Source organism: Euphorbia lathyris, chromosome 2, assembly GCF_963576675.1.
Source record: "Euphorbia lathyris chromosome 2, ddEupLath1.1, whole genome shotgun sequence".
Taxonomy (NCBI): domain Eukaryota; kingdom Viridiplantae; phylum Streptophyta; class Magnoliopsida; order Malpighiales; family Euphorbiaceae; genus Euphorbia; species Euphorbia lathyris.
In genome coordinates this window covers 133,985,100-134,057,188 of record NC_088911.1, presented here as the reverse complement: position 1 = coordinate 134,057,188, position 72,089 = coordinate 133,985,100, and the positions used below count along the sequence as shown (strand labels likewise).

Sequence of the window (72,089 nt, the reverse complement as noted above, 5' to 3'; positions counted from 1 at the left end):
TTTCGTACATGAAATTTTCAGAAACTCAAACACGCGAGGCGCCCTGTTCCTACGCCCCGCGTATTTGAGTCTCTGACTCCATAAGGGATAAAAACGCCGCCCTACGCGAGGTGCCCCCCTGGGCACGCCTCGCGTAGGGCCCCTGACCACTAAGGGTCTTCTTTTCCTTCATTACCTCTATTTTTGTTTTTGTTTTAACTTCTTTTTACGACGCCCTTGGAACATGCGCCATTTTAAATAACGCGGAGGGCCGTGCAACCCCACACTTTCAGTTTGTTTTGCACTAACAAAAACAAAAATACACAAAAAAATTATAATAATAAATAACCAACAAAATAATTAAACTACTTTATTGACTCTTTTAAATTCTTCCCGACACGCTATCCCTCCTTCGGAAATTAATTAAAGTTCCGGTATTTGTCATCAAAAATAAAAGACGTCGACACAAGGGGATGATCTAATTAAGGAATTTTAGTCTTGGTTTTGAAATTAGGGAATTTGTGCAAAGCTTAAGTTAGTACTAAACTAAGGCATTGAGTCTTAACCCTAATGTTATCTCCATAATGAATTTTGAAAAGGCAATAAAAACGGGATAGTTGAGAATTTAGCGAAGACTTGATAGTACACAATTTAAACCCGAATCTTTGTGAGGTATTTTTGAGCCTAAAGGAGTTCATACGAGAACTCTAATTCCTTCACAATTTTTTGAGAGCTTTGACTTCACTCGACTCATAGAATTTGCATCCAATACCGGGTTAAGTACACTTATTTTTGGTAAAAATGCAATAGATGATAAACCGAACCCACTTAGGCTAATTTTTCTTAATTTATTTTTCTTGTTTTCATCAAACATTAGGAAACCCCTTCGAGCCTATTAACCAACTTTTTTTATTAATACCCTTTTAACATTTAACCCTTTTTCCTCTTGTTCAAATACCGACAAAACCAATTTGCACCCAAATCACTCGGAAAAAGTCACGACCTTAACAAACGAGCACCATAAGCCTTCAAAATTTTGTTTTTGTGCCTCTATCAAAACAAAGGATACAATAAAAATAAAAAGGCATTCTCAAGCTCCACCCGAGCAATTTTGAAGTATATTTTGTAAAAATCGCCAAGGCCGAAATAAACAAAAACACGGTGCAAACACAAAACGGTATTTTTGAACTCGAGTTTCTTTAAACTAACCACTAAAGAAGCCACCCACATTACAACCCCCTTCCGGGTTCATTTTTAATATTGCCTAACCATATTTTAGGAGAAAATACCCGGATGAAAATGCAAATTCAACATGATCTCGAGTAAGTGCAAAGAAGAGTGCTAAAACACCGACCCACCTAAAATTGAGCGTAAGAGCGAAATCCCTTGGTGAGGTACTATCGGGTTCTCAAAAGATAATCAACCCCTGTTAATATTGCCTATTAATCTTGATCATGGAGGTTTCAAACAAAGTTTTGTACTCAATTGTTTGCGTAGGTACTTACCGAAACCTTTGCATAAAACCATAACTTTGAAATCACGCACTTGGCAAAACCAACCTTTGGTTTGTTTCTTAATTTTCTCAATCCCTTGTCTTTCGATTTCTTTTACTTGAGGATAAGTAAAGCTTTAAAGTCCGAGGAGGTTTGATAGGGGTATTTTACCCCTATCTTTTAGCGTGATTTACGGGTTGATTTTGGATAAAATAGATAAGTTTAATTACAAAAATAAAGCGTTTTGATAAAATAAAGAAATAAAAATACATTTCGTACTTTCAGTTAATATTCCGTGTTTTTTTAGTAGTTTAGGAAATAAAAACGTCAAGCTAACTCGGCTCGCAAGATTTGTATTTCAGGTACGTACAAGGAGCGAAAATCTACTCAAATACGCGGGGCGTGAAACATGGTGTCAGCAATAATTGCCTTATCCGCAGACGCCATGTGGAATTGACTCAGCATATGCGGGGCATATGCCACCCTACGTGGGGCGTATGACACATGTCGGAAATAATTGGCCTAATCCTGAAAGTCAGACTGCAATGTCTCCTTGAGTCAACTCTTGGTACGCGGGGCGTATTATCCTACACGCGAAGCGTACCAGGCAAATTCTTCAATGATAAAAGCCCAGAGAATCTTTTACGCGGGGCGTACTTCAGCTACGCACGACGTAAAAGCTCCAATTCAAGCAATAAAACTTCAGAGACTCAAACACGCGGGGCGTACTTTAGCTACGCAGGGCGTGCTTGAGACAATAAGACATGGAATTGGTCCACATGCAGGAGATTTCTGACGGAATGGGCACTTACGCGGGGCATAGACCACCTCACGCGGGGCGTATCATGGGATTTCTGCACCAAATAATGTTGCCCCATACTTGTGCTTTGTGAAGTTACAACATTGCCCTAGCTTAATGTTTATAAATAGGAAGCTCTTGGACTTCATTTGGGACACACCAATTTACACACTAGAGAGCAAACTATACTTGTTTTGATTATTGTTGTAGTATAGATTCAGTTTTTGTAGCTAAACTCTCCACCTCGAGAGCTTGTTCGGTTCCTCTGGCATTCCATCGAAGTTCCGCTCCACCATTCGTCACCAAGCTCGAGAGTTCCACCTCCACGACCTAGGAGACGGCTTTGAGTCCGGTTAGCTAGTTTCAAGGGCGGATTCTCCCCTTTTTACGTGCTAATTAGCTTGTACTCTTCCTATGTACTAGGCTTGGTTGTATTCCGTTTATATACATTCCATATTTATAATTTCATGATTTATAATCTCTATTTCCCTTTATGTGTTAGTGTTTGCTACTTGTTTTGATATTGATAATTGATTATTGTGTAGGAGAACGCGATTTCCGATGCCATTCGGGCTATCCTTAGGGAGTTATATAGGTGTTGCCTTACCGGAAGTGACAAACCGGAAACCGTAGGAATTGACAAGCCACGGAACTTACGGGCCCTAGTTTCTAATTCCCCCGCATTAGACACGCCTTGACTAGGAATCACGTAGTCTAAGTGCTTCACGGGTCGATCTTACTACACTTAGTCGTCTTTACAAGAGTAAATTATTATCCGTATACATTTGGAGTCGTTATTTATCGTGGTTATAACTTATCGTTATTCATCCTACTTCATCTGGTTTTAGCTACATAAATCTGTGTCGCCAATAGTTAGGGATAGTGTGTAGTTGCGTCTTACTTTACCCCAAAGTAATCACCGCTTAAATAACATACGAAACAGAGTCGTCTAATACTTGTAATTATAAATCTCGTGGATTCGATACCCGGTCTTAACCGGATTATTACTTGATACGACGGGGTACACTTGCCCCTAAGTAGTCGTAGTGTCTAGTGGAGTTAGAACATTTAAAAGATCACATCCATATTCATAGCACATTCACCGCAATACACATTTAGTCGTCCTTAGAAAACCACTACAATAGACGGTACGCTATCAGGTTGCACATACCAGGCCTAAGATCTCTTACATTGTTAACAAACTTTCTCAACACCTTAGCAATCCAACTATAGAATACTCAGATACTTTAAAGGACCATCTGGACTTGGGTTTTTTTTTCCACATACAACAAAAACTCTTATTCAAGCATTCTTAGATTCAAGTCGGACATTATGCATAGAATCAAGAAGATCAATAACTGGTTATGCATATTTTCTTGGAAAGGCCCTCATCTCTTGGAAATCAAATAAGCAAAGTATAGTTTCCAAATCTTCCTCTGAAGCAAAATACAAAGTCATGGCCTCAACATCATGTGAGCTCCTATGGATAATCAACCTTGTAAAAGATATTGGCATTACTTATTCACCCCTAGCTCTTATATTCTGCGATAACACTTCAATTTTATGTATAACACAAAACCATATGTTTCATGAAAGGGATAAATATATTGAAATTGACTTCCATGTTATAAGAGAAACAACTCTTTCAGGTTTAATTCGACTTATGCTTATTCTAGTAGCACTATAACTTGCAGACCTTTTCACCAAAGCTCATCTTTCTCCATCATTCACCTATCTACTTCGAAACATGGCCTCTTTTACAATTCCTGCCAAGTTTAGAGGAGGGATAATAACACATACAGAATCCACACGATAGATTTACCTCTTACCCTTTACCATTAACTACTAATTACTTTTACTCACTTTCATGTTACCTGAAAACGTCTGAAACGGGAATACGAGTCACTTTATAAAATGAGTTACTAGCTTGTTCAAAGAGATGACAAGTCACCAATCCTAAAACATTCATCTCTCACCAATCACAATCAAAGAAATATATTTTGTATCGTAATCATTGCATCATCGACAAATGATTTGGTGATCATATATATTTTGTGCTCAACTTTTAGAAGTTGGTTCTGTTTTTTCTTTCCTAATTGTAAGGTAGGTAGGCATTAGTTTTCTATTTTGTATAAATAAACATTTTCGTCCTTATGTAATGAGTAAGAGAATACTTCCTCATTCAAATCTATATCTTATGGATTTATGTTAAAAAAACTCTACCTTCTCGATTTCCATACATGTTTTACTTCGATTTTAATTTTTCTAAAAACCAAAATCGTTTGAAATGATTACGTGCGCATTTGACATTGCTTTTTCAAACCTTAAAAGTAGCTTTCTCAATAAATATTTATCGACTTTTCTCCCAACACTTTCTTCCATAACATTTACTGTTGGTCACAACCAAGGTTGTAAAAAAGCTAGGCGCTAGTCGGACGGACATGCCCTTCAGGGATTAATCGGAGATTAATCTGATTTGTATTTTTTTATTTTCTATTTATTAATCAATAAATTATTATATAAATTCAATTAATATATGTATTATACTTTTTAAAAATAATAATATAAAATTATCTAATATAGAAAAACACGTATATTTATAACATATATCTTTAAAATTGTGCAAACATCAACATTTCGACAATAATATCATTGAAACAACTTAAAAGTGAATTATAATACAACAAAAAAAATAAATTCACAATTAAAAATGTTTTTGTTCATTGTCACTTAGGTGGTACCTAGACGGTCTAGGTGGTGTCAATGCGGCCTAGGCGGAGCCCAAGCGGTTGAAAATCGTCTAGGTGGTATCCTTGCTTCCTTACACATTCCTTCCATTCGTCACGATCCCGTCCTATTAACTGAAGACCAACCACGGCAGGAACTCTTTTTCCATTCCATAGCAAATTATTCCTTTGATACCATACTGTTACCAGGACTCGAATTACCTTCAATAAAAGTTCAGTATCCGCATTCTGACAAAATTGCAAAAACCAGCCAACGAAATCATCAACATCCGCCGATGGTGGTCGTGTTCTCGCACAGCGCCATCATTCTTCCATAAACTCGCATCGAGCGAACAGGTGTCCGTATTCTTCCGCCTGAAGACCGCAAAATACACATTCCTGTGGGACCTGAACTCTTCGTGAAGCAAGACAGGTCCGGGTCGGGAAACATCCAGAGCATATTTTCCATAGGAAAGTCTTAAGTTTTGGAGGTACCGACAATTCCCAAATCCTTTCCCAGCCTGTTGTTCAGTCCCGCCTTGCTCCTCCTACGATAGGGCCCTGTAACCCGATTTTGAGTTGTACAATCTATTTACCGTGGAGAGAGCTAAAGCCCGAATCATCGAGCTCAATGAATAAACCTAATTTACTATGTAGCTTTTGGTTTATATATGAGCTGAAATATTAGTCAAACGTTTGAGCGCCTTAATTTTGAGATACATTTTTGTTGGCCGCGTAACTTAATTCATTTGTCGTTTTTTTATTTTCATGCAAACATGACAGTCATATATAACAAGTGTCATATGATGATTAAGTACCTTTTCAATTAAAATCGTGTTTTTTAGGGATGACATACATGTGTCATCGTAACACCATATGTGATTTGAGGTTGTTTGCACTTAAGCTTTCAGATGACATAAATTTATTATAGTGTCACGAAAAACATCCAGACGACACGAAAAACAAATATTTGCCAAATATCTTGTGTCTTGCGAAAGGAAAAACAACGTAGTGTTAGAAGCAAACTTGATTCCACACCAACAATTCCTCATTACATTCCTTCACCTTCATCGATAACCTTACCTCATATTTCCTCTTATAGAAAGCTCATTGGGTAAGTCATTTAGGTTGCACACACCAGGCCTAAGATGTTAACAAACTTTCTCAACACCTTAGCAATCCAACTATAGAATACTCAGATACTTTAAGGGACCACCTGGACTTGGTTGTTTTTTTTTTCCACATACAACAAAAAATCTTATTCAAGCATTCTTAGATTCAAGTTGGACATTGTGCATAGAATCAAGAAGATCAATAACTGGTTATGCATATTTTATTGGCAAGGCCCTCATCTCTTGGAAATCAAATAAGCAAAGTATAGTCTCCAAATCTTCCTCTGAAGCAAAATACAAAGTCATCGCCTCAACATCATGTGAGCTCCTATAGGATAATCAACCTTGTAAAAGATATTGGCATTACTTATTCACCCCCAGCTCTTATATTCTGCGATAACACTTCAACTTTACATATAACACAAAACCATATGTTTCATGAAAGGGCTAAATATATTGAATTGACTTCCATGTTATAAGAGAAATATCTCTTTCCGGTTTAATTCGACTTATGCTTATTCCAATAGCACTATAATTTGCGGACCTTTTCACCAAAGCTCATCTTTCTCCATAATTCACCTATCTACTTCCAAAAATGGCCTCTTTTACAATTCCTGTCAAGTTTAGAGGAGGGATAATAACACATAAAGATTCCACACGATAGATTTACCTTTTATCCTTTACCATTACCTACTAATTACTTTTACTCACTTTCATGTTACCTGAAAACTTCTGAAACGGGAATACGAGTCACTTTATAAAATGAGTTACTAGCTTGTTCGAAGAGATGACAAGTCACCAATCCTAAAACTTTCATCTCTCACTAATCACAATCAAAGAAATATATTTTGTATCGTAATCATTCCATCATCGACAAATGATTTGGTGATCATATATATTTTGTGCTCAACTTTTAGAAGTCGGTTCTGTTTTTTCTTTCCTAATCGTAAGGTAGGTAGGCATTAGTTTTCTATTTTGTATAAATAAACATTTTCTTCCTTATGTAATGAGTAAGAGAGTACTTCAAATCACTGAAAACCAAAATCGTTTGAAATGATTATGTGCGTGTTTGACATTGCTGTTTTAAATCCTAAAAGTAGCTTTCTCAATAAATATTTATCGACTTTCTCCCAACACTTTCTTCCATAACATATGTTGTTGGTCACAGCCAAGGTTGTAAAAAAGCTAGGCACTAGTCGGGCGGACAGGACCTTCGAGGATTAATCGGATTTGTATTTTTATTTATTTTTTATTTATTAATCAATAAATTATTATATAAATTCAATTAATATATGTATTATACTTTTTAAAAATAATAATATAAAATTATCTAATATAGAAAAACATGTATATTTGTAACATATATCTTTAAAATTGTGCAAACATCAACATTTCGACAACAATATCATTGAAACAACTTAAAAGTGAATTATAATACAACAAAAAAAATAAATTCACAATTAAAAATGTTTTTATTCATTGTCACTTAGGCGGTACCTAGATGGTCTAGGTGGTGTCGATGCGGCCTAGGCGGAGCCCAAGCGGTTGAAAATCGTCTAGGTGGTATCCTTGCTTCCTTACACGTTCCTTCCATTCATCACGATCCCGTCGTGTTAACCGAAGACCAACCACGACAGGAACTCTTTTTCCATTCCATAGCAAATTATTCCTTTGATACCATACTGTTACCAGGACGCGAATTACCTTCAATAAAAGTTCAGTATCCGCATTTTGACAAAATTACAAAAACCAGCCAACGAGATCATCAACAGCCGCCGATGTCTCCAGGGCGAAGGAAAAATTCTGGTAATTTGCGCGGCCTCCATCTCACTAAAAATTTGGATTTTGAATTTTGAATTTTGAATACCTATTAGGTACACTTTTGAATTAAAAATTAAGAGAGTACCTAATAGGTCCAAAATATTGAAATTCTGAATTTTGTACAAGCCTAACACGAAATATGATTTATTTAATTTTTTTTATTAGTTCAATACTAGTTTCTAAAAAAATTATAACATTTTTACATTTTTTTATTTTTAGTTTTAAAATTTTAAATTTTAATTTAGAAATTAAGTTGTTTGGGTCTCAAAAAATAAGAAATTAATTGTTTTAATGGAAAAGACATAATAAAAATGAGTTCAAAAGTGTTATAAAAATAAATTAATTAATTAATAATGGTAACATAGTTTTATAATTATTGAAAAATAAAATTTAAATAAATAAACACCTTGCTTAAAAAAAATAAAAATAAATAAACACCTTCTAAAATAAATTAAGGTTGGATGGAATTAAACCTAGGACCTTTTAAAAAGAAGCAAATGTTTTAATCATCTCATCTACGTTTAAACAATGAAATATTACTATATAGAGTCTATATAAACTAATATTAGAGGAGCAAAACTACTCGTAACCATGGTAATTCCGGCGGCCGGAGGGACCTGAACCCCCCTGTATCCGCCCCTGCGTGTAACCTATATATATATATATATATATATATATATATATATATATATATATATATATATATAATGAACAGAAATCTTTGAGTCAGTTTCTGCCTCCCATTTCCCAACTTCTTAGATAGTTTTTTGTCATATAATGGGGGCCTTGGTCTTCCATTATAATCAGTCCTTTTTATTTAGTTTGTTATTTTCTAATACACTTTTGTAGTTAAAAATAATATTTTTGAAAAATAAACATCTTGGCCCTGTTTCATAAAGATATTTTTGGATAAAATTAGAGGTCGGAGTTTTTTAGAATCAAATTTTTAGTAGTAATATTCGATAAAAAGAGGTTTGAAACATCTTATTAGGTCAAAAAAGCTAATTTTGAAAAGCTGGCAATTAGCTTATTATTCTTTTTTGAATGACATTTTTTTTATCTATAATTACTATCCTTTAACTCCAAATAAAAGCTTTAACATGTCGTTATTTGTCATTGTACAGCTATTAGTATCAATTAAATTTTACTAAAAAAGTTTACAAAATCAGTTAACTGAAAAAGTAATCAGCTAACAGCTAACAACTAATAGTTATTTGAGAAATAGTATGCTTAATTTTTTTTATGCATCACAACCATCTCTTGTACTTTATATTTTTCCTTTTCAAACCATAAAAAGCTAGCTTAAGTTGATACATCTCTTCTTCTAGTCTAATTATTAAGGTTTAATACATCATTTACCCCTTCAATTTGTTCAAAAAGTTTGATTGACCCTTAAACTTTCAAAGTATCTTTATAGCCCCTTGAACTTGCATAAAATATTCAATTACCCTCCTGAATTTGCGTAAAATATAATCAATCAATCATTTAGTTGCAAAAAAAAAAAGTTAAATGCGGAAAAAATGTAGCACGCATCTTGTAATATTATTACATAATTCACATAATAGATTTTTTTTTTTAATCTATTATGTGAATTATGTAAGGAAGTTCTTACTTGTCCAACTGTAAAACTTATATTCTTTAATATTTTAACGGTATACCACGACCTTGGTTGTTTTACTTTTTTTAAAACGCATGCAATACATCTTCCATATTTAACTTTTTTTTACAACCGAGTGATAAATTGATTATATTTTACGTAAGTTCAGAGACTAACTGAATATTTTATTCAAATTCAAGAAGTTACTTTGAAAGTTCAATGGCCAATCAACTTTTTTGAACAAATTCATGGACTAAATTATGTATTAAGCCAATTATTAATGTTGGAGGAATTTTCCTTTATATTTTGATTTCATCCTAATTTTATGAACAATTTTATTTTTATAAAAATTAATTAATTGTTTCTTCGTATGATTACATTAGAAATAATAATAATAAAATTATTTTTAACAATTATTTATCAGCTCAATTTATTTCTTATCATGCTATTTTAGACTAAGGACCCGTTTGCCTAGTTGCTGTTTGATGTTCTTGTTTGCTTTTTACTGTTTTTGTTTACTGTTTGTCTTTCGAAAAGACTATTTTTACAAAAAGCAGATATTTTCTGTTTTTGTAAAAAACTAATTTTCAGCTCTAAAATGTAAACAGAAAGTGGCTAACCAAACACTTAAAACTCTGCCTTTTAAAGTGAAAAGGCAAACAGGAGGTGAAAAGTAGATAATCAAACACCCTCTAAGTGTACCAGGCTCAAATCTGTAAACTTCATTATTCCAACGCATGCTAAGTTGAGTCTATGTAACATTGTGGTCGAAGACTATGTAGATATTATCATTTCGATTAAAATTTAACAGCTTAAGTCAGTTTGAGTCACACGACTTTAAAACGTATCTGTATATGTATTGAGTACGCACCTTATTAATAAGCTACACTCACTTCCTCTCTCCATTTCCAATGTGAGATTCAGTTCATTTCTACTTATTGCCATATCTTATGGATACTTCTTGCTCAAGCCTTCTATCCTAGCGTCACTCCACTAGATTTTGTCTGGTTCTTCTCCAAACCACACATCGTATATGGAGAGTCGGTCCTGATACCAATTGTAACCGTCTTTCCCAATATCATGTGGATATTGTCCGCTTTAGTCCAAATTCAATACTTTGGACCTTACAGTTTTAAAACACGTCTACATGTATTGAGTACACACCTTACTAATAAGATCTGGTCACTCTCTCTCTCTCTCTCCATTTTTGTTGTGGGATTCACTTTATTCCTACCCCCATCATTATACCTTAGGACCGCTCCTTGCTCAAGCCTTCTACCTTGGTGCCACCCACTCCGGACCGAGTCGTTACATGCCCACCAGCTTCCGTCTGGTTCTTTCTCGAACCACACATCGCATATGGAGAGTTGGTTTTGATATCAATTGTAACATTCTTGCCCAATACCATATAGATATTATCCGCTTTGGTCCAAATCCAACATATTTGTCTTCACGGCTTTAAAATGCATCCACATGTATTGAATACATACCTTATTTTTTTTGGTAGAAAAGGAAAGAAAAACAAGCAAACAAGACAGCTCAACCTGGGATCAGTCTAGGAAAACTGACCCCCACTGCATCCTCCAAGATCAAGGAAGAAATGAAGACCGGTGGAGAAGAAAAGGTAGAAAGGCCCAACAAACCAGAGTGCCCTTCCAAAGCAAGACGGTCTGCGACGCGGTTCTGCTCCCTATAAATATGAGCGAACTTAATAGACTCAAAGGAGGACCCAATCCTTTTAATTCCTCTAATAATGTTTAAGCTATTCCGGCCAACAGACTTGCCCTCAGAAATCATCTTAGCCGCTTCTTGGTTATCTGACTCAACCAGAAGCTTCTTCACCCCAAGATCCTTAGTCAGCTTCAGGCCAGAGAAAATCCCCCAAAGCTCAGCAGAAAAGGAAGAACCAATACCCAAATTCTGATAGAAGCCAGAAACCCACCTGCCTCCATCGTCTCTAAGGACCCCTCCTGCGGCGATTCTCCCGTCTCTCAGACAAGAACCATCAGTGTTGAGCTTAACCACACCTTCGCTTGGCCTTCACCAGCCTAAAAGATTGACTTCCTTCATCTGAACCATCCTAGCTTAGGGATCTTCACCAAAACTCTCAACCAAGGTACTAATCTTTTTAGAAAAGAAATCAAGGACATTTGGCATAGAAACAATTTTTCCTCCAAAGATCTCCTCATTCTGCCACCTCCAAATCTGATGGAACAACACCACAAAAAGAAGAACACCTTGATTCCCAGGCAAAAGAATCCCGTTAATACCATCAACAAACCAATCATTTTCAGAATGGGATAAAAAGAAATGGAGCACATCCCTATGGATAATTCTTCTCCAAACCTCTAAACTTTTCTCACAATCCCTGAGAGCATGGCACAACGTCTCCTCAAACCCTTTGCATCTGCCACAAGCTTCGGAGTCCACCAGGTGCCTCCTTTTCCTATCCGAGTTGGTAAGCAACCTATTTCTAGCCCCAAGCCACAGGAAGCTCCTAATGCAGTATGGCACTTTTAAGCCCCAAATCGTCTTCCACACACCTGGGGAAAAAGAATCCAAGCCCTGATAGAACGCCTGATAAGCTGATTTACACGAATAGGCCTCATTGTTTGTCAGCGCCCAACAGTAACTATCCTTATCCTCACTATGATTACTAATGTGAACACCTCTAATAGACAGGAGCGATTCCAGACTGAGATAAGATTCAAACTTATCCCAAATCCACTCACCCTCAGAATCCACTACATCAGCAATCCTCTAGTCCTGAACGTCCACCGGAGGCAAGGAAGTACAAACTTCCAATAAAGGCTTCTCACCAACCCAAATATCCTTCCAGAACCTGATGGACCTGCCATTACCCACATTCCACCCAATCCCAGAACAAAATTCTGCAAACACTGCACTAATGCCTTTCCAAAGAAAGGAACAATTAACCACTCTTTCCTTAGGCCCCCCAAACACCTTATCCTTCCGGTACTTCCCGCAAAGGAGCTGGACCCACAGAGCTGAAGGACACTGCCACATTCGCCACATGAGTTTCATCAATAAGACTTTATTATTGTCTTTAGCTTTCCTAATACCCAGACCTCCTAAATCTTTAGGCTGACAAACCTCACTCCAGGACATAAGATGGATCTTTCTCCCCTCCTCAACTTCCCCCCACAGGAACCTACGGTTAATTTTATCAAGATCTTTAAGCACAGGATCCGGAAGATGACAAGCCTGCATAATGTGATTGGGAGTCGCACAATTAACCGATTGAATTAACGTAAGGCGGCCAGCGAGAGAGAGAGTCTTGGCTTTCCACGTGGCACACTTCATATTAACTTTATCCAAAGTATCTTTAAAAGACACTTTAGACACTCTCTCACTGTGGAGGGGAATACCTAGATACTTCCCGAGAGAGCCAGTCAGAGGAATACCCGACAGTTCACTTAACCTTTTACAGACTCTCTGATTCATATTTTTAGAGCACATCATCCTAGACTTCTGGACATTAAGTTTCTGTCCAGAGGCCGAACAGAAACAGTCAAGAATATCCATAATAATACTCAACTGCTCCTCATTACCTTCCAAAAAGATTAGGACATCATCTGCAAAGAATAAGTGAGTCACCTGGGGACAGAAACTATTGATAGCCACAGGGTGGAAACTCCCATTATCAATAGCATCTTGAATCAGATGAGACAACCTCTCCATAGCAATAACGAAAAGGAAAGGGCTCATAGGGTCACCCTGACGGATACCCCGGCCTGGAGAAAATTCCTCCGACATATCCCCATTAATCAAAACCTGAAAGACAAGAGAAGAGATACAAACCTTAATTAACCTTCTCCAACTGTCAGGGATCCTAGCTCTTTCCAAACTCTCCATCAGGAAACTCCAGTTGATGCGATCATAGGCCTTCTCCAAATCCAACTTAAGAGCAACAATGCCTTTCTTCCCCTTCTTGATCTTCATAGTGTGGACCATCTCTTGGGCAATCACCACATTATCCATCATTTGTCTACCAGGCACAAAACTTCCCTGATTCTGACAAATGATCTCAAGAAGAATGCAACGGATTCTATTGGCCACAATCTTTGTAACAGTTTTATAAAGAACATTACAAAGACTGATAGGTCTCATATGCAAAAATGAAGTAGGCTTTTCAATTTTAGGAATCAGAACCAGAAGGGTTCTATTCACCAGCTCTATATCCCGAGAACCATTAAAAACACCTATGATAAAATTATAGATACCTTCCTTTACGACCTCCCAGTACTTATGGTAAAAACCAGCAGGCAGACCATCAATCCCATGAGCTTTAGTAGCCCCAATACTAAAAATGGCTTGGTCAATTTCCTTCAGGGAGATAGGGTGAAAGGCATCCTGAATGATATCCTCCACAATCATAGGAAAGGTAGCAATAGAGTGAGCCTTCTCTAGATGAACAGGCTCCTCTTTAAACAGATCTTTATAGAACTCCAGGGCCAATTTCTGAATCTCCTCATCTTCATACACCCAATCACCATTAGAGTCTTTGATGGCATCTATTCTGTTCCTCTGCCTTCTAATGATGGTATACCTTATTAATATGCCACATTCACTCTCTCTCAATTTTCAATATGAGATTTAGTTCATTCATATCTCATCGTCATCCCTTAAAGCCGTTTCTTGCTCAAACTATTTACTCCGACGCAATCCACTCTGTACCATGGTCGTTACAGTATTATTATAGAAGATTTAAGCAAAAGCATTCACATGTGAATAGTATTAAAGATAATAATAACAATAATAAATAGAAACAATTTTTAGACCTTAACTTTTAGATTAATTCATTTCTTGACACGTTAATACTATTAACATAGAAGTTAGTAAAACAAATCATATTACAGTAAAAAAAATTATATGTATGGGATCAGACTATTTATATAAATAAATAAAAATTGGTACAGAAAAAAAAATCTCAACATCTAAAAAATTAAATTTTAATAATATGAAACTATAAACGAATTCATTTCAGTTTGTTAGTTAGCTGTTAGCAAGTTAGTTACTTGTTCTTGTGTAATTCCCTTCTTGCCCCTATTCTGTTATTACTGCTATTATAAATAGCAGCCAAGAACTACAACTAACATTCATTCGGTTATAATAAAAGTTCATTTTCTTCCCAATTTCTCTGTTATTTCACATGGTATCAGAGCTGTGTAATTGATCCAGAGCTTGATTATCAATTTTTCCGCACCAAAATCAAGCTTACAGAGAAGCTCCAATGGCGAAGAAGGACAATAATCGAAGGTCTTTGAAGCACAACTCTGAGTATATCAACAATGAGGATGATATTGAAGATTTTCAACAAGATTTTGACGATTGCTATCAGCCTCACGATCCTCAGAGTATGAACTTCAGACGTGCTCTTGATCGTCCAGAATCAAGCGTTCGCCGGAGCAACGATCTCCAGCACGATAATACTTCTGGTAATCACACCAGATTCACTGATGGTGAACAAAAGTCACACTTTGTTCTCGGTGAAGAACAGCAATCCGGTTTTGATCAAGAGAGAATCAGATCTGAAGTTGTGAGAAACAGAAATCTTCAAGAAGATGAAGATTTTCAGTTTGCAGATCTCCTACATCTCAACAATGGAGATATTTTGGGGGCCTCTCTGGTAAGTGTTCCTCTTACAACAACTAATTACCTCTCTTGGCTCCGAGCTGTAAAAATTGGCCTTGAAGCAAAGGATAAGATAGATTTTGTTCTCAGAGATGATATCCAACCTGTTCCATCATCTATCTTTTTCTCAAAATGGAGAAAATGTGATAGGATGGTGCTTTCTTGGTTACTTGGCTCCATGTCTAAAGATTTGTGTGAATCTTTTCTCTATTGCAAAACTGCTAGGGAATTGTGGATTGAGATAAAGCAGAGACTTGGTGAAACCAATGGTCCTCTCATTTATCAGCTAAAGAAGGAATTGAGCCTGTTGAAACAAGGCAATATGGATATTTGCTTATATTTTACTAAACTGAAAAAGTTGTGGGAAGATTTGGCAGAACTAAATCCCCTGCCAGTGTGCCTCTGTCCAGATAATGGGAAGAAACTTGTGTCAATGGTTGAAGCAGATCAACTCATGCAGTTTCTCATGGGCCTTGATGACTCCTTTGATGCTACAAGGAATCAGATCTTGATGCTAGATCCCCTACCCTCTATCAATAAGGCTTATTCTCATTTACAGAAAATGGAGAAACAAAAACAAAATGTCATTGCTTCTTCACCACAGATAGACATTGCTCATGCAGTTGTGAGTACTAGGGTAAGAGAGGGTGACAATAAGAAAGAAGAGCTTTTCTGCACACATTGCAAGATGCATAAACATACCAAAGAAAACTGCTTTAGACTGGTGGGCTATCCGGAGTGGTATAAATCCAAGAAGAAGGGAGGCAGAAAACATGCTCAGGCACATATGGTGCAAGCTGATGCTGATTCTTCTGACAGCGAAGATAGACAGTCTGAAAAGTTCTCCCAGATGTTACAGAAGGAGTTTCAGAAATACATGAAGAAGCAAAGTCAGGAAGAATCTGCACATTTAGCTCAATTCTCTGGTTTTGCAGGTAAACAGCTCTCTTTTACTGCATCTAGTTGTTCTAAGCCTGTCAATCAGGATTGCTGGATTATAGACTCAGGTGCTACCTCTCATATGAGTAACAACATTTCTCATTTTGAGACATATAAGGCATTTTCTAGTTTCAGACCTGTATATCAGCCAGATGGGAGCACAAAACAAGCAAAACACATAGGCACAGTGAATTTCCAGGATGTTTTGGTATTAAGAAATGTGTTGCATATACCTACATTTCAGTGCAGTCTGATTTCTGTAGGACAGTTATTACAAGAAGGGCAAGTCAGGGTGATTTTTTATGCTCAGCATTGTCTGTTACAGGATTTGAAGACTAATAAGGCGCTTGGAGTTGGATTTTATCATGAGGGGTTGTACAAGATCACACAGATGTCTTTCCAATCATCTGTCATATCAGATTTTTGCTCTAATAGTACTAGTTCTATTATACACCAACCTGTTAATGACAGCCTGTTATGGCATTCCAGGCTAGGGCATACATCTTTTGAGAAGATGAAACATATTGATGTAATAAAATTCAAAGCAATAAAGGAACATTGTGCCATATGTCCTCTTGGTAAACAACACAGATTAGAGTTTCCAAACAGTACTACAAGTACCAGACATACTATTGAGCTCTTACACCTGGATGTATGGGGGCCATATCATCAACCTTCACTGACAGGTGCAAGGTATTTTCTGACTATAGTAGATGATTTTTCAAGAGCATTGTGGATTGTGTTGTTAAAATCTAAGGTAGATGTATATGAGTCTGTCAAACACTTCATTCTTATGGTTCAGAATCAGTTCAATGCTCATGTTAAAATAGTTAGAAGTGATAATGGCAAGGAGTTTGTTAACACACCATGCTCCAACTTTTACTCTTCTCTGGGCATTTTACACCAAACCAGTTGTGCTCACACCCCCCAGCAAAATGGAATTGCTGAAAGAAAGCACAGACATATTCTGGAGGTAGCCAGGTCATTGCTATTTCAATCCAGCCTGCCTTTTACATTCTGGGGAGAAGCTATCCTTACAGCTGCTCATATCATCAACTTATTACTAGTCAAGTCATTAAACTGGAAAACACCCTTTGAGAAGCTGTATAATTGTGTTCCCAAGTATGACAACTTAAAAGTCTTTGGTTGCTTATGTTACATAACCAATACTGCTCCTCACAAAGATAAATTTGAGGCCAGAGCTCACAAGTGTGTTTTTCTTGGTTACAAACCAGGTCAAAAAGGTTTCCTGGTGTATAATGTTGAAACTGAAACAATGCAGGTCTCCAGAGATGTAGTTTTCCATGAGGATATTTTTCCTTTCAAACTTTTGTATCCAGTTGCTTCACACAACCCTGACGCACCTGTTCTGCCTTCAACTTCTACACTCCCTCAAACACCAACACCAGTTGATCAATCCTTATCCAGAACAGGTAGACCCCTTCAAAAACCCCAATGGCTCTCTGATTTTGTCTCTATAGTTCAAACTTCACATTTGCCTAACACCATTTCTTATGTTCCTGCTTTTCACATTAAACACAGCACCTTTCTAGCTACAATTGCAGAAGAACATGAACCTAAATCCTATAGAGAGGCCATTAAGGATCCCAGATGGGTGAGTGCAATGAAAGCTGAAATTCATGCATTAGAAGAAAACAAGACATGGATTTTGACTACATTGCCATCAGGGAAAAAGGCTATTGCATCTAGATGGGTTTTCAAAATAAAGCACAATGCTGATGGGACCGTCAACAAATTCAAGGCAAGACTTGTAGCTAAAGGGTATAACCAACTTTTTGGTATTGATTATACAGACAGTTTTTCTCCAGTAGCAAAAGGGGTTACTGTTAAGATCTTTTTGGCCCTTGCTGCAGCAAAAGGATGGCCTATACACCAAATAGACATCAATAATGCCTATCTTCATGGCTATATTGATGAAGACTTGTACATGACAATACCAGAAGGCTATGAAGTTGCTGAACAAACTTGTCAAGTCTCTTTATGGACTAAAACAAGCGGGGAGACAATGGAACAAAGAAATGTCATCCACTCTTATGGAGATTGGTTTTCAAAGAGCATCACATGACCATTGCCTGTACACCAAAAACACTGAAGCAGACTTTTTGGCCCTTGTATTGTATGTTGATGATCTGTTAATAACAGGTACCTCAGAAAAACTCATACAACAAGTTAAGAGTTTTCTGCATAACAAATTTACCATCAAAGATCTTGGCTATGCCAAGTATTTTCTGGGTATTGAGATAGCAAGATCAGAGGCAGGACTGTTGGTTTCACAGACCAAATATATCCAAGACATGCTGAAAGACTCCAACTTGACAGCAGCAACTATTTCAGCATCCCCTCTGCCCTCTGGTTTCCAATTTCACCTCAAGACTGACCAATTGGCATCACCAGATGTTTTCAGAAGAATGGTAGGAAGACTCTTGTACCTGGGGTTCACCAGACCTGACATCAGTTTTCCTACACAACTATTGAGTCAAGCAATGTCCAAACCCTGCCAACATCATCTAGATGCAGCACTACATGTACTGAAATATCTCAAAGGTACCTTGAATAAGGCCTTATTCTATCCAAAACAGGATGATTTCACACTTTCAGGGTATTGTGACTCAGATTGGGCGGTTTGTAAAACAACAAGAAGATCTGTAACTGGCTATTGTATCTTTGTGGGCCAATCTCTCATCTCCTGGAAGACAAAGAAGCAAGCCACAGTCAGCAGGTCCTCAGCAGAAGCTGAGTACAGGAGTTTAGCTGTAACAGCTTGTGAACTCAAATGGATCTCTTACATCCTCAAAGATATCCATGTCAATGTTCAATTGCCAATCCCCTTACATTGCGATAATACTTCTGCTATTGCAATAGCAGCAAATCCCATTGATCATGACAGAACCAAACACTTTGATGTGGATGTTCACTTCATTAGAGACTATGTTGAACAAGGGTTTCTCATTACACCGCATATTGACACTGAGCATCAGCTGGCAGACCTTTTCACCAAACCTTGGACAGGCTCCCAGTTCACAACTTTCTCTTGCAAGTTTGGAGTTGTCTCCTCACCAACACTTCCAACTTGAGGGGAGGATGTGAAACTATAAACGAATTCATTTCAGTTTGTTAGTTAGCTGTTAGCAAGTTAGTTACTTGTTCTTGTGTAATTCCCTTCTTGCCCCTATTCTGTTATTACTGCTATTATAAATAGCAGCCAAGAACTACAACTAACATTCATTCGGTTATAATAAAAGTTCATTTTCTTCCCAAATTCTCTGTTATTTCACAAATAACAAGAACTCTCTAATATTATTCAAAATATATTTACTTAAAGTTGCTTCACAACACTAAATATTAATAAATATTAATGAAACAAATCAAATATTTAAATTTTTAATTTAGAGTCTGTTTCTAACCTATAGATAATTACAAGAGTTGTCTGAGTAAATCTGAACTTATAAAAATACAAGTGAGAAAACAAAATAAAGGTCAAATAATTTGTTTTTTCTAATTCTTGTGCAACAAAAGTGATCTGCTGGTGGGCTGGGCCTGAACAGAGGCCTACCAGCCCAAATTTTAATACAGGTTCGATCCATTTCACAATATTATGTTGGGTTCTTTACATAAAAATCATGAATAATAATAATATTTATTGTTTAATTAGTATTGATAATTTAATTTGCAATATATCAAAAGTATGAAACTTTATAATGGAAATGTCAAATAATTTTGTGAGTGGATTAGTGGGTGAAATGAAAGTGGAAAAAAAGAAAACCTATATTTTCGTTAACTGTCAGACCATTTTTGAACTTGAAATAATTAATATAATTAATTGACAAAATTGTAGATAACTTTAAAAAGTGAATTTCCCTATAATTTCCCGTATTATGTTAGGTCAGACCCAAGCCCATCCTATAAGATATACGGGGTTTACTGGGTTCGGGGACTGGACAGTTCTTAATACATAATATTTAGGTAAAATACATATTTGAGCCTTAATTAATTTTATTTGTTTAAACCCTTAAGTTTTCAAATAAATACATTAAACACTTGATCAATTATTTTTTAACACATTAAATCCATAATTTCTTAAATGGTTATACTATACCATTGATCAATTATTTTTTTAGGCATTAAACCCGTATTTGATATTTCAATTATGTAAATAATTGAAACTAACGGTTAAAATATCAAATGTTCCTCAAAAGCAAAATAATTAAGGAATAATTTGACATGGTAATCTATATGACAATTGATGTATTAACACAATGAATTCAAAACGTTCCATTTGGAGTTTGAATCACACAACTAGCAGAATTGTAAAAGTTCCATTAATAAACTGTAGGCTTAGGGTTTGTTTGGTTCAGCTGTTAGCTAATAGTTGTTGCGGTTGCTGTTAGCTGTTTATAGTTGTAATAAGTTGTTAGCTGTTTGTTATTAGCTGTTTAATTACTAGTGTTTGATAAAATTATATTGAATTATTGCTGTTCGGATTTAAAATGTCTAAAATGGACATGTTTTAAATTAAGCAACGATAAAATTATAAAAGGGAAAATGTGAAAAAATTCCCATAAAATTGCTTTTGGCTGCTAACATTAGGGGTATAATTGCACAATTTTAGACGTTAAGGGTAAAATTCCTCCTAGCTACAAATTTCAGAGGTATTTTTGCACCTTATCCTATTATAAAATAAAAAATGTGTTACACAAATTAATAAAAATAATTTATATAAAAAATAAAAAAAATTATTGAACGCAATAAAACCTTATTCTTCTATGTTGTAAAAATATAAATAATGTTAAAGAATAAACATATTTTGTGGAAATAAAAAGGATAATTTTGTCAATACCATATAACTACAAACAACTGTTTATGAAAAAGCTCCAAATAGGAGCTTTTCGTGAAACGCTGCAGTATCCAAAGAAAATGTTAACACTGCAGTTATATAAACCTAACCAAATGCTATATTTTCTGCGGTTTGGAGTGAAACGTTAAACGCTCTTTCGAAAAGCTGAAACAAACACACACGCACAAACTTCCCCTAACTTATATCTCCAAATTCAATTGTCCCTAAAAGATTCCCAACTGGTCCCATCCAACTCGGCATTTGCTTTTATTTTTCAAGCCTGGCTGCAATTTTTCTTGGATTCATCTTTTAAAAACTATTTATAACTATGTCAAGTCATAATTTTGAATCATATCAAACTAGTAAAATCAGCACTTTTAATATATTTTAAGGATTATAATTTATAAATTTGAAGTCTAAAATATATTTTCTAAGATTTATGATTCATGAATTGAAGTCTAGAATTTTTAAATTATGGTGTAAAATCATAATATATAGAAAATAATGACATATTAAAAATTAAGTTTGGTGATATGATTTAGTTGTAAATACTTAATAATGATATTCATTTGTTCATCATTATAAATGTTATCATCCTTTCACAAATTTTTAACTTTTTTATTCTCAATTTATCATTCATTTCCGAATCTCTAGCCATCTTTTCAATTATTTTTCAGTGATTTCTAGAGTATTTCACATTTTTTTTTCATTTTTTTTTGTAAGGGTTAAAGGCCAAATTTAACCATAATAATTTAAGCGGAGTGCATATTTAGTCCTAACGTATGAAATGGTGCAAATTTAATTCCAACGTTTCTGAGCAGGATCAATTTTAGCTATACACTATAGAAATTAAAAAAAAACATATTTGACTGTTATATAGATGTCACATCAAACCTTGCAAATACGTTTGTCGATAAATTAAAGCAGTTTCATACATTTTTTGTTGGTCTTTTCTTGTAACTATATTAATAACATAATAAATATTTTAAACAATTTGACAAAAAAAAATGATTAACTTATATGTAATAGATTTAATTTTTAGCATTTTAACAGAATTTTTATAATTTTGTTAGTAATACACTAAATATCTAGATATAATTGATATTTGGAATATTTGAAGTGACAACTAAATACTAGTCAAACCAGTATTTTCTAATTTTCAATAATGTAAAGTTAAGTCACTGCTGTCGGCGGTGAATACACTTACAGACCAAAAAAAAATAACGTAAGGTTAAAATTCATCTTGTTTGGAAACAATGTGGTTAAATTTGCACGATTTTATATTTTAAGACTAAATCTGTGCTTCTTTTAAAACATTAGGATTAAATTTGATCTTTACTATCTTTCTATTAAAGTGAATTTAATATATTGAGCATTTATCAACTATTTTAATAGATATTGAGTAGTTTATTAAATATTTGACTATTTTGATAATATATTTTTAATTTTTTAAAAAGAATATAATAGATTATAATCAATTGGTGGATCTCTTATGATTGAGTGGTTATAGAGTTTAACTATTGGAGTTAAAAGTTTAATAAAATGAAATGTATTAAAAAAATCTTACAATGATGATGTGTCATGTATATTAAGTGATTATGAGTATGAAACATTAGTATTAGGATCAATGGAACATTAATAAAAATATTCGATTTCAACTTGAGCCGGTTATAAATAAGAATAACCGTTATTTATTTAGTTAGATTAATAAGCTATAGACTTAAGGTGCAAATCGCCTCTAATCTATATCTCCAAATTCAATTGACTATTCAAACTTCAAAAATCATCAAACAACTCCCTAATGTATATCAAAATCGTCGATCAGTCTATCTGTAAAATATGTTAAGACAATGTTATATTTCGTGCGCCTTCAATGATTAGAATAATACAATTAATGGAAAATTTACATATAAATTCACATTTGAAAAACTATCTACAATTATATCAAGTTTTACTTTTGAATTTTGTCAAACTAATAAAATCATTACTTTTAATCTACTTTAATAATGTCAACTGTTAAATACCGCTCCCAAATTACTTATCACCACCTCTTTTGGACTTTTTTGCCCTTCTCATAATTTTGATCAAAAACTGAAAATTCTCTCTCCAAAATCATAAACCCGAACAACAATAATTGAAATTATGAAAATAATTGATATGTGACAATCCGAACCCCGAAAATGGATGATTACGAGTCGGAAACATTAAGATTTACATCTTTTTATCAAAAAACTCATGAAAATAATACATATTTTTCATGACGATTTTGCATTTTTCGTCACAAAATATAGGAGAATTTTTCATTTTTTGTCACAAAAAATTGAATGATTTAGTATTTTTCGTCACTAAAAATTTTACGATTTTCATATTTCAAAATTTGGCTTAAATGGATGCGGCATACCACCCGACCCATGGTGGGAACGGATGCGGCGTACCACCCGACCCATGGCGGGAACGGATGCGGCGTACCGCCCAACCCATGGTGGGAACGGATGCGGCATACCGTTCGACTCATGGCGGGGACGGATGCGGCATACCGCTCGACCCATGGTGGGAACGAATGCGGCATCCGTGTCCGCCATGGGTCGAACGGTATGTTGCATCCGTTTAGGCTAAATTTTGAATTTTCTCTCAAAAAAAATTTCCCCAATTTCGAAATTTTTTTATGCCAAGGGCAAAATTGTCCAATGGGGGTGGTGATAAGTAATTTGGGAGCGGTAAATAGTGATGAGTGTCCGGTAGAGTGATAATAATATGATGATAAGTGTGTGCTATGGCTATGGATATGATCTTTCTAAGTGCTTTAACTCTACTCGACGCTACTACGTAAGGGCAAGTGTACCCCGTCGTATCAAGTAATAATCCGGTTAAGACCGGGTATCGAATCCACGGGATTTATAACCACAAGTATTAAACTACTCGGTTTTACACGTTATCTAAGCGGTAAATACTTTTGATTTGAGTTTGGTGACAACCATAAACTACTCCTAAACTATGCGTGGGACAATTTTCATGTATTTCAAGCCCTTTTAGAGTGATACGGATAATGATAAGTTATAACATATGACAAACAACACGGAACATATACGATTAATAATTTACTCTTGCAAAGACGACTATTTATAGACCGAACAACTCCGTGAGGTTCTAGGGTCGTGATTTCCCCTTAATGTATTAAGCCGATTATTACTATTGGAGGAATTTTCCTTTATGTTTTGATTTTATCCTAATTTTATAAGCAATTTTATTTTTATAAAAATTAATTTATTTCTTATCATGCTATTTTAGACTAAGGACCCGTTTGCCTAGTTGCTGTTTGATGTTCTTGTTTGCTATTTATTGTTTCTATTTGCTGTTTGTCTTTCGGAAAGACTATTTTTTTTTTTTTTAAAAAAAACATATATTTTCTGTTTTTGTAAACAACTACTTTTCAGCTCTAAAAGGCAAACAGGAGGTGAAAAGTAAGTAATGAAACACCCTCTAAGTGTATCAGGCTCAAATCTGTAAACTTCATTATTCCAACGCATGCTAAGTTGAGTCTATGTAACATTGTGGTCGAAGACTATGTAGATATTATCATTTCGATTAAAATTTAACAGCTTAAGTCAGCTTGAGTCACACGACTTTAAAACGTATCTGCATGTATTGAGTACGCACCTTATTAATAAGCTACACTCACTTCATCTCTCCATTTCCAATGTGAGATTCAGTTCATTTCTACTTTCATTGCCATACCTTATGGACACTTCTTGCTCAAGCCTTCTATCCTAGCGTCACCCCACCAAATTTTGTCTGGTTCTTCTCCGAACCACACATCGTATATGGAGAGCCGGTTCTGATACCAATTGTAACCGTCTTTCCCAATATCATGTGGATATTGTCTGCTTTAGCCCAAAATTCAACACTTTGGACCTTACAGTTTTAAAACACATCTACATGTATTGAGTACACACCTTACTAATAAGTCTCGGTCACACTCTCTCTCCAATTTTGCTGTGGGATTCACTTTATTCATGCCCCCATCATTATACCTTAGGACCACTCCTTGCTCAAGCCCTCTACCTCGGTGCCACCCACTCCGGACCGAGTCGTTACATGCCCACCAGCTTCCGTCTGGTTCTTTCCCAAACCACACATCGCACATGGAGAGTCGGCTTTGATACCAATTGTAACATTCTTGCCCAATACCATATAGACATTATCCGCTTTGGTCCAAATCCAACACATTTGGCTTCACGACTTTAAAATGTGTCCACAAGTATTGAGTACATTCCTTATTAATATGCCACATTCACTCTCTCTCTATTCTTGATGTGAGATTCAGTTCATTCATGTCTCATTGTCATCCCTTAACGCCGTTTCTTGCTCAAACTTTCTACTCCGACGCCACCCACTCCGGACCATGATCGTTACAGTATATATTATAGAAGATTTAAGCAAAAGCATTCACATGTGAACAGTATTAAAGATAATAATAAAAAATAGAAACAATTTTTAGATCTTAACTTTTAGATTAATTCATTTCTTGACACGTTAACATAGAAGTTAATAAAACAAAACATATTACAGTAAAAAAAATATATGTATAGGATCAGACTATTTATATAAATAAATATTGGTACAAAAAAAAATCTCAACATCTAAAAAATTAAATTTTAATAACAATAAAAACTCTCTAATATTATTCAAAATTTTAATACAGGTTCGATCCATTTCACAATATTATGTTAGGTCAGGCCCAAGCCCATCGTATAAGATATACGGGCTTTTCTGGGTTTGGACAGTTCTATAATTAATTAAGATATACGCTTAATTAATTATTTTTTATGATTTTTTAAATGGATATACTAAACCATTGATCAATTATCTTTTTACACATTAAACCCGTATTGAACATGTCAATTATGTAAATAATTGAAATTAATTGTGTTAAGATATCAATGTTTCTTTAAAGTAAAATAGTTAAGGAATTATCTGACGTGGTAATCTATATGTTAATTGATGTGTTAAAATAATGAATTCTAAAAGTTCCTTTTGCGCTAAATGTAATTTAAATCACACGAGTAACTGAATCTTTCAAAAGGGGTTTAATATGGTGTCTAATATCTCCCTTTACAAGATTGAAAGCTTAATGTATTAAAAAAAATAGTTGTTCAAAAGATGTAATGTATCCATTTAAAAAATAAAATTGATGAAGTGCTTAAATATGTATGCAAGGCGAGCGTGAATCAATTTACAATACCAAAATTAAAGGGGCCTGGACTTCCATTATAGTTAAAGGGCCTGGCCTTCCAACCAACATAAAAATTCATGTCTTTTTATATGAATATCATAATTATAAAATTACAATTAAATTATTTTATTAAAATTAATTTTCAATATATCATTATTTTTTATAAAGTATGATTTTATATTTTAATTTAAAAAATTTAAATCTAAATTCATAAATTCTAAACCTTAATAAATATATCCTAAATCTTTAATTTATAGACTTTAATCCTTAAAATATATTAAAAGTGATGATTTTATTAATTTCATATAATTTAAAGTATCATTTGATATAATTATAGATAAAATTTTAAAAGTGAATTACTATGTAAATTTCCCAAAATGGATCTTAGTTTAATGGAAAAATTATAAAATTAGATCAAATGGGAGATCCATTTACATATTTAAACCAATTACTCAATCCACTACCTATCTAGACTATTTATTTGTGACTTTTCCAAAATACCCTTTATATATATATATATATATATATATATATATATATATTTCTTACTCTTTCTTCTTTCTCTCTTCCTTTTGACTTCGCATTTTTCGTAATTTGCAAAGTCTGTGAAGATAATACTATTTAAGAACATAAAACTTACTTCACATTTTTCGCAATTTGCGAAACCTTCAAAGACAATACTAATTCGCAGAATGATTTTTTCTTCACAGTTTTCATAACATGCGAAGTAACAGTCATGTTCTGAAGTAGTACTATCTTCGCAGGCTTCGCAAATTGCAAAAAATGCGAAGTGGTATATAACATTCAAATCATAACCATTATCAAAATTTATAATAAGATTGCAACAATAATTATAACGTTAAAATCATAACATTATCAAAATTTACAACAAGATTGTAACAATAATTCAAACCCTAAACCCTAAACTCTAGGAATTTGCTAAGAAGTTCATAAGCAAAAGGAACTAGAACATTGGAGTGCTTCCAAGCTTTACAAAAGTAAGAAAAATCGGCGGCGTCATACAGAATCAATGGCTTTGGGATGATAACGGTGATTTTTCCTTTCTTTTGAAAAAAGAATCCAAGAAAAATAGGCAGATTCACCATCTTCATCACATCCCATTCACCACTCGCTATGATTGATGTCTTCGTATTCAAGATAAACGTGTCACTGTGATTTATGCTTGTGTATTCAACCCTCACAAAAATTAAGTAATTATAGGAAAATAATGAATGAAAGACACTTGAAAATGATGATTTTTACTTCGCAAAATGAGTTTGCGTCACATTTTGCGAAGTCTAGCAAACTTCACCTGGAAAAGGATTATTTTGCTTCGTAGAAAGCGATTCTACGAAGAGAAAAACAAACTGGAAAAAGGATGATTTTGCTTCGTAGAATCGCTTTCTGCGAAGCAAAATCATTCTTTTCCTGGTGATTTTCTGTTCGCAGGCTTTGCAAAATGTGACGAAAACTAATTTTCGAAGTAATTTCTAGAAAAATATGCAGATGAAACGGTAGAAACCTACCTTATTTCCGTCTTTTACCATTGAAATCGACAATAAACATATGATAAACGCAGAAGAACGTTGAATACTCATGCTTTCGATTTGCACAAGAAGAAAGAAACTAAGAGATGAACATGAAATAGGAAGATGAAGAACCATCATTCACAAAAAAACAGAGAGATGAAGAGAAGAAGAAGAAACATGATGATGAAGAAAATGGAGGTGATTCACAAAATAAAAAGGAAGGGGGAAGATGAACCGATACACAAGAAGGGAGAGATGGAAGGTTGAAACCGATAAAAAAGAAGAGGGGAGATCAAAGGTTTGAAGCATTTTGAAAAGTCACAAATAAATAGTTTAGATAGATAATAAGTTGGATAATTATTTTAAATATGTAAATTAGTTTCCAATTTGACCCAATTTTATAATTTTTTTAATCGATGAAATATTTTGGTCCCATAGAGATCCCAACTGGTCCCTAGCCCAGCTCAGTTGCTTTTATTTTTCAAGCTTCAATTTTTTTTCTTACTTCCACATTCAATTCTTTCTCTTATATTTATTTATTTTTGACTTCATATATTAAAAGTCCTTCAATTTGTCTAAAAAGATTGATTGATCTAGCCTCTTGAACTTACTTAAAATAACATATTGGCCATCTAAATTTATTTAAAATGACGTATTGACCCCCCTGAACTTGCTTATAGTGCTCCACTTGCCTCCTAAACTTGTTTAAAGTAACCTACATTGCAATTTGTCTAAATCTGTAAAAAAAAAATTCAAAACTTAAAAAGTAAATGCTTAATTCGTTATTTTACGTCTTTAAAATAAATTATCTTTTTATTTTGTACATTTTTATAGTGTTTTTATAGATTTACGGATTTAATCACGACACTTTAAATAAATTTAAATGACTAATAAAATATTATGTAAGTTCAGAAAGTCAATCAATAATTTTAAACAAATTCAAGAGACAATTGATGTATTAAGCCTTTATTTTTTATTCATTTGCTCACAATCTACAATGTTATCATCCCTTCTCAAATTTTCAACTTTTTTATTCTCAATTTGACATTCATTTCCGATTCTCTAACCATCTTTTCAAATTAAGTGCTTTCTAAAGTATTTTCATATTTTTCTTTATTTTTTTTATAAGGGATAAGGATCAAATTTAACTCTAACGATTTAAGTGAAGTGCATATTTAACTCTAACATATGAAATTGTACAAATTTAACCCTAATGTTTCCGAGCAAGATCAATTTTAGCTATACGCTGTGGAAAATTTGAAAAAACATGTTTGACTATTATTTAACTGTCACATCAGACCTTCCAAATAAGTTTATCGATAAATTGAAACAATTTCGTACATTTTTTATTGGTTTTTTGTAACTATATTAATAACACAATAAATATTTTAGTCAGTTTGACAAAAAAAATGTGATTACCTTATATGTAGTAGATTTAATTTTTAGTATTTTAACAAAATTTTTATAATTTTTTTAGTAATACACTAAATATCTTAGACATAATTGATATTTGAAATGTCTGAAGTGACAATTAAATACCAGTCAAACAAATTTTTTCTAATTTCCATAGGGTTAAACTTCATCTTGTTTGGAAACAATGAGGTTAAATTTACACAATTTTATATATTAAAACTAAATTTGTACTTCTTTTAAAACGTTAGGATTAAATTTGATCTTTATCTCTTTTATAATTTTATAATTTTATAATTATAAATCTTGATAATTCAGGTTTTTGTATTAAATTATCATAACATTTATCAAATAGTATTTGCAAACTATTTGAATGATACTTTTTACACATTTTTTTTTCTAATTTGCTTTTATTTCACTGGGCATTTTCAATAGAGTATAATAAACCATTTATTGTACTCTTTTATTAAAGTATCTTCTATTGGAGCGAGTTTAATATATTGAGCATTTATCAACCACTTTAATATATTGAATAGTTTATTAAACATTTGATTATTTTGATAATATATTTTTAATTTTTATTAAACATTTGATTGTTTTTTCTACCATTGGATGGTGATGAACATTGACAAAGTAAGATTATCCAATGGTAGAAAAACAAAGTAAAACTTACTTTGTTAAAAACAAAGTAAGCATAGAAGACACTATAAAGTATAATCAATTTGTGGATCTTTTATGGTTGAGTGGTCATAGAGTTTAACCACTGAAATTAATAGTTTAATAAAATGAAGTTTATTAAAAAAAATTCTTATAAAATGACGTTTCGTATATATTAAGTGATTATGGGTATAAACCATTGAAGATGCTCTAATAATATAAGCATATGAGTATGAAACTGTCACAATTTTCAAAAAATTAGTATTGGGATTGGTGGAATATTAATAAAAAAAATTGATTTCAACTTAGACCAGTTATAAATAAGAATAACCGTTATTCGTTTAGTTAGATTAATAAACTATAGACTTAAGATGCAAATTGCCTCTAACCTATATCTCCAAATTCAATTGACTATCCAAACTCATAAAATCATCAGGCAACTCCCTAATGTATATCAAAATTGTTGATTAGTCCATCCGTAAAAATATGTTAAGACAATGTTAAATTTCGCGCGCCTTCAAGGATTTGAATAATACAATTATTGGGAAATTTACATAAAAATTCACATTTGAAAAACTATTTACAATTATGTCAAATTATACTTTTTTAAATTTTCTCAAATTAATAAAATAATTACTTTTAATCGATATTATTTACAAAAAAATTCAAGCCCAGTTTAACAGTTGCTTTTATTTTTGGGTCAAATACATAAATATCATATTTAAGTATAAAATTACAACTAAGTTATATCACTAAACTTAATGCTTAATATGTTAGTATTCTCTATATATTATGATTTTACATCATAATTTAAAAATTCTAAACTCCAATTCATAAATCATAAACACTAGAAAATATATTCTAGACTTCTAATTTATAAATTCTAATTTTTAAATTATATTAAAAGTACTGATTTTACTGGTTTGACATAATCCAAACATAATTGTATATACTTTTTAGAATATGAATTTCTATGTAATTTTCCCTTTATTTTTCAAGTCCAATTTCAATTTTTTTTTCTTGCTTCTTATTATTTTCTCTCTCTTTTATTTTTTATGTTTTTTATTCAATTGTTCACCATCATATCATCATCCCTTCTCAAATTTTCAACTTTTTTATTCTCAATTTATCATTCATTTATATGATCAATTAGATTTTGAAATTATAGAGATCATTAAGATTTTGATATTATTTATCTATATATATATAGAGAGAGAGAGTAGTAGCTCTTATTGTCAATGTTCTTGTTTCTATGATAACCAAGGAGTGATCATTTTCAACTATGAGTATAATAAAAAGCTGGCTTCAAAACAAAATGAACATTTATGAGATTGTTTAATATTAAGCGAAAATCATTGAAAGTTTTAATGTAATCTATTATAGATGATTTTCATGACTTAAAAGAGAGCAATAGTCTCTGTTTTGATACATTAAAAATAATATAATAAGTCTAACTTAAGAATTATATCCTTTCAAACAAAAAAAAAAAAAAAACTTAAAAATTATGTATTCAATTGGTAAACTGTTAGGCCATGATATTACTCGGTTTAGAGTTGTTATAAAAAAAAATTCAAGATTTGTTACTTATTATTATTCTGTGGCTTTTGCTCATAGATTAGCGAATAGTGTGGCTTCAATGACTAGACATTCTCGTTCCAATGCTAATTTCTTTAATGATATTGTTGTTCCTAGATGATGTTTTTTTGTACCAACAATGTTTTTTTATTTTTTTAATAATAATCGGTTTTTTCTAAAAAAAAAAAAAAAAAACCATTTTTTCTTGGTCTGTATCTTTGAATTTCTCTCTTATTTGTATCTTGTGTTGTGGGCCTGCTATGTTTGAAAGTATGAATGAAGCATGAAATTGATCCTTTTAGGTTGGGCATGAGGAGTTAATTCAGTCCAAATCAATTTTTGGGGATGGAAGCATTCCAAAACTTGGTATTTTTTAGAAAATGCCCACTATCAACTCTGAAAGTACAATATATTTTTAGTGCCTGAATTTTATGATGTTTATACTTTAATACTTAAAATTTATTTTAGGTTTAAAAACTATTACATTAAATATCAAAATACATTTTTATATTTTTAATTTGCCATAATACACAAATAACCTCCTGAATTTGTCCAAATGCTGGAACTTGCCCCCCGACTTTCAGTTGTAACAATTTACCCATCAAACTTGTCCAATTGTAAAATATAACCCCAAATTGGGATATTTTTTACTCCGTACTTGAAGCAACAGTAAAAACTTCGTATCACGCCATGAAATCTTCAATGGAACTATTTCTCCACACAAACACCTTTCCACCCCCATAATATCCTAAAATTTTGAGTCAAGAAATCACTAAAAAACAAATATGAATAACAAAAAAAAAAAATGAATGAAAGATTTCTGATTTACCGTTAAAAAATTGGTGATTTAGTTACTTAAATACTGATTTTTTTTGGATCTAAAAATCTGATTATCACATTCCACAAGTGTTGCAGTTTTTGTATTGCACGTTTTTCTTCAATTGCAATCCATGTCAGAGGATTATTTATATATTAGGCCTTTTAATTTTATACACTTTTACGCTTAAAAACTATTACAGTTGATGTTTCCCCATTGCCAAGCATATAAAAAAACTTTAAAAAAAGATGGGATAGTTACACAATATTCACATTTCAATAAATAAATGTTGTGAAAGTAATTTTTATTATGTCAAATCTCAAAAAAAGTCTGGTAAAAAAAACTGCACATTTCATATCCACTAATAAGTATCCGTTTATAATTTTACAAAATAACTGTTTATATTGACAAAAAGGAAATATAGAAATTGCTTACTCTATGTAAAATAGTTTTCAAACTTGATTTATCATATAATTTTCCCAAAAGAGATAGACCTAATACATAGGTTTAATACATCAAGACCCCGTGAACTTTAGTCCAAAATACCGATTGGCATGAACTTACAAAATGTATTTGTAAATCCTTAAATTTGTTTAAAGTGACATAAGTAACCCTCTAAATCCATGTGGCAACACAATGGAGGATTTAAACCAAATGTAAATATCACTTTAACCAAATTAAAGTCAATAAGAATGTAGACAAATTGAAATATATACTTTAACAAGTTAAGGGATCAATACGCCACTTTAACCAAATTTAGGTGACCAAACAAGTTCAGTGGACTAATTAAACACTCAATAAGTTCAAAGGACCGCTCAACTTTTTGGATCAAGTTCAGAGAGCCGTAATGTATTAAGTCAAAAAAGATAACAATTATCATAAAACACGAAGACACCTGCTTAATACGACCTGTTGACACAATCTTATTTTTACATCATTTTTATTTAATATAAATATAATCATTTTTACACATTTGACTATTTTGATAATATATTTTTAATTTTTAAAGAATATAATAGAGTATAATTAATTGGTGGATCTCTTATGATTGAGTGGTTATAGAGTTTAACCATTGGAGTTAAAAGTTTAATAAAATGAAATGTATTAAAAAAATCTTATAATGATGATGTGTCATATATATTAAGTGATTATGAGTATGAAACATTAGTATTGGGATCAATGGAACATTAATAAAAATATTCGATTTCAACTTATAACCGTTATTTGTTTAGTCAGATTAATAAGCTATAGACTTAAGGTGCAAATCGCCTCTAATCTATATCTCCAAATTCAATTGACTATTCAAACTTCAAAAATCATCAAACAACTCCCTAATGTATATCAAAATCGTCCGTAAAATATGTTAAACCAATGTTATATTTCGTGCGCCTTTAAGGATTAGAATAATACAATTATTGGGAAATTTACATATAAATTTATATTTAAAAAACTATCTATAATTATGTCAAGTTTTACATTTGAATTTTGTCAAACTAATAAAATCATTACTTTTAATCTATTTTAAGAATTTGAGTTTATAAATTAGGGGTCTAAAATATATTCTTTAGGGTTTAGAATTTATAGAGTTTAGAAGTTTTAAATTAGAGTGTAAAAATATATTTTATTTGTTATATATAAAAAATAATAACACATTCAAAATTAAATTTGATAATTTGATTTAGTTGTAATTTAATAGTTAATCACGATATTATTTATGTAGGAACCTACGTTATTTGCAAAAAAAATTCAAGCCCAGTTTAGCAGTTGCTTTTATTTTTAAAGCCCAATTTCAATTTTTTTTTCTTCTTGCTTCCTCCTTATTAAGTTCTTTCTCTTTAATTTTTTGGCTTAATACATCATTTACTTTCCGAAACTTGTCTAAAAAACTTAATTAGTCCTCTAAACTTTCAAAATATTTCGATAGCTCTCTCAACTTGCATAAAATATTCAGTTAACCCTCCAAACTTGTATAAAATATAATCAATTGACCACTCAGTCGCAAAAAAATAAGTTAAATGCGGAAGCTGCATTCTACGCATCATAGAATGTTATTGCATAATTAAAAAATAGATTAAAAATGAAATTAGTGCTTGCTCAACTATACAACTTGACTTCTCTAATATTAGAACTGTATATCCCAATTTTAGTCGTGTTACTTTTTTTAAGACTCGTGCAATACATCTTCCCTGTTTAACTTACTTTATTGCAATCGAGTGATCAATTGATTACATTTTACGTAAGTTCATGGGGCTAACTGAACATTTTAACAAGTTGAGGGAGCTATCGGAATATTTTGAAAATTCAGGTGAACAATCAAATTTTTTTTTTTAAGACAAGTTGAGATAACAAATATTGTATTAAGCCTTTATTTTTTTTATTCAATTGTTGACCACCATATCATCCTCCCTTCTCAGATTTTCAACTTTTTTATTCTCAATTTATCATTCATTTTCAAATCTCCAACTATCTTTTCAATTTACATTATTTTCAATTCTTCTAAATTATTTTCATATTTTTCTTCTATAGATTTATATGATCAATTAGATTTTGGAATTATATTGATCATTAAAATTTATAGAGCAATAGCTCTTGTTATCAATGTTATTGTTTCTATGATAACCAAGGGGTGTGATCATTTTCAACTAGGAGCATAAAAAAAACTGGCTTCAAAAAATAAATGAACATTTCTGAAATTGTTTAATATTGAGAGAGAAATTATAGGTAGTTTTAATATAATCTATTATAGATGATTTTCGTGACTTGAGAGAGTAATGGTCTCTGTTTTGATACATTAAAAATAATATAATAAGTCTAACTTAAGAATTATACCCTTTAAAAAAAAACTTAAGAATTATGTATTCAATTGGTAAACTGTTTAAAAAAAAACTTAAGAATTATGTATTCAATTGGTAAACTGTTAAAAGATCATGATATTACTGAGTTTAGAGTTGTTATAAAAGAAATTCAAGATTTGTTACTTCTCATTCTAGTTCTAGATTGTTCTGGCTTTTGTCCAAAAATTAGTGAACAATGTGGCTTCAACGGTTCATCATTTCCGTTCCAATGCTAATTTCTTTAATGATACTGCTGCTTTTATTTCATTTCCTAATAATAATCGGTTTTTTCAAAAAAATAAAAAAAAAAACCATTTTTTCTTGTTTTGTATCTTTGAATTTCTCTCTTATTTGTATCGTGTGTTGTGGGCCTGCTATGATTGAAAGTATGAATGAAGTGTGAAATTGGTCCTTTAAATTGGGCATGAAGAGTTAATTTAATCCAAATCAATCGGATATCGAAGCATTCCAAAACTTGGTATTTTTGAGAAATTAGCCCATAATCAGCTTTAAAAATACAATATATTTTTGGTACCTGACATGTTTATACTTTGATACCTAAAAATTTTAGGTTTAAAAACTATTACATTAAATATTAAAATACACTTTTATATTTTTAATTTTATACACTTTTACACTTAAAAACTAAATAGTTAATATTCCCCCATTGGCAAGCCTATAAAAAAAACTTTTTAAAAAAGATAGACCTAATACACAGGTTTAATACATCAAAACCCGTGAACTTTGATCCAAAATACCGATTGGCATGAACTTACAGGGTGTATCCATAGTTCCCTAAACTTGTTTAAAGTGACATAAGTAACCCCCAAATCCATGTGGCAACACAATGGAGGATTTAAACCAAATGTAAATATCACTTTAACCAAATTAAACGAGTTGAAAAAATTTAGACAAATTGAAATATATATCACTTTAACAAGTTAAGGGGTCAATACGCCACTTTAACAAAATTTAGGTGGCGAAACAAGTTCAATGGACTAACTAAACACTCAATAAGTTAAAAGGACCATTCAACTTTCTGGATCAGGAGCCCCTAATGTATTAAGTAAAAAAAGAAGATAACAATTTTCATACGATTTATAAAGACACAGTTTTGATCACATGCACCTTAATAAGCAAGTAGAATTTGCTCATTCACCGTTAGATCTAAGCTTATTAGAATCCTAAGGTGGAAATTCAAAGCATCATGAGGCTTAGATTTAATAAGCGTATAGATATAGGCTCATTCACCGTTAGATATAGGCTTATTAAATCTAAGCCTCATGATGCTTTGAATCTCCACCTTAGGATTCTAATAAGCTTAGATCTAACGGTGAATGAGCAAATTCTACTTGCATGTGAAAATTCCTGATGAAGACAACCTGCTTAATACGACCTGTTGACACAATTATTATTTTTACATCATTTTTATTTGATATAATCATGTAGAACGTGACACGATAATTCGTTTTAATACTCCAACTTAATGGCAAAACTCTTCAACTTTATCAAAAGAATGATTATTATTATTATCCATTCCAAACAACAAAATTGTACTATTATTCTTAGGTACATCAGACAAATGAAATTGAACACATCATATATTTTTTTTAATAAGTCACAATTATCATATTTTTCAACCAAAATGTAATTCATTTCCCCCACAGATTTGGTGGTGATAGGGGAAGGGTATGTATCCAAACTATATGAAAATGCTAAAATACAAACTTACAAAAACAGTGGTAAGTACCTCTCTAGCTTGCCATTTTAGTCAAGCGATGAACGGTACTCCTTGCAATCCGGTTAGCAGGGTCAATCTTCAGAACACTTCTCAGGTCTTCTGCTCCCAGTTTGTACTTCTCCATACTTTCATACAGAAGTGCTCGTTGTACAAGGGCAGATGTATTTTTATCATCAAATTCAAGCACCTGCAAATGCACGCACCAAACACCTATGCTGTCAAATTCTGACATGACAACACGATTTATAAACAACCTGTCTGACACAATTATTATTTTTGTTGCACTTACATCGTATATAATCAATCATGTAGTATATATAGATTGCATAAATTCCCAATTTAACAATCTTTCTAGTTGCTTTGTTCTCTATTTCTATTTGATAGAATCCTTACGAAAATGATTTTGTTTCTACCGAGATAAAACAAGAGTCGACGTCTATAGTAAACCAAAGTCATCGTTTAATACGATTATCATTTTAGTTGCATTTACATCATATATAATCAATCATGTGGAATATATAGATAGCATAACACTGTTATAACACCCCTAGTTGCACCATTCAGCAAGCTATTACCTTCAATCAGCAGTCACTACATATGATGGACGGAAACTTTGTAGCTGAAGCTCAGAAACTCGTAGAAATCATTAATTTTTAAAAACTGGAATCTCATTACTTAAAATAATAAGGTTTCCAGATGCAGATCAATGGATTAACCGATCTCCTAGTCAGTTCATCATTCCTTTATCACTTTGCATTAGATTCCTCTTTTCAATATCATCTTCCTCATGCTCTCGAAGTACAAAAATGCCCTTTTTCTACTTATAAAATTCATTTTCATTTTAGAAATATAAATGCATACCATATAACTTTAAATTTTATATTTTATAAATTTACACATTTCCTATTCTTCTGTTTTCTATACTATTAACAAATAACATTTTCTGGTGTTACTTTCCTTTTCCCTTTCTCTGCAAGACAAGTTGCTATCAATATAAGTAATTTATACTTACTCCATCTTCTTAATATGTTCAGTTTTGCATCACAAGTGAATACTGACATGGTGTAAAATTAGGTAAAAAAAAATTGTTAATTAGAGTACGCAGCGCCTAATATACCAAATTTGCAGAGCATACAACTAACTATGCATTGTAATGTGGATTGAGGTATCCTGAGGGGCTTTGGTTGTTTTTATAAGTTGAGTCTCTCTGATCTTTTATTTTCAAACATTGAGTTTGATTTTATAAACTTATACATTTAGCTCGTAATCTTTTATGGGTAAAATGTACATACAGACACTGAAGTTTGGGGTTTGTTTCACAAAGGTCACTCAACTTAGTTTTCTTCCCATAAAGTTATTACACTTCACATTGATTTCAATAAAGCATTCCAGCCAATTTGAATACAAAAATTCACCATAATGCGAACATGGCCCAAAAGAAAGCTGACTACATGCAAACTAAAACCCACAATGGACATGTCTAACTTTTAGAACTGATGTGGAAGATAAGTGGTAGCCACAATTTTAAAAAAAAAACTTTGTCCAACATCGCAATTAGTTGGCATATAGTCAACTATCCTTTTCTGTGCCACATTAACATTCTGGTGAGTTTTCATACACAAACTAGCTGCAATGACTTTATTGAAATCAAACTTGAAGTTCAGTAATCAATGACCTTGTTGAAACAGATCTCGTACTTTAGTGACTGTCGGTGCAGTTTACCCAATCTTTTACTTACACATTGGGTCCTTGATCATTTATAAACTACACAATCAATCATCATTAGAAAACCTAGCGTAAGGGCTCAATATGACCTATTTTGTAAAACAAAAGAGGCACAATGTGTAAAAGAAACTAAATTCAGAGCCTTATCATACTTTAATCCTTGTAATATTGTTTCAATCAAAGGGTCCAAACTCAACACATACGGTCCTCTAACCTTAATTTCCCGATTTCCAAACATAATTTAAGGAAAATTTCAAATTTATGAATCTAATCAATGACTAGCATGAAAGACATGATGAGCACAAAACATTTAGGAAAAAGCAAGAGATGATCATACCTTTGTACAATCAGCAACTGCCTTCTTATATTCTCCAACCTCTTTATAACATGAAGCTCTGCAGGACAAAACCTCCATGGACTTAGATGAATCACCACTTTTCTCAAGAAGTACTACAGCCCAAGACAACCATTTGATGGCATCTGCATATTGTCCCTGCTTTTGATTGTCAATACCCTTGTTCTTTGCTGCAGAAGCTGAGACTCCAGCAGGAGGAGGCGGTAGCCCGTCAAGCTCAGTAGTAGCACCGCCTGAATCATTCCCTGCTCCACCGAAATCTGATTCCATCCCCCAATCATCAAGTTCCGAAAACTGCTTGTCCCCTGCTCCTCCTCCAGATGCTGTTGCAGTATTTCCAGAGGAAGAGGAAAAGAACATGTTAAGTGGATCCTCACTTGTGGTTTGAGCAGGAGGCTTCTTCTGAGAAGCAAAACCCCCAAAATCATCTACGCTAGAACTGAAACCAGTATTTGACCCCATAAAATCATTACCACCAGATGAGTATGATGCTGTGCTTGGTTTTGCAGCATTTTGAAAATTCCCAAATGTGTCATCTCCAGCATTTCTCTTGCTTCCAAAAACATCATCTGCAGCATTAGTCTTACCGTTTTTACTAGCCGAATTAAGACTACCGGATGATTGTTTTGATGCAAGATCAACCAGAGAACCAAATGGATCCCTATTTCCACCCAATCCAACTCCACTTCCACCCATCATACCTTTTATTGCAGGACCACCAAGATTTGAACTTTTATTACTACTGATATTGGCATTGGCATTTCCATTACCATAAGCAGTAGAATTAACACTACTGCTTTTTTGATTGTATCCACCGGAAGAACTCCCAAATTTACCACTGGATCCCCAACTTCCACCGCTTGTAGCAGAGCTACTCGATTTCGGCAACGAATCAGCAAGATTCCCCATCGAATACGCACTATTATTCGATGTCCGTGTAGCATTTTTCAAAGGGACATTGCTATTACCCTTATTCCCCTTCCCTAAAGCAGAACCAACTAGATCGCCAAACAAATTAGGGTTCTTTTCAACAATTCCAATCCCTGTACCTGAAGCCGTTGAATTCCAGCTCTTCCCATGTATGTCGCCCACCATTGAAGCGGGTCCATTTAGACCTGGTCGAGCAGGCTGACTCGGGGCGGGTTGGTGGGTCCAAGAAGGCTTATTTGGTTGCCACGCGGGTTTTGGTTGCGAGGAATACGAAGAAAATGAAGAGGTTGGATTCTTTTGGTCCTTGAGGGGTACGGAGCGGTTCGATCCGATTCCTAAATCGAAGTTGAAGTTGTTCGATGATCCAGATGAACCTTTCCCGAAATTGAGATTCATTTTCGATTTCTGTTAACAGATCGGAAAAAGTAAGAACGAAAATCCGCGGCGATCTAATGGTGGAAAAATGTAAATCTGTGAAATCTGAAAACGCACCTGCTAATTCAATAATGACAGGTTCAGGATCAAAGAAGCCCGGCGAAATAAATCGATAAAATCGGTGGGATCTACGTAGGCGGTGGCCGGTGACGGACGCTGGAGAAACGACAAGGTGATGTTTTTTTCTGTTATTTGTTGAAGGCGGATTTAGGAATAGTTGCTGCAATCAAATATATCTATGTTTTATTACAAGTATCTATAAACTAATGGGATAAATTAAATGGTTTTATTTCAAATAAAACTTTTATAATTTAAGAAAAATTAATTTTTCAATTTTTAAATGGCCTAATACACAAATAACCCTTGAACTTGTCCAAATGTTGCAACTGCCATCTCCAACTTTCAATTGTAACAACTTGTCACTTAAGCTTGTCCAATTGTAAGACATAACCTCAAATTGGGAATTTTTTTACCCCGTATTTGAAGCAACCGTAAAAACGTTTTTCCGGATTCGTATCACGCCAAAGATTTGATTATCACACTCCACGAGCGTTGCAGCTTTTATATTTCACGTGTTTCTTCAATTACAGTCTATGTCAGTAATTTGAGATTATATTTTACAATTGGACAAGTTTGAGGGCTAAGTTGGGGGTTGCAATATTTAGACAACTTCAGTGGGTTATTTGTGTATTAGAGCTTCTTAAATTTGTCATTTTTTGTGGTGTTTTTTTAGGATAGAGAAAATTAATGTTTAGAGTGAAATTGTTTTAAAAATAATAGATTTAAAAAACAAAATAAAAAACGTGGTTCCATAATAAATAAGGATAAAATACCAAAATACCTCTAATGTTTACAGCTAGGAGCAATTTTACTTCTAACGTTGTCAAGTTGGATTAATTTCAGATATTATTATAAAACACGATAATTTTGTTCCTTATTCTGCACCAATTATATATCAGTTCATTTAAAAAAATCCATATTTTTGTGTTTTAATAATAGAATTTGAGGTTAATATTTATTAATTCATCGAAATATTTTGAATTTTTTTTGTCAAACTCCTAAAATAAACAATATATTTTTAATTTTTTTTAAATTTCTTTTTCACATCTAATCATAGGTTTATGATCTGCCACTAATGAGTGATAAAATGACTCACATGTGAAGCGTAGATGACGAAATTCATGACCAAAAAAACAATTTGATAATGTTATGCGTAAAATTACTATTGACTACCAACATTAAGGGTGTAAAATTGCATCATGGTTATAAATATTAAGGATATCTTTGCACCTTATTACTTATCACTAATAAATATGATACTAAATGGTCGAAAATTTTGAAATTATTATCAAACAAATTTTACAAAGTTAACCTAAGATGGCTAATTGATGCTAACCACCTAGTTTATTTTGTAATAGAAAAACCAAAAATACCAATCTACTAGAAATATTTTTATTATTGTTTCCAGAGCGTTTTAGTTAAAATTAATTCTAAATTATATAAAAAAAGTGACCATTATTGCATTTGAATTGACATTGAAAATTATTGCTATCGGACTAATATATTTCTTTTTTTGGTAGAAAAAAGTTTAGGTAAGGGTAGGTCTACCCACTCCCAAGGTCAGAGCAAACCACGGACCTCGATGAGGGTTTACAGTGAAATTTACAGATCATCTACCAAAAAAGAAAAATCAACCGTTTTTATATACTTTTGAAATGAATGTTATGTTTATTATTTCAACTTATTTAATTTAATTTATTTGATTATTCAAAATTGACTTATTAATACTTTAAATTTTATTATATAGTTTGATCAAATTTTTTTCTTATTATTATATAGTGATTTATTAGGGTCTGTTATTCCATAAATAAAATTTTGATTTTAATTTTATGTAAATAAAAACACACAGTAAGTTTAATATAAAGTTCAAAAATCATAATCTAGACGTCGTGTGACTAAGTCATACGTCGTGTGAGCTGTGTGTATTTTAACACACAAGATAGCTCAGACACACCCACGCGGCGTGTTGAATTTCCACATGCTGTGTGGGTGCAGTTTAAACTTTCTGCCCGAAAATAGATTAATCCACACGACGTGTGACTTAATGCCATGTGGAACGTAAAATGACATTAGAAAAATGTGTACAAGGGAGCCACACGACGTATGACTCAACCTACAAACCATGTGGGACGGAAATCAGTAGCAATCAGAGCACGATTCGAGGACTCGGAACAATGGGTCACCTCAACGACTGGCTAACGACTCATTTCTGGAGACTGACACATCATTTAAACATGTACAAAAAAGCTACACAATGTCACACAACTCCTGAACTCAAGAATCAAGGAAGAGTGAGATGAAATGAAAAAGAATGGAAGTGAAATTAAGAAGAGTGAGATGAATTCAAGTAATGGGAAGAATGTGAGAGTGAATCATGGAGTGGGAAACATGGACGACTACCACATTCTGGAAAAGTCTATAAAATAAGAGCTAAAGCATACTTTTTAAACCCCAACCAAAAACAAAAGCACCTACACTATGCCAAAATTATTGTAGACTTTGTTCTTTATTTTTCCAAGTTTTCAGCTCTAATTTCATTTCATAAACGTCTTTTTAGCCTCAATTTACCTTTAAGAACTCATTTTTCAAGTTCTTATCATTCGATTATCGATCCCGAGTCCAAAAATTAACAATTTCATACCTCAAAGTTCATCAAAATCACATCCTATCCATTTTTCTACATTTTGCCCAACAAATTCGTTTTCACATTTCAGATCCTTTACGCCACGTTTTCGTCCTCAATTCTTATACAAATTCGTTCTTAACATACTGAATTTGACTTTAACCTTTCGTTTCGCCTCATTCCGTATCCTAAAACTCGTTTTACAAGATATTCTTTGCACCTGAAATCGTTTTACATAATCTGCCCAACCATATCATTTTTACGTTTTCAGCCTTTTAAAGTCTGATTTTGACCCCAATTATTGTGCACACTCGTTCTCAATATCCTAAAATTCATTTCATGTCTAAAAACTCTTTTATGAGCCATCCAAAGTCAAATCCGAATTCTGACACAATTCTATCCAAATTAAGTTACTCATTCTTTTCCCGACCTATTCAAATTAGAAATCCGTAGCCAAAGTCAGTCCCGCTCTTCACCAATCGCTCGAGATCCTCGTGGTACTTGTGGATTTGAAGCCTTGCAACTTAAAACCGCTTCGAGATAGCCAATTATTGGCTCTAAGTTTGCCGTTTCAATTACCGATTCTGATTCCATTACTGTTATTGTAACTATATAATTCAAATTCTGCCTAGGTTGTTGATTTGTTACATTTAATTTTGCAATTGATTAGTTATAACTTATATGTTGATATAAAATGTTGGAAAGTTTTGAATAAAATTATATATTAATTTATATACCAACAAATACCTCCTTTCATGAATAGTCGTGTCCGTCGTGAACAGTCGTGTTCGTACGTGAATAGTCGTGTCTGTCTTGTACAGTCGTGTTCGTTTGCGTTCTTGTTTTACTACTCCGGTGATAACTAGGTTACACACGGTTTGAGTTCGTTTGCGTAATCTGTTGTATCCTGGGAGACAATCGTCAATAGCGACGACATCTGTCTTAAGGAAACTGCTAATACAGGCCTCAGATTTGTCTATCTCTTTCCTTTTAATTTCCAGTTTTACAGTTTATATATTTTTCTGTGTTCGTTTTGTTTTTTGGTTAATCACATCTAACATTTTTAAGACATATGTAATTGTTTGTCTAACATTCTTAAGACAGATAATTTGTTTTGTGATTTTCGAAAATACACAGAAGAAAGAGTAAGGCAATTCTAAATATTAAGTATTTTTTTTTGTCCAATTATTTTCTTCTTTAGTCTCTACTGCTTTAGAATAAATTGATGACTATCAATTGTAAAACTGATAACTTTTCCTTTAGAGGGCGTTTGGTTCGGGGGTTTTAGGAAAGAGTAAAGGAAAGAAGAGACTTCATTCCATTTGTTGGTGTTTGTTTTGCTAATTAAATGATTCCCTTTGCCTTTTTTTAGTTTTGGGTTTACCCCTAACTCCTCTAACTCATTCCCCACTTCCCCCTAAGGTTTACTATTCCCTTTCCCCTCTCTTTCTAACCTACACTCCTTATAAAATTATACTTTATTCCCTATTTTATTTTTTATTTTTATTTTGGTCTCTATATTTTTTTATTTTTACATTTCTTTATCTTTGGATTAATTTCATTTTTGTTATATATTTTTAATTTTTTTACTCAAAAAATATTTTTTGACTAAATTTTACTTTTTTTTTTTAATTTTTGTTTAATCCTTATATTTTTTTATCACTAGATTAATTTCACTTTTGATCCTTATAATTATTTATTTTTACCTTTTTACCCTAAAAAATAATTTTGACCAAATTTTTTTTCTTTTATCATATTGTTCAGTTTTAATATTTATTTTTAATTATTTTAAAATAATTATTTTCTTTTTAAATATAATATTTATGCATTTTCTTTGATTAATTTTAACTTTTATGAACTTTATATTATTATCAATAAAGGTAGCAAGTGAATGACGTTTTGGATTGTTTGAGATTATATATGAAGTTATTTCACGTTTTATAGAAACTATAGTAAAAGAGTTGAATTTTTTTTTGATTATATATGAAATTAAAAAAATAGTTTTGATTCCCTATTTGAACCAAACATCCACAAAGGGAATAGGGTGGAATTGCATTCCCTTTCCTAAACATATCCAAACACATAGGGGTATGAATGCTCATTCTTTTCCTTTCTTGATTCATTTTCCCTTACCCATTGTGAACCAAACGCCCCTTAAAGTTATCAATTAATTCACAAGCAGGTGTAATTTCTACGTTTTGGGTCAAATGGTATTCAACAAATGCCAATTTCATATATTGTCTTTGGCTACAGGAGAATTGATTGTATTCTATGTTTCTTTTATACGTATAGTTCTGTTGATGAACATGAATACCTTGTTGATGGATTGTCTCGACGAACATAGTATAATTGGAAAATTATTGGGATAAGTTGAACAACATAAAAAAAATATATATAGTTTATATTTTTGTTAATTATTTATTATGTATCTATCAATGTTATCAGAACCGGACCGGACATCAAACCAGATTGGTAACTGGGTCACGGGTCACTTGGTCGGACCGGATGGCTCGGATTGGTCGAACCGGATGACGTAATAAATAAATAAATAATATTTATATATATAACTAATTTAAAATTATTTTTACACATTATATATATCCAAAATAAATTATAAACAACATTTGGTTTGTTATTTTTTGTTAATTTGAGTCTTAAATTTATGACGAATAAATTAAGTTCAGAATAAATTGAAATATATCAACGTATTCTATGTCATGAGATCTTTTTAAAAATATATTATAAAACTCAAAACGGACAAGTAATGAATAAGAAATTGATACTCAAAGTGAATGACTTAAAATGGTTTGGAAGAAGATAAAAGGAAATTAAGCATTCACAACATCCCACATAGGAAAGAAAGTAGAAACCTAACTAGCTTATAAGTAAATGATATTTACAAGCCTTTAACTAATTACTAGGGAAAAGACTCTCTCACGCGCAGGGGGGTGCAATCGATTAGCTATCGGGTTGGGGGCGCACCCGCACGACGTGGACGACGCGATTGCTGCACCGTAATAGGATCCATTACCTTGACCACTTTTGCTATTTTTTTTAAGGTAAATTTTTATTTTTGAGCAGCCCTAAACTTTTTACCCTAAAATCCCTCAGCCCGCCAAAATTTCTACCACAACCCGCCCAAATTTTTTTCAAAACCCGCCTAAACAATTGGAGAGACCCGGAGTCACACCGGTTCCCGGGCGGACCGCCGGGTCCTAGTTCAAATCCGGGTCTCTCCGGTTTTTTGAACATTACAAAAACCGTGCAGGCTCGGACCGGCTTCCTCGTCGGTTCCCGGTTCGACCGGTCGGTCCGGTCCGAGCCTGATAACATTGGTATCTATTTGTTTAAATAGATTATGATTTTCTGATTCTAACATGGTTTGTTTGGATTTCAGGAAGAAAAAGTGTTAATTATTTGTCTCTGTTTGTTTAAACAGATTAATTGCCGTTTGGTATATGATGGTACATACGTTAATTGAAGATGAGTCCGGTTCTAAGAACACGGTCACTTCAGAGATTTAGTTCTACTTGTACCAGTGGCAATGTGTAAGCCACACTAAAAGTCTAGAAAAATTCATGGGTATGAATTTTAAAGACTTTGTGATAACAGAAAATATGTTTTCTTTAGATATGATGATGATATGCGGAAATTCCATATTTGATATTCTCGCGCGTAAGGGTGGATTTACATTAGAAATGTGAAATGTCATAAATTGACAAATCTGAGTAGTGATGTTATCTAGCCGAGTTAGACGCTGGTAGATGAACATTAGTTGTCTAGATTTAATTTATGAAAGTCACTAAAAATGTAGAAATCAAATTGCCTTAAAATAAGTATGTCACAATGATGGAATCGAAGAAAAATATCACATCAGTCGGTGAATATGCGGTATAAAAAGCTTCTGTATGATGAGTTACAGGTAGAAAAGCTTCCGTGTGATAACACCGTTAGTCAATTGATCTCAACAAGTGTTATCCTTATTGATTTTGTAGAATTAAAGGATAACACAACAGATCCGCTAACCTAGAGGTTAAACCGAGATTAAATTGAAAAATCATCGAAAGGAATGAGACTAAAGCCCATAAAGAAGAGGCGTTATGTGAAGAAAAACCCTACCTAGTTGACTGGAGATCCCAAGATCTAGGTTCAAAGGGATAACCTAATTGCATAAACCTTGCGTGTTCACTTTGGGGGTTAAACCCTCGTCCATTCCTAGATGTAAACAGTGACACCAACGGGAAAAGGTTAAGCTATATGCTTTTAATGATACATTGTGCGTCAGTATTCTGAGCAAATAAATCACCTATGTCAGAGTGAAGTGGGGTCCCTTCGATGGAGACTAGTGTGGGGCCTAGTTCTCTTAAACTCTCGCAGAACCAGGCGATGTTCATGACCATAACGAACATAACCATGAGAACCATACCGTGTTATGTTGGTATCTGTGTGGGGTATATCATCGTTTACACAAACGGCAGAATAGTTCAAAGACATCACGTCTACTACTCAGCCAGTAAAGTAAATATACTTTCACAAGGGAAGGTTCAAGGCACATTAGCTACCTATCCTATGCAGATATCTCCTGTAGAAACTTATCACCATTTCGTAATCGTCTCATTTCTAATTTTATTCATGTGGGGGATTGTTGGAAAGTTTTGAATAAAATTATATATTAATTTATATACCAACAAATACCTCCTTTCATGAATAGTCGTGTCCGTTGTGAACAGTCGTGTTCGTACGTAAATAGTCGTGTCTATCTTGTACAGTCGTGTTCGTTCGTGAAAAGACATATCCTTTCAAGTTCTATTAATATAGAATGGATTGTCAAAATTCACAAGTTGCTGAAAGGTTGTTGAAGTTTTTCAAAATACTCTTTGTCTGTTCACATTGTTCTTGTTTTACTACTCCGGTGATAACTAGGCTACACACGGTTTGAGTTCGCTTGCGTAATCTGTTGTATCCTGGGAGACAATCGTCAATAGCGACGACATCTGTCTTAAGGAAACTGTTAATACAGGCATCAGATTTGTCTATCTCTTTCTTTTTAATTTCCAGTTTTACTGTTTATATATTTTTCTGTGTTCGTTTTGTTTTTTGGTTAATCAGATCTAACATTTTTAAGACATATGTAATCGTTTGTCTAACATAAAAGTCGCTTCAAAACATTTGTATTCAGATTATTTTTGTATCAATAAAATAGACATTTTTTTCACATCAAATCATGTGTCAATTTCGTATTTACATTTCCTTTAATTATTTGCAATAGTTTAATCTACAATAACTTTAAATAATCTAGCAAAGTTTCTATAACGACGCTAAAAATCCAAGATGACTTTTTTCAATACTTGCGTCTCTCGCCAATCGTTTTATTTAGATTTCAAGTTTTCACGCACATAATCCATAAATTTAACCATCCATATTAATTGAGAATTAATTTCTCCGGTACGCCCGCACTCAAACCACACGTGACAAGGTTGAAATTAACATATTCGCAAAATGTCGCTAACAGTGTTCTACAGTAAAACCTCGATAAATGAATATTCGATAAATTAATAACCTTGATTAAATAATAATTTTTTCCGATCCCGACTTGGATCAATAGGATAAAATAATAACTCCACTAACTGCATAAGACAATAATATTTTAAAAAATTCATTGAGCCCACAGAAAATATAAAATAATAATTCATTAAATACGAATAAAAAGTACATATATAATTCATAAAATAAAGCATTTTCTGAATAATTTTTATTTCAAATTTTATGCTTTAATTCACAATATTTCATATTCTAATGCACACGTACATGAATTCTATTTTGAATCACACCAACCTAATATTAATAAACTTATTTTTTGGCAAGATTAATAAATTTAGATACAATGCAAATCATTAATTAATTATTTATGTTTTTAGTTATAAAAATATTAATGGTTTAATTTGAAAATATAGTACTGTATACAAAATAAAAATTATTCTATAATTTTTTTTTAAAAAAATTTTTGCGTACAATGCGCTTACATTAAAGAAGAAAGAAAAATCCTCACCAGACCCGAATGCGTTTCAAACCCATGACCTCTCTAGTCATAGGTAAACTCTCAACCACTAGGCTAAAAGCTTCACCACAAATCTAGTTTAAGTGATATTCTATAAATTAATTTATCAATAAATTAATAAAATATTTATTTATTAATAAATTAAATAAATTTTCAGGTCCGAAAAATATTTATTTATAGAGGTTTTATGGGTAAATTACATATTGGGTTGAAATTTCATCCATTAGTAGAAAATAATAATTTTTTAGGTTTTATGGGTAAATTACATATTAGGTGAAATTTCATTATTAAGATTAGACTTGTTCACGGGCATCCGTCCGGCCCGCCCGGGCTTAGACATAGAAATTTATTTTTAAATCCAGGTCTACTAAAGCCCGCCTCTCTTTTGGACGGGCTTGGAATGTATAAAAATACTACAAACCAATCCAGCCGGTTTACTAATATTAATTCACAAAATTTATATATTTATATATTAATATTTATTTTTAAGCATAAATTTAATTTTTTACTATTAAAAACTATACATATATATTTAGATAAGTTTAAATACATATATATATTTCGATGAGTTTATATGGGCTGAAAATCTCAATTTTGAGCCCGACTCCAACCCACCTAAATTAACAGCGCGGATTGAGTTTGACTTGGTTTAAACATTTTTTGATAAAAACAGTTAGATCCGTACGAATCAAACCCAACCCGACCCACACCAAATAATATATCAGAAACTAAATAACAATATTAAAAATAGACTAAATAGTGGTTTAAGCCATTTTATCTTTCTTAATATACATTTTTCGGACTTACATATAGGAAGGCAAGAAATAAAGCGGCGTCGTTCACTGAAATAAATTCTCACGATCGATCAGGAGCTCCAGGATTAACAGAGACAGCAGCAATGGCGCATATCGCCGCCAGACGAAGCGTAGCACAGCTAGTAAGTCGAACCCTCAATTCCTCTTCTTCATCATCTTCTTCTTCTCTCGCCTCTCGTTCCCGCTTCCTTTTTTCTGTCCTAGACAAAAACTCACTGTCGGAATTCTTCCCGGAGTTTGTTAAAATCCCCACCCGGTTCAAAACTTCTAGGTCAGGTTATTCTCCACTTAATGACCCTTCGCCTAACTTTAGCAGCCGGCCCCCTAAAGAAACGATCCTTCTCGATGGCTGCGACTATGAGCACTGGCTTATTGTGTTGGAGTTCCCAAATGACCCAAAACCCTCCGAAGAGGAAATGATTAATGCCTACGTCAAAACTCTGGCTGCTGTTTTGGGCAGGTAAGTATCTAGTTAACTCTTTCGATTTCTTTGGTTTTGATTTTGTGAATTTATTTTCCAATCGAATTTTTGGTGGTTTTAGTGAGGAGGAGGCGAAGAAGAAGATTTATTCGGTCTCCACCTCAACCTATACTGGGTTTGGTGCCTTGATTTCTGAAGAGCTTTCCTACAAAGTTAAAGGTATTGCATTTTTCGTCCTTCAATCAGGTTTTTTTAGGGTGTTATCCTTTGCTATTTCTTATTTGGGTTTAAAAGCTATTTGGGAATCCTTGATTCATTTGCATTCCAGGTGTTTGATAAATTTACTTAATTTCACACTGTTGCTGTTATTTTGCTTCTTTTGGTTCATGATAGGTTCAGTGCTAGTTGATCGAATCAAATTTTCTCATCAGTTGCTCAGTATGTCATTCAAGAAATTAATTTATACTTATTATAGGGGTGTCAAAATGGGTTATCATGTCATACTAGTGTTACTTAATTGTATCAAACGAGTTACCTCTGCAAGTCGTGTTGTCGTGTCAGAAATTGACAGCCATAATTATTGTTTATGAATTTTGTTTTGACGGAATGTTGGGTAGTGTAACACTGAATCACATTCATAAGATGTCGGTGGCGGAGATGTTTATGTTGCGATGGATGTGTGGTCATATGACAAAAGATCGGGTGAGGAATGAAATAATTAGGACAAAAGTATGAGTTACATCTATTGAGAATAAAATGAGAGAAAACCGACTAAGGTGGTTTGACCATGTAAGCCGAAGAGTGCTTGATGTGCCGGTTAGAAGGATTGAAAAGTGACAAAGGGATGCAACAGAGAGGGATAGGGGAAGGCCTAAACAAACATGGAAGAGAGTGATTGAGAGTGATATGAGTTTATTAGGGATTGAGGAAAATATGACAATGGATAGGATGGAGTGGAATGGATAGGATGGAGTGGAGGGAGAGAATTTATGTCGCTGAGACGACTTGATTTCACGGTTTCGTATGACGGTTTATGTTAGCCGACCCCGAATAATTTCGGGACTAAGGCTTTGTTGTTGTATTTAATTTAAGAGTTCCTAAGCTTTGCATTAGGCTGATTTATTATTGTATTTCTGTGAATGAACAGAACAGCCTGGTGTTCTTTGGGTCTTACCAGATTCATATCTTGATGTTCCTAACAAGGATTATGGAGGTACGACTCCACAAAATATACACAACAGTATGAGATTATTTGACGGATTCTAAGATGTTTCGAATGCCTTATTTTTCATTTTTCATTTGGTTTGAACCAGGGGATTTGTTTGTTGATGGGAAGGTCATCCACAGGCCTCAGTATACATATAAACACAATAATAGACAGCAAACACGGAATAGGCCTCGCCCAAGGTATGATAGACGCAACGAATCAATGCAGGTTGAGAGGAGAGAACCGATGCAGAGGCAGAGCCCAGGACAAACCGACTTTGGGCATCAATCACAACCGCTTCACTCTCAGACTTCAGCTGATGTTGGAGCTTCACAGGTTTCTTACCCTGGTCAGAATTCCCAGCGCTCATGAGGATCCACTCTATAGTTTTTAGCCCAAAATGTGCTAGTTCCAAAAGGTTAGAATCTAGTAGCTCATAATTTTCGTTTCCTACTGTGTTGTTGCCCATTGAAATTGATTATGAAATTGCACCTTTGGTCTTGCATCTTTGTAGAGAAATTTAACTTGAATTATGGAATCTGGATTGTTTTCGAAATATATGCAATAACTATCATTCTGTTCATTCTTTGAGTTACAATTTGCAGAACCTTTTTTCCTTCTTACCTCCCCAAATTTAATTGTTTCTTTTTCTGTTTGCTTTGCTGTTCGATTTAGGGTTTAGTGTTTGCCTCCGCAAGAGGTTTCATACATTGCCATTTGGATAATTCCTTCTTATCCCATCATTTGCCTTGGTACTACAAACATTTGGAGGGATACTTCACTCACCTCAACTTGGTATTTTAACGACTAAAATACCCCCTTAACGCTGAGTTGGTATCTTTGCAGCTGACATAGCAAAGCGCATGTATCTACTTTCTTTGTAGGCCTGTGAATTTTCTGGGTTTATCTACTTCATTGATTTCTGGGCTTTTCTTCTTCAGTTTTTGTGTTCTTCTTTGATTTTCGGCTTCTTCATCGGTTTTGGGTGTTTTCCATATGTCTATTATCTAATGAGTCGATTTTTTTTCTCATCAACGTGAATATCACGTACAAACAGCAAGAGTTCTACTCTGCATTGTTATTAAAATGTCAAGTTGGGGTGTGTGAAGTATCCCTCAAAAAGCCGGGAGTGTCAATCAACAAATGTTATCACGCTTAAAGCTAAATTTATGTATTAAGTCCATTACACTACCTTATCCAATTTATATACAAATTTCTTAAACTACAAATGGTTTTCGTCGTACTTTGTTTACAAGGTATACAATTTACTTCTTAACATTTCTAATATGATTGAAAATTTTAGTTATGTCATTACAATGCATCCATAGTTCCATGAACACAATTTCAATTCAAATATTATTATAATTCTGTAAATGAAAATTTCTATTGCTAGTTTTTTTAAACAAAACATATGATTATATTCTACTGTTTTAATGTGATGTCATGAGATTAATGTAGTAACGGGTCTCTCAACTAGGGCTGGACTGGACTGAGCACGGATCTTGACTTTATTTGGACCGAACTAAATATGCGAATACAAATATCAAATATTAGATTGAACTATTGACTTTTTGGTTAGGATTGAACTGAATTGTATTATTTATCTTATTTAGGTATAATTTTGAAAATTTGTTGATATTCAAACCGAGAATTGAACTTTTCATGTGTTTTTATTAATAATATATACAGATTGTTGAATCCAAATTTGATGGCAGTCACATGAAATAATGTTGACAGTTAATAGTTATAGTCGTTGAGTCAGGGAAGAGGATTTGGGATTACAATTGATTGTATCATCTTCAAACTCTCTTCCCAGGGTCGTCTGAAACCACCCGTACGAAGGTGGATTCCGGTTGCCGGAGGTGCAACGGATGTCCTATGCACCTCCTCCGTTCGGCATTGAATTGCTAGAGTTAAATGTAGAGTTCAAGAAATATATTTTCAGTAATTTTGCATTGAATATTTGAGATTACATCGTAGAATTCAATTCTAGAGAATCCTAATCCGTAATAATACATAATAAGCTAATTACCGACAAGGGGGTGGGGTTTGAGGTCCGTCATAGGTAAGTTTGGCATTAGTACAATTAGAGGTAAAAGGCTCTTTCTTATCCCCGATATATTGCAATTTGATATTTGACAATCTAATTCCCTGGCAAGGAACTACTTTGCTGCATTGTATATCTACTCCGGTTTCTGTGGGTGTTGTTCCTTGTATGTTTATGAATTGAGCATTGCTGATTTGTACCTTTGATGGCTGCGTCGAAACAAAAGCGAAGATATGAAATCGGTTAATCCATTAGTATAAGAAGCCGAACCTCTCCAAGGTCGCAGCATTGTCTCTCCTTGGAGAAATCCGGCCTCACATTCAGTGGCAGAGCCAAAAGAGAATACTGTTGAAAATTATAGGTTTTTTTTTTATGGACTAGTCATCAGTGATGACTAGTTCGATACAGATCCCGTCTATTGATACGAAATTTGTGTACCTCAAGAGTGATTTTTTTTCTTCTTTTCATGCTTTCAGCCTCATAAGTTTCTCAACATGAAAATTAGAAAATGAGCTTGAAGTCTGGAAAAAGAAGAAGAATACTAACCGATCCTGATTTTTTGCCGTAGAATTGATCGATGAGGATGGGATTTTCAACATTGTTCATTATAATGTCTTTAAAAGTTATGTTTTGAGCAACACTTGGAAGTGATCCTGCGTATGTTTTGATTCTAGCTCCGTTGTCTGTTCCAGTCATTGTGCAATTCTGAATGAGAATATTTCTCAGCAACTTCTCGTCGTCGTATTTTCCAAGACTTCCGATACTATTTTTCGCAAATGAAAACATGTTAGTTAAATTAAGCCAAAAACATCTAAACATCCCTGATCTTATCAACTGCAATGGCATGGTTTCACTTTCTTTAATCCTTGTTAAATACTATTTCAAATATGGGTTAAATACTATTTCAAATATGGGTAAAATAAATAATTCATTTTCAATCGAATTTGATGTTTCGCAATGTAAATATATACCTGAGTCCGTGACCTGGACCACATGTCACTCTTCGGACCTCGATGTCCATACTTCCGTGGATGATACCCACACAATCATCACCTGTAGCAACAACACTATCGAAGACTCCAACATAAGTAGATTGGCTGATATGAAATCCGTCGGTGTTGGGGCTGTCGTCGGGGGCAATTAAGTGCATATTTGTGGCTGTAACATCGTTGCACTTAACAATGCTTATGTGAAATCCCATAGGATTAACAGATGTAATCCCCTTCATTAATGTACGTTCACAATCCATAAATTTAAGACTCTGTAGCAACACAAAAAATGCATTAGTTTTAGAAAGAATAGAGTTTGTCATGCTACCAAAAACAAAGCAGCATCACATACGGAAATCCATCACTGATGGTTGCAAATCGGTCGAGAAAATAGCATTTTTTCTTATAGTGTTATTGAGATAAATATAACCTTGATTCTGTTTATTCTTTCACTGTGTTGGTAACTAATTTTAAATGGGTCATAAAAATAACTAAACATTGATTTTTGTGCCATTGAAGTCACTGTTATGGATTTTCAGCTAAATCTGTGCCCGACAGATGACTGACATTTTTCGACCATCGACTCAAGCCAAGTCAAATCTGCGATACCACGTCTGCTCCACCAATGCTACGTCAGTAATAGAAATTCCTTCAATCATGATCTATAAATAACAATAAATTGAAGAGTGTTTCTACTGCTGACGTAGTATTAGTGAGGCACTCCAGCACCGTCGCATCCATGGTAAAATCATGCCACATCAACTTTTCAACATAAATTTTGTCATAAATTCGATATAACAACTTCAATGGAATGAAAATAAAAGATCAATTATTTTTACGACAGGAATTGTGAGTTTAGAATGTGATTGCATAGAGTAATATTGCTTACTATTGGGAACATTGAGGCTCCTTTTTCCTTATATTTCCACACATTGGGGCCGTTGCCATTAACAGTACCATGTCCGAAAACATCCATACCATTAACATGTTCAAATGAAATCCAAAAATCGTCAGAATAACTACTGATATCTGATCCAGCCTTAATAGTTCCTTGGATTTCCACTTGGATTGGAGCTTTGCACGGTCCTTCGAATACAGTTTCGGTGGCATAGAATTCACCTTTTGGAAATACTAGCCTTGCCATTCCACCGAAATCACATGCTGCCCTCCATGCCTTGACGAAATTCTGAAAACAACATAGGAAAAATGTAACGGAGCAGTGGCAGAAAGGGGTGCACGGGTCGGTTGCATCCCCAATTATCGAAATTCACCTTAGGAGGAGTAATTCTAAATAAAGAACCAAATATCGCCATACAACGACGGAGCTAGAGAAGAGTGCACTCTTAGCCATCTTCCCATGTTCCGTAATTCTATGGGGTACGAGGATCTTTGGTTCCTTTTTTCCAATGAACTTTTAGTTGTTTCTATCTCAAACAACTTTTCGTGAATGTCTTAAAACAGCAGCAGTTGTTTTTGAAAGGTCTAAAAGTTGTTGTTTCAAAAAGCTCATACATTTTAAATTTGAATGCAGATATATACATACCACAGCATTATCGGTTTTTGGACCAGCTTTTACACCAAAATCTACCACATTAAATATTTTTGGACCGCCGTCACAAAAAACAACGGTCGCTAAAAATGACAAAAGAATGGCACATTTCACAAGTTTATTTGAAATGGCCATTTCCCCACCCTGCATTGCAATAATTTTTTTTTGTTATTTTTAAATAACAAAAAAAAAAAAGTAGTAATCAGAAGAAGCTCAACTTCTTCTAATTGTTATTATTATTGCAATTGATAATTTCTACTGTTTGCCCTCTTTTTATAATAAGAATTTTAGTAAGAAATGTGTGGTTAGAATTACAAGCAATTTATAGCATTTTGTTAGCTAAATATAATTAAGTATTCAAGGTGCATATAATTTCAGTTTAAACTATAATTAGCAAATATATATTATGATATATACAATTTCAGTTTAAACTATAATTAGCAAATATATATTATGATATATACAAGGCTAAAATTAATGTTACTTTTGACCAAAAAATAAATAATGTTACTAAAATATGTTTTTTTTTTTTAAAATCGAGTATTCTTAAGAAATGAAAACATTGTCAATACACAAAGCATCATTTAAATAAACATCACTAAAGAAATTAGCATTGAAATGAAAATGACGAGCCATTGAATGAGCCACAGCGTTTGCTAATATAAGGATAAAAGCCACAGAACAATCTAGATGGTTAAGTAACAGATCTCAAATTTCTACCATAACAACCCTAAACTCTTTAATATCATGGACCTTTATTGAAATGCGATCCACCACACTTTGTGCATCCAACCACTCCCCAAGACGCTTTAGCATAATCACAACTCGAGAATAAATGCTAATCATGTTCAATATCCAATGAGCATAATAAGAAATTACTCAAAATAATAACATGTCGTTGTATCAGTCATGATTTAAGAGGCCATAGTTTAACACATAATTTTCACATACACAATTTGATTTTACCCGGGATATGAAGGCTCGATAATCGACTCTAGCCTGCATTAGTCAGGTTCCACGTGCGTGTATCTTCAAGCAAACGATAGTCAGATTTAGACGAGTACAAACCATCTCTTAAAAAAAATGCTAAATGAGTTTATCATCTCTAAATGCCACAGACACCACCATGTTAGAAATAATATCAACTTCCCGAAGCGAGAACCATTCAACCAACCTACTCCGATTCCAAATGTAAGTTCCTGGTATAAAAAGATCAGAAACCATTACAACTTTGTTTTCATTAGTGCAAACGAAGGTGATGTGACGACCTTGTTCATTTATTAACCACAGATCATTTCCATACTGAAATCGAATCTCCTCTCATAATCCTCCAATGAATACCCTTTTGGATAATTTAATCGAATTTCATACGCCCCTCCAAATAAAACTAGGATTATTGCCCAATTTAGAGGAAAAGGAAAGACCCACGAGCATAGTATTTAGCTTTAAACAATTTGCTAACCAACGTATTAGGAGTATCAATAAGTTTCAAAGTCTGTTTTTCCAGCAGTGCCAAATTAAAGTCTTGTAAATTTCAAAAACCCAACCCACCATGATGTTTATGCATACTTAACTTATCCCAGCTACACCAGTGAATTTGTCGAGCTCCACTCACCTTCGTACTCCACCAAAAAGAATTCATCATTTTCTATAGTTAATCATAGATTGATTTTGGAAGTAGAAAAGTATTCATGCAGAAAGTGGGAAGAGCCTGTGCTACTGACTTCAGTAAACACTTCCTTCCTTGCAGCAGATAGAAATCAAAAGATCCAACTATTGAAACGTTTAAGAAGTCGCATATTTAAGAAACCAAAAACATCATTTTTAGACATACCAATCAAAGATGGAAGTCCTAGATACCTACCAGTATCCAAAGGAGAGTAAACTGTTGAAATACCTTTCTACAAGATTTTGATTTGACAAAATCATCCATGATTAAGAGACAATTAAATTTAAGTGCTTTAAATTAATTGTACTAATCCGTTTGTTCAATATTGAGTATAAATATAAATAAAGATAAATATAAAAAGTAAGACAGGACGAAGTCAGCATGAGATGAACAAAACAAAGTGGAAAGAAGGTCAACATAGAAGCCTAAAGTATCAAGCTGAGTGGAATCAAACTTAGCATCAAAAGACTAAGACATAAAAGCCCAACAAAGAGAAGCGAAATAAAGCTCAACATAAGAAGCCGCAATAACAATTGTCTTACGAAGCTGAGCTGACTAAAAATATACTCAGCTTGGAAATTGCCGAAGACAATGACTTACGCAGTAGAAGCTGAGTGATTCCTCAAGATAGCATGAAAGAGTCGTTTGCTACAAGACAAAGATTGCCAACCCTCTGCACCAATAATTGAAACCTTGGAATTACACAAAAGACACATTCCGAGATGTATGGGTCAATGGATTATTGGTAAAAGACAACTGGCACAAAAAGACAAGTCTGACGCAAGAAGACAAGCCTGACGTCTGAAGGAAAACAGAGGAAGGGAATGGCCGGAACAGTCTGAAGCTGACCAGAAGCTGTCCCCTAAAAGAGCCGTTTTAACATCAACGGCTAAATCATTTCAAAATGATCCAACACAGATTTTCTCCTATATAAGGACAATCAAACTCCTTGGATCATTGCCGATTTTACAAGAAAGAAAATTATAAGAAAGAAAGATACAAATTCAAAGCACTCAAAAACAAGAAAAAGTTCTTACACCAAATTTCCATTCTTTTTGTGTAAAAGCTAGATTGATTGTTTGTAATCATCTAAAGTGTTCTTTGCTTGAAAGGGAATAAGTTTTTATCAATTGTAACATTGAGAGTGTATGCTGAGTACTTGGTGTTGAGTACTCAGTGGTAGAGAAATCTAGGTGCTGGGTTGTAGCACTTAGTAGGAGTTGAGTAGACGAATAGAGAAAGGTACTCTTGCATATTCAACTGCTTTGTAATCGGTTTGTGCTCTACCTTTAAAGAGCTCAGTATTGGATTCTAAAAGCCCGGAAGACTCTGGGGACTGGACGTAGGCGGAGAGGCCGAACCAGGATAAGTGATACTGAGTAATCTCTAACCCTTTCTCAATATATATATTTGCATGTGTTGTGTGAGAAGTTTACTCAGCATATAACATTGTTTAAATTGACTCTGATTAATTTCAAGTGCTGAGTTAGAAGCTGACCTCCAAGAGTGTCAACACCTAACTTACAAGCAAAACAGCCTTAGTCAATATCCGGCCAAAGCTGTCTTATAACATATCTGGCCAAGCTGACCAGAAGCTGAGTTGACAAACTCACCAAATAACTAAGTCAGCACATTAATTAAACAAAAAAGTTATATTAGTTCCTAACCCCCCCTTGGAACTAATCACATGGGACCAACAAGTGGTATCAGAGCCTAAGCTCACTACTAAAAAATATAACTATCTTGAGCGGATCCCCGTAAATGGCTGAGAACAGCACTCGTTTCCTTCCAGGGAACCAAACAACACAGATACTGAGGGATTATCAATCACTAGACCTCCCCTATTCTTTGGGTCCAATTATAAATTCTGGAAGAATAGGATGAAGAACTTTATTCAAGCCACAAACATGAGTGCATGGCTTGCCATTGTTCAAGGTCCACATGTGCCATACAAAACTGTTGACAATGAGAAAGTTGTTAAGAGCGAAGCTGAGTGGACAGAGGATGACCTCAAAAAATTACAAAATAATGCTTCGGCTATAAATATGCTTCACTGTGCTTTAGATGCTGCAGAATACAATAAGATATCAGGTTGTGAGTCAGCACAGGAGATTTGGAAGAAACTGGAAGTAACTTATGAAGGCACAAGCAAGGTTAAGGAAGTCAATCAGCATATGAGACTCTACGAGCTGTTTGAGTTGAACGAAAATGAAGACATCTCAGAAATGAACTCAAGATTCACAAACATCATAAATGAGCTCAAAAGACTTGCAAAGAACTTCACTGAAGAGGAATAGGTGAAGAAAATCCTGAGAAGTCTGCCTAAGAGCTAGCAAGCAAAGAAAACAGCCGTAGAAGAAGCTCAAGACTTGACTACCTACAAATATGATGAGCTGATCGGATCCTTGTTGACCCATGAAATATCTATGAAAAACTTTGAAGCTAAAGAAAAATCCGAAGATAAGAAGCAGAAATCACTAGTGATGAAAGCTGACTCCACAGAAGCTGAGTCAACTGATGATGAGGAAATGGCTATGTTCACTTGAAAGATGAAGAAGCTGTTCAGAAGAAATGACAAAAACGGTAAAAGGCCATTCAGAAGAAGTGACAGGTACAAAGCTGAGTCCAGCGACAAATACAAGAAGGACAGCTCCAAGTCTGTCACTTGCTTTGAGTGCCATCAAACTGGGCATATCAAGTCAAGCTGTCCCAACCTCAAGAAAGAAAAGAAGGGAAGCAAAAAGGCTATGGTAGCAACATGGAGTGACAGTGATGAGTCAACCTCATCTGAAGCTGATGCAAATGAAACAGCCAACATATGCTTCATGGCTGATGATGCTGACCACTCTCAATCTGAGCAAGCTGACCTCTCTGATGAAACTGACCAGGAGGTACACAACAATGAGGTAACACCCTTACTCATGTTTAGAAATGAGATGGTAAATGCTATGAGTGATTTATATAAGCTGACTAAAAAATGCAACAACAAAATAAAATCACTCAGCAGGCGATGTGACGAGATTGAAGAGGTCAAGCTGAGTGACCTCCGATATCTCCTCCAGGACAACTCAGATTTACATACCAACATGCAAATAATGCATAAGCTTGTCACGGAGGTTCAATCTGAGTCAAAGAAACTTAGAAAGGATGTTACAACCTTACAGAGTCAAATAAAAGGCTCAAAAAGAAATAAACCCCATGCTGAGTACGCAAGTACTAGTCAGCATATGCAGTTCACTCAATGTGAATGTTGTGGGAAAAGGGGGCACACAAAAGGGGTGTGTTGGTTCAACAAGCGGATTGTCCAATGTGACTTCTACGGAAGAAAACGACATACCACTAAGGTATGTTGGCACGCTCAGCATAACAATGCTGACCACACTCAGTATCACCCTCAAAGGGTAGCTCTCTGTGACTTCTGTGGTAAATCAGGCCACACTATAAAAGTATGTCGTCACAAGTTAAAGTATGATTTTGCACCTGTTTACACTAACAAGAAAGGACCCAAAAAGAATTGGGTACCTAAAGATGAATTGTTTAAAATGCAGGTCGGCTTGACATGCGTGGAGAAGTCAAAACTTTGGTACATAGACAGCGCATGCTCAAGGCACATGACAGGTGATGAAACACAGTTCATCACACTAGAGCTTAAACGAGGTGGAAGTGTAAGCTTTGGAGAAATAAGAAGGGTAAGATAGTCGGCTCAGGTACTATCGGTAGTAACCCAACTATTGAGTCAGTCTCCCTAGTTAAAGGTCTCAAATACAATCTGCTAAGTGTAGCTCAGCTTTGCAAGAGCGGTAGAAAGGTTGTATTCGATGATACTAAGTGTCAAATACTCGAGGGGAACACAAATGAATTGATTTTAACTGCCCCTCGTGTAGATAATGTATACATGCTAAATTTAGAAAAACAGTTTTCTAAAAACATATGCTTAGTATCTAAAGAGGATAACTCCTGGCTATGGCATAGAAGACTTGGGCATGTCAGCATGGACCTTCTCGCCAAATTAGCTAGAAAGCAATTAGTTGAGGGATTACCCAAATTAAAATTTGAAAAAGATCAATTGTGTAAAGCTTGTCAGCAAGGCAAACAAATCAAAAAGTCATTTCATAGTAAAAATATTGTCTCAACCAAGAGACCATTGGAATTACTACACTTGGATCTTTTCGGACCTATCCAGCCACTCAGCTTGGGAGGTAAGAAATTTTCCTTAGTCATTGTAGACGATTTCTCTCGGTACACTTGGATCATCTTGCTGAGTAGCAAGGATGAAACTTTTGAGATATTTACCACATTGATTAAGAAACTTGAAAATGACAAAGACCTAAGAGTAGCTCATATTAGAAGCGACAATGGTGGAGAATTCAAAAACCAACAATTTGATGAATTTTATGAAACCAGTGGTATTGACCACAATTTCTCTGCTCCTAGAACTCCTCAACAAAATGGGGTTGTTGAAAGGAAGAATAGAACTATTGTCGAAATAGCTAGGACAATGTTGAGTGAAAATAGGCTTCCAAAGTACTTCTGGGGTGAAGCTGTTCACACAGCATGTTACATACTGAATATGGCTCTAGTTAGACCTATACTTAAGAAAACCCCATATGAACTTTGGAAAGGACGAAAGCCCAACATTGGCTACTTTCGCGCCTTTGGATGTAAATGCTTTATACTCAATACAAAAGATAACCTTGCTAAATTTGATGCTAAAGCTGATGAATCGATCTTTTTAGGGTACTCAACAAACAGTAAAGCATATAGAGTATATAATAAAAGAACTCAGGTTGTAGAAGAGTCTGTACATGTTGAGTTCGATGAAACTGACCCTACAGGAAAGTCAGCTCAGCTCGAAGAAGATGAACCAAGCTCAGCTTCCGCTGACCAACCAGGAGCCTCTGTGTCATGTATACAAGGGCTGACCAAAGGTAAGCAAGAAACTGAAATGTCATTTGCTGACCAATCTACTTCTGTAGAGATTGTAGAAACACCTCTTCCAAACGACACAACATTGCCCAAGGAAATAAAGATTCCAAGAGGACACTCAAAAAAGTCAATTCTTGATGCTGTTGATAACAAACTAATGACAAGAGATCAGCTTAGGAAGTTCCTCAACAACGTTGCTTTTGTGTTAATACATGAACCAAAGAACTTTGCCGATGCTGAGCACGATGAATACTGGATAAATGCCATGCAAGAAGAACTTGACCAATTCACCAGAAATGAGGTATGGGATTTAGTACCTAGGCCTAGAAATCAAAAGCCCATAGGAACTAAGTGGGTCTTTAGAAACAAACTAGATGAGCATGGAAATGTAATAAGAAACAAAGCTCGACTTGTAGCCCAAGGCTATAGTCAGCAAGAGGGTATTGACTATTGGGAAACATTTGCACTTGTTGCTAGGTTAGAAGCAATACGTATATTGTGTGCTTATGCCAGTTTCATGAACTTTAAGTTATACCAAATGGATGTTAAAAGTGCATTTCTTAATGGTTTCATAAACGAAGAGGTATATGTCAATCAACCTCCTGGGTTTGAAGATCCAAAATTTCCAAACCACGTTTATAAACTCAAAAAGGCCCTGTACGGCCTGAAACAAGCTCCAAGAGCTTGGTATGAGAGGTTGACCAACTTCCTGCTGACCAGGAACTATGTCAGAGGAAAAGCTGACACAACCTTATTTATTAAGAAAAAGGGTAAGCATACCTTACTTGCACAAATATATGTAGATGATATAATATTTGGTGCTACTGACGAATCTTTGTGTAAAGAATTTAGCAAACAGATGCAAACTGAATTCGAGATGTCCATGATGGGGGAACTCAACTTCTTCCTTGGACTCCAAATCAAGCAAGGTAAGAATGGCATCTTCATAAGTCAGTCCAAGTACACCAAAGAAATGTTAAAGAAATTCGATATGATGGACTGCAAACCCATATCAACCCCTATGAGTACTGATACTGTCCTATGCAAAGATGAGAAAAGTAAGTCAATAGACACTAAACTCTATCGAGGTATGATAGGTTCGTTACTTTATCTCACAGCTAGTAGACCTGATATACAGTACTCAGTATGTTATTGTGCGAGATATCAAGCTGACCCCAGAGAATCTCATCTAACGGCTGTAAAAAGAATTTTTAGATATTTGCAGAGCTCAATTGATGCAGGTTTATGGTATCCAACTTCAAATGACTTCACACTCATTGGATATACTGATGCTGACTATGGATGAGATAAGCTAGAACGTAAGAGCACTTCGGGAGGATGTCATTTTCTTGGAAGCTGTCTAGTATCTTCGTTCAGTAAGAAGCAATCATCTGTAGCCCTGTCTACAACTGAAGCTGAGTACGTGGCTGCTGGAAGCTGTGTTGCTCAAGTTCTATGGATAAAGCAACAGCTTGAGGATTATGGAGTGAAGACTGAAACAATAGAGATCAAATGTGACAACAAGAGTGTAATTGATCTGTCCAAAAATCCAATCCAACATAGCAGGATGAAGCATGTCAGCATAAGGCATCACTTCATCAGAGATCACGTACTAAAAGATGAGATCAAGCTGACCTATGTGCCAACAAATGAACAGCTTGCAGATATCTTCACCAAGCCCTTAGCACGTGAACAATTCAACATACTAAGGGAAGCTATCGGTATGTCTAATCCCCTTCAATAATTCTCTATGAAAAATTGAATATTGTGTGATTGCTATGCGGAGTGAATTCAAAATTAGTAACTACTACATACTAAGCTTAAAATGCAGAAAATCACTCTATGCTGACTTAATATACATACTGAGTGATTATCCCAAGTAGATATACATGCTGAGTGACTACCCTATGCTGAGTTACTAAGAGATAGGAAATTCCTCTACATAAAATTAGGTACTCAGTATCACAAACGCTTCACATTATAGAATGAACTGAGTTAAAGCCTACTTGCACCATTAAATGCCCACACGTGTAATAACTAGCACCTTGAAAACGTACGCAATAATGGCAAAACCCATGCGCCGAAGATGTCATAAATGACAGAATCTCTGTCGATTGAACGTCCCTAGGTAAAACGGCTAGTTAAATGAATAGGGCCGACTTAGATCTCTATAAATAGTGGAAGATTTCCCACCTAATCCTCTTCACGTGTGAATCCTTTGACATTCAAATTTCTCTCTCTCGAAACTTCAAAATCCCTAAAATCTCTGAGAATGTCGAACCCTCAGAACATCTCCGGTGGTGATTCTGGCAAATTACACACCGATGAAAACCCCAAATCTTTTCCTCAGTCTAACCTAACTCCAAACAAAAACTCACAAACTGACCTAGCGAGCTCCTCCAAGAAGAAAAAGCCAGCGAAAGACAAGCAACCCATGGCTAGGCCCATGATCAAGGTTCACAAAAACGTCAACAACCTTGAAGTTGTCAAATGCAGATGGTTCTCTCCCAGCTTCATCACCGCTGAGAAACCATTCTGTGAATGGATTGAAAAGAACCAGTGGGTAGGATTCTTCTCTCTCTCTGGAAAAACCTACCCTAGGTTAGTAAGGGAATTTTACTCAAATCTGTATGTTGATGAAGACGATGCTGACTACTTGGAAACTCATGTCAAAGGCCACAAGATAATAATCACCCCATCCTACCTAGCAACTTTACTCACCCTACCAGAAGAAGGGATAGAGTTTAGAACAACAAAGGAAAAGGTATCAAAGGAACAGCTTGACCAGATGAAGGGATTCTACAAACCCAAAAATCACAAAGGAGAAATACCCAGCACTTGTATGGGGCAAAACCAGAAGATGGCGCACTACATATTGACCAACTTCATCTTCCCCAAACTCAGCTCAGCCTCATCGGCCTCCAACTTTGAGCAGTGCTTCATATGGCACATGCTGACCTACACCCCTCTCAACCTTCCGGTATTTCTAGTTGGTGCGCTTCAGCGAGGAGGTAAGAAACTTCGATTGGGCTCTTTAATCACTAAAATCCTCGAGGATCAGCAGATAGAAACAATAAATGAGACCCAAAGCATGGGAACTGAGATTACCGCGGCTCTGTTGGTTGGGTTATTATACAATCAGCCGTTGAAAGGATTTGAAGAGGTTGAAGATGATGAGGAAGAACATGATGCTAACCAAGAAGAGGAGCCTCAACAAGCAAAGGAAGTCCTTGCTGAGTCACCTAAAGCAACAAAGAAGAGAAAAGCACTTGAAACGTGCTCCAAGGACATTTTGGCTGTTCCAAAGAAGAAACGAGCTATGTCTAAGGGGACGAACATTGAAGCTGACCAACCTCAGGGTACACCTAAGTCAGCTGAGAAAAGAAAAGGGCAAGCTGATCCCGAAGAAGAAAGTGAAGAAACCCCAGAACAACCTCTGAAGAAGAAGGGTCGAAATTCTGGGTTGAACATTGTGGAAGCTGACCCCATTGATTGGGTTGTGACGCCAAAATCACACTACTCTCAAAGTCTTGGAATTGACCTGGAGAAAACTACAGTTGAGCAAACAGAAGAAGAGGAAGAACAGCAACAGGATGCCAATCAGCCTGATGTTGAGGAAAAAGTTCATACTGAGTCAGATAATGTTGAGCAACATCAAGCAAAAGATACTGAACAAGAAGGAGATGATCAGCAAGAGGATAGGCTCACACAACATGAAAGTCCAGATGACATTCAAGCTGACCCGTCTCCTCCCAAAGCTAAGTCATTCAAAAGGCTCAAGAAGAAGGCCTTCAAGGGACCAGTTATTGATCTACTCATAGATTCTCCGACTCTGGACCCAATCACCGATATGTTTGATATTCAGTTTGAATACTTCTCCCACACCATTGAGTCTCCTCCTAAAGAACCAGCCAACAATCAAGCCTCTGTTACTCATATTGAGGAATAAGCCAAGACTCCAGAGGATCCAAAAACTGCCGAGCAAGAACTCGAAGTCACAGCTACACAAAAAGGAGACCAAACCATAAATCCACCTGCTCAAAACTCAACTCCTGGTACTGAATTACCTCAAGGAACAACTGTTGATCACTCAACTCAAGCTGATAAGCAGCCAACTCCACCACCATCCAGCTCAACTTCCATACCTGCTTCTGAGACAAATCCAACTGGTCAATTTGCCTATCTTAGTGCAACTCAATCTGGCCGTCGCATCGTAGAAACTGCTCAATCCCTTCTCCAGGAGTTCAACACTTCTGATGCTGCTAGGTCTGCTCATCCTGAGTCATCTAACATCTCATCCATCGCTCAACTTCTTAATGAAATCAAGGGGCTCAAGGACCTTATAAGTGTTATGACATCAGTTCAAACACAGCAACCCAAGCAAGACCAAATTGCGAAGCTGACCGAGCTGCTCCTTCTCATGGTCAATCACATGGATTCACTTGAAGGAAAAATCAACACTCTCTCTGTGGTCAATCCAGGATATGTCACTTCAGCTGAGTTAGCCCAACACTTTGCTAAGCTGACTGCAGAGTTGACCCATCTACGGTCTACGGGAAATCCTGAATCTGCCACATCTACTGAGTTACAAGAATGCTTTGCCAAGCTGACTGCTGATCTTACTTGTACACGTGGGTTAGTTTCTTCTTCTTCTCAGTGTACAATTGACCAACTGAGTGAAGCGGTAAGTCTACTCAACGTCAACAAAGCACAGATGGATGTTGACCCCATCACTCATGAAACCCTTCTGAGCTTCTCACAAACCATACTTCGCTCAATACGCTACACAAATGCTCAACGACAATTCTACGACTCAGCTCTGCTTAAGATGTACCATCAATCCTTTGCTCAGCTCACTGCGTCCATCTCTTGGATCAGCAAATCTCATGAATGCCTCATCAGCATGATGAGCAGCTCCTTACGAGTTCCTCGAAATGTTCAGGATGACTGTGTTCCAGTTATTAATGGCTTAAGTGAGAGTACAAGAAGGTTGAAGCGTTATTCCAACGCTCTGTCTGGAGCTGCTAGAAATGATACGTTCATTCCTCCTCCCTCCGATGATGGCAAAATGGGGGAGAAAAGCCTAGATGGAACTCAACACGCCGGTGGTGCATCAAGAAGTAAAGACAAAGGGAAAGGCAAGTATGCTGAAGCCAGTCTGAAGAAGAAGAAGTAGTCTAGTTTAAAATTTGTGCTTAGTCTAGTTTAAAATTTGTGCTTAAATATTTGTGTCTCATATCAAGTACATTTATGGTAAATTTATGGCAAGCATCACTTTATCCAACCTGTCTTACATACCATGCTTAGTAGATATACTGATCTGTCCAAATTGAACAAACAAATCATAATGAAACATACTCAGTATACATCCGCACACATAAGTAAACTGAAGTAATAAAATGTTTCTAAAAATGATCATTTCTGAAAAAACTGACCTAGTAGATCTCAGAAGGTCTAGGATTGAACCTAGTCAGTACAAGCATCTTTTCTTGGAAAATTTAGAGTTAAGTTAATAGATGCAACCCTTACGGGGGAGTAATTTCAGAAATATGAAAAATAAATCAATCATGGGGAATTTCAAAACTGAGTTCCATAATCATGTATTTTGCCAACATCAAAATGGGGGAGTTTGTTGAAACACCTTTCCACAAGATTTTGATTTGACAAAATCATCCATGATTAAGAGACAATTAAATTTAAGTGCTTTAATTTAATTGTACTAATCCGTTTGTTCAATGTTGAGTATAAATATAAATAAAGATAAATATAAAAAGTAAGACATGATGAAGTCATCATGAGATGAACAAAACAAAGTGGAATGAAGGTCAGCATAGAAGCCTAAAGTATCAAGCTGAGTGGAATCAAACTTAGCATCAAAAGACTAAGACATAAAAGCCCAACAAAGAGAAGCGAAATAAAGCTCAGCATAAGAAGCCGCAATAACAATTGTCTTACGAAGCTGAGCTGACTAAAAATATACTCAGCTTGGAAATTGCCGAAGACAATGACTTACGCAGTAGAAGCTGAATGATTCCTCAAGATAGCATGAAAGAGTCGTTTACTACAAGACAAAGATTGCCAACCCTCTGCACCAATAATTGAAACCTTGGAATTACACAAAAGACACATTCCGAGATGTATGGGTCAATGGATTATTGGTAAAAGACAACTGGCACAAAAAGACAAGTCTGACGCAAGAAGACAAGCCTGACGTCTGAAGGAAAACAGAGGAAGGGAATGGCCGGAACAGTCTGAAGCTGACCAGAAGCTGTCCCCTAAAAGAGCCGTTTTAACATCAACGGCTAAGTCATTTCAAAATGATCCAACACAGATTTTCTCCTATATAAGGACAATCAAACTCCTTGGATCATTGCCGATTTTACAAGAAAGAAAATTATAAGAAAGAAAGATACAAATTCAAAGCACTCAAAAACAAGAAAAAGATCTTACACCAAATTTCCATTCTTTTTGTGTAAAAGCTAGATTGATTGTTTGTAATCATCTAAAGTGTTCTTTGCTTGAAAGGGAACAAGTTTTTATCAATTGTAATATTGAGAGTGTATGCTGAGTACTTGGTGTTGAGTACTCAGTGGTAGAGAAATCTAGGTGCTGGGTTGTAGCACTTAGTAGGAGTTGATTAGACGAATAGAGGAAGGTACTCTTGCATATTCAACTGCTTTGTAATCGGTTTGTGCTCTACCTTTAAAGAGCTCAGTATTGGATTCTAAAAGCCCGGAGGACTCTGGGGACTGGACGTAGGCGGAGAGGCCGAACCAGGATAAGTGATACTGAGTAATCTCTAACCCTTTCTCAATATATATATTTGCATGTGTTGTGTGAGAAGTTTACTCAGCATATAACATTGTTTAAAGTTGACTCTGAGTAATTTCAAGTGCTGAGTTAGAAGCTGACCTCCAAGAGTGTCAACACCTAACTTACAAGCAAAACAACCTTAGTCAATATCCGACCAAAGCTGTCTTATAACATATCTGGCCAAGCTGACCAGAAGCTGAGTTGACAAACTCATCAAATAACTAAGTCAGCACATTAATTAAACAAAAAAGTTATATTAGTTCCTAACCACCCCCCTTTGGAACTAATCACACGGGACCAACAAGTGGTATCAGAGCCTAAGCTCACTACTCAAAGATATAACTATCTTGAGCGGATCCCCGTAAATGGCTGAGAACAGCACTCGTTTCCTTCCAGGGAACCAAACAACACAGATACTCCCTGAGGGATTATCAATCACTAGACCTCCCCTATTCTTTGGGTCCAAGTATACATTCTGGAAGAATAGGATGAAGAACTTTATTCAAGCCACAAACATGAGTGCATGGCTTGCCATTGTTCAAGGTCCACATGTGCCATACAAAACTGTTAACAATGAGAAAGTTGTTAAGAGCGAAGCTGAGTGGACAGAGGATGACCTCAAAAAATTACAAAATTTGGATTTAGAAAGGCCTAATAGGCCTAAAAAAAATTAAAAATTTGGATTTAGGAAGTACCTAATAGGTCCAAAATATTGAAATTTTGAATTTTGGACAAGCCTAACATGTAATGAGATATATTTAATTTTTTTATTAGTTCAATACTAGTTTCTAAAAAAATTAGGGATAAGGTACTAAAATAGGTTTATGGTTTTTGGAGAAGTATCAATTTAGGCTCCACGTACAAAATGACACCAATATAGGCTTAACGTTTAAAAAATGGTATCAATTTAGGCCTCGATAACGGATTGGAAAAGACATAATAAAAATGAGTTCAAAAGTGTTATGAAAATAAATAAATAAATTAATAATGGTAACATAGTTTTATAATTATTGAAAAATAAAATTTAAATAAATAAAATAAATTGAGGTTGGGGGAATTGAAACTAGGACCTTTTGAAAAAAAAAAACAAGTGTTTTAACCATCTCATCTACCTCTAAACAATAAAATATTACTATATAGAGTATATATAAACTAATATTGGAGGGGCCCGAAACTAAAGAGACAAGTGCTATTGACAATATAAAATAATTGTCCTTAATTATATATTTACAATTACTAACAAGGACTAATTTTAAAAATGTCTCATTTCCTGTTTTAATTTTAAACCAAAGGGTAATTCTACCAACATGTCTGATAACTTATTTATGGTGCAAAACTTTAGTACATGAAAGGGTAATACTTGCTCTTATCAGATGCAGCTAACAATTAAGCCCACATTCTAATGAAATCAGCAATGGAGTCACTGTATTATTTTTATATGGTGTAAAATGGGTAAAATGCTAGTTGGAAGAATGAAAATGAATAACAAGCATTTCATTGCTTTGCACTTGAGGTAAGGTCTTTTATTTCAATATTCTTCTTCTATGGCCATTTAATTATCAAGTGAGTTATCAAATAATCATGTCCTTGTCATATTGTTCTGGAAGTAGAGTATGGTTCTCTGTTCTTTCACTAGGATTGTAAATTAGCTCTTGAATCTGTTAATCTAACACCATGTAGATATTGTCTGCTCTGGCCCAAATCCAATATATTGGGCCTCACGGCTTTAAAATGCATCTGCATGTATTAGATTCATATCTTACTAATAAGCCCCAATCACTCCCTCTCCATTTCCAATGTGGGATTCAGTTCATTCCTGCCCCATCGCCATCCCTTAGGGTCGCTCCTTGCTCAGGCCTTCTACCCAGCGCCACCCACCCCGGACCGGATCGTTACAATTAATGCACATGAAAAGTTACATAGTTGATTGTGTTGGAGGTAGGGGAACTAAATTCGTTTATTATACATGATAAGGTTAGGATAAATGTGCTTAAGCCTCTCAGAAGTGTTCGTACATAAATTAAAAATAACAAGAGCTCAGCTTTCCAAATGCACTGATGGCCTACAAATTTCACAACTTTACTTTAATGACAATATTCTTATTTTGTTCATGGCTTAACCGTCAAATGCACTTGTTACATGGACTAGACTAATGGGAAAATATTGCTGAATCTCCAGATAATATAACTTTAAATTTTCTATCTCCGACATTTGGAACTCTAGAAGTAGCACTTAAAGGTGCTCACCTCATGGTATGTTGTTAATTTTGTGTTTTATCTACCATAAATATACCAGAAATTGCTTTGAGTAAGTTAATTTCTGAATCACATGAATTTCATCTTCCAAACAGTGGAGTCTGCTCAACTATGAAATGAACAGAGAACAAATAATGTAAGATGTGTTTGTGAATTTTCTTCTTCCTATGTTCGAGAAGAAACTCGAGACTTTTTGGCTGCCAGAGCAAAGAATTGGTCGGATCTTTTTATGTTTATGATTTTTTTTCATGCTAGAGTTTGCCTAATTACTTTTTAAGTTAATTTTGTTTATGTTTATGGTTTTTGTGATCTTACTTTTTTTTTTTTTGATATGTTGTCCCTTTATTTTGGGTCAGATAATTGGGAGAACAATCATCCCCTTTACATAGGGACGACAATTGTCCCGCTCCTTAAGGCACGAAAAATCGCCATTTTATTTG

General features: G+C 34.4%; 3 protein-coding genes across 6 annotated transcripts; 1 reads left to right on the top strand and 2 right to left on the bottom strand.

The window, feature by feature from the left end:
• Positions 1-36,535: 36,535 nt before the first annotated feature.
• LOC136220000 (uncharacterized) lies at positions 36,536-40,462 on the bottom strand. The gene is made up of 3 exons (XM_066007645.1): positions 40,275-40,462; positions 38,835-40,187; positions 36,536-36,959 (listed from the first exon to the last, which is right to left on the bottom strand). Exons 2-3 carry the CDS (start codon positions 40,176-40,178, stop codon positions 36,786-36,788), a joined length of 1,518 nt encoding a protein of 505 aa, XP_065863717.1. The 5' UTR covers positions 40,179-40,187; positions 40,275-40,462; the 3' UTR covers positions 36,536-36,785.
• Positions 40,463-49,762: 9,300 nt separating this feature from the next.
• LOC136219999 (multiple organellar RNA editing factor 3, mitochondrial) lies at positions 49,763-54,177 on the top strand. Of its 4 annotated transcripts, none has more exons than XM_066007644.1 (5): positions 49,763-50,233; positions 50,316-50,413; positions 51,342-51,407; positions 51,508-51,819; positions 54,017-54,177. In XM_066007644.1, exons 1-4 carry the CDS (start codon positions 49,857-49,859, stop codon positions 51,771-51,773), a joined length of 807 nt encoding a protein of 268 aa, XP_065863716.1. In that variant the 5' UTR covers positions 49,763-49,856; the 3' UTR covers positions 51,774-51,819; positions 54,017-54,177. The 4 variants fall into 4 exon arrangements, with proteins under 4 accessions (XP_065863716.1, XP_065863714.1, XP_065863713.1 ...); XM_066007642.1 differs by having other exon boundaries at positions 53,925-54,177; XM_066007641.1 differs by lacking the exon at positions 54,017-54,177 and adding an exon at positions 52,879-53,044.
• Positions 53,230-56,210, bottom strand: LOC136219998 (exopolygalacturonase-like). The gene is made up of 5 exons (XM_066007640.1): positions 55,981-56,210; positions 55,327-55,623; positions 54,420-54,709; positions 53,995-54,211; positions 53,230-53,657 (listed from the first exon to the last, which is right to left on the bottom strand). Exons 1-5 carry the CDS (start codon positions 56,134-56,136, stop codon positions 53,430-53,432), a joined length of 1,188 nt encoding a protein of 395 aa, XP_065863712.1. The 5' UTR covers positions 56,137-56,210; the 3' UTR covers positions 53,230-53,429.
• Positions 56,211-72,089: the final 15,879 nt, after the last annotated feature.

What these genes read in the sequence shown, in the direction of transcription:
- LOC136220000 (XM_066007645.1), bottom strand. Translation starts at nt 40,178, where the DNA reads ATGAATCTCAATTTCGGGAAAGGTTCATCTGGATCATCGAACAACTTC. An exon ending in CAGTTGCTGATTGTACAAAG is followed by an intron (nt 36,960 to 38,834) that starts GTATGATCATCT and finishes GTGCATTTGCAG; the next exon opens with GTGCTTGAATTTGATGATAA.
- LOC136219999 (XM_066007644.1), top strand. Translation starts at nt 49,857, where the DNA reads ATGGCGCATATCGCCGCCAGACGAAGCGTAGCACAGCTAGTAAGTCGA. An exon ending in GCTTTCCTACAAAGTTAAAG is followed by an intron (nt 50,414 to 51,341) that starts GTATTGCATTTT and finishes GTGAATGAACAG; the next exon opens with AACAGCCTGGTGTTCTTTGG. An exon ending in TCCTAACAAGGATTATGGAG is followed by an intron (nt 51,408 to 51,507) that starts GTACGACTCCAC and finishes GGTTTGAACCAG; the next exon opens with GGGATTTGTTTGTTGATGGG.
- LOC136219998 (XM_066007640.1), bottom strand. Translation starts at nt 56,136, where the DNA reads ATGCAGGGTGGGGAAATGGCCATTTCAAATAAACTTGTGAAATGTGCC. An exon ending in CAAAAACCGATAATGCTGTG is followed by an intron (nt 55,624 to 55,980) that starts GTATGTATATAT and finishes TGTTGTTTTCAG; the next exon opens with AATTTCGTCAAGGCATGGAG. An exon ending in ACGGCAAAAAATCAGGATCG is followed by an intron (nt 53,658 to 53,994) that starts GTTAGTATTCTT and finishes GTTTCGACGCAG; the next exon opens with CCATCAAAGGTACAAATCAG.